Source organism: Haliotis rubra, unplaced genomic scaffold, assembly GCF_003918875.1.
Source record: "Haliotis rubra isolate DU_JTF1 unplaced genomic scaffold, ASM391887v1 Scf127, whole genome shotgun sequence".
NCBI classification, from domain to species: domain Eukaryota; kingdom Metazoa; phylum Mollusca; class Gastropoda; order Lepetellida; family Haliotidae; genus Haliotis; species Haliotis rubra.
In genome coordinates this window covers 1,617,965-1,690,053 of record NW_025765192.1, presented here as the reverse complement: position 1 = coordinate 1,690,053, position 72,089 = coordinate 1,617,965, and the positions used below count along the sequence as shown (strand labels likewise).

The 72,089-nt window shown below is 41.1% G+C and overlaps 2 protein-coding genes across 2 annotated transcripts in view; both read right to left on the bottom strand.

Moving 5' to 3' along the window:
* Window positions 1-5,999, bottom strand: part of LOC124266667 (fibrinogen-like protein 1) — a 6,964-nt gene extending 965 nt beyond the window's left edge. Inside the window, exons 1-4 of the mRNA XM_046701467.1 lie at window positions 5,772-5,999; window positions 4,837-4,942; window positions 4,047-4,262; window positions 891-1,021 (exon numbers count right to left, since the gene is read on the bottom strand). Coding sequence (XP_046557423.1) covers window positions 891-1,021; window positions 4,047-4,262; window positions 4,837-4,942; window positions 5,772-5,999 — 681 coding nt within the window. The remainder of the gene's footprint in view (window positions 1-890; window positions 1,022-4,046; window positions 4,263-4,836; window positions 4,943-5,771) is intronic.
* A 41,269-nt stretch (window positions 6,000-47,268) lies between these two features.
* Window positions 47,269-51,631, bottom strand: LOC124266641 (beta-1,3-galactosyltransferase 5-like). Its single transcript, XM_046701442.1, has 2 exons — window positions 51,540-51,631; window positions 47,269-49,032 (listed from the first exon to the last, which is right to left on the bottom strand). The coding sequence occupies exons 1-2, from the start codon at window positions 51,556-51,558 to the stop codon at window positions 47,873-47,875; spliced, it is 1,179 nt and encodes a 392-aa protein (XP_046557398.1). The 5' UTR covers window positions 51,559-51,631; the 3' UTR covers window positions 47,269-47,872.
* Between the last annotated feature and the right edge of the window lie 20,458 nt (window positions 51,632-72,089).

Here is a 72,089-nt window from a genome sequence, read left to right as displayed (position 1 = left end):
GAACCAGCGATCATATTAAAATAATTTATATGTATACCATTCAGGAAATGCCACAATATACATTTAATGAAACCATTTATGTCGGTGTAGTTCATATACGTTTAATTTCCGCAACTGACCCACAACACTCGGTCAATGGTAGATAGCTGTAACTAAAATGAAGATCTTCTGAACAGATGAAGATCTTCTGAACAGATGAAGAACTTCTGAACAGAGCGTGCGACAAAATGTGTGAGTGTTTGCGACACCTATAATCGTTGATCGTGCAGGTAATTTTTTGTATATTTTTACATAAGTCTAATAAAGTTGTAGCTCTCCATTTCATGTTCACATCGTATTGCTTTGGCGGCTGTACTTAAAAGGTCATACTTTGGAGAGTGAGTGAGTGAGTGAGTGAGTCGTAACGCCGGTTTTCAAAGTAAGTCGGTTTCATCACGCCTTGAAATGATCATCAAAGTGACGCAGGTCTTACGGTCACGCTGATGAAACCCAATGACATAGGAATCATTATCAGCGGATCTCTGGCCATCGTCTACGTGGCCAACCGACAAGAGCGTCGGTCATGAAATCGGAATGCTGGTTCGAATTGACCATGATATATCTGGTTTCACTTGTTTACTAACTGGTGCTCGTCAATAGGCGGTATTTCAATAACTGTTCAAGACATCATACCCTGTCAGAGCAGTGTGACCATGTTAAACTGCTGCATAGTATATCCGTTGTTTAGCACTTTAAAAACACACACAAACACTGCACGTACGTGCATGCTGCAATATACGTGCAATATCTTGACGCAATTTTCAACTCCACTTCACATCACTACTATCCATCACCATTAACTGCATGCGTGACACTCAACTCTATCCTCTTCGACTATGACATACAGGTACCTTAAATACGTTATAGAAATGTTGCCTCCAATGCAGTGATCCATAGTCTTGGAAATATGCCATAACGACAAACTTATGATCTCGATTTGTGGTCACTCTGTGCAGCATTTCCAGTCCCGCCCAGTAGTTTCCTGAAGAAACCAAACAGCTCTTGTAAATACGTAACAGACAAAGACAATTTTGAACTAAGCTAACCTAATTCTCTGAATGCACAATGAAAACGGTCAAACGTAACATATGATATATTTAGAATTACACTTTCTCAGTAAAGCACATATTCTAGAGATCGTTCTGTGGCACCCACTGCGGCTCTCATAAAAATGGAAGTCTGATACCGGGTAAAGAGGAACACCTTTTATGGATAGACAACTTCTTTATTGTCACAGATGCGACCAATGCTTGTCATAAGAGGGATCTGGTAGTCAGGCACGCTGACTTGGTTGACACATGTCATCGTATCCCAATTGCGTAGATCGATGCTCATGCCGTTGGTCACTTGATTATCTGGTACGGACCGCCGTTATTTACAGACCGCCGTCTTATAGATGGACTATTTCTGAGTGCGGCGTAAAACTAAACTCGGTTTCGGTGTAGATACTAATACCATTATCAACGTCATTTACTTGATAACGGTGTTAGGATCTACATAGAAACATCGCATCTATTGCAATAAAGACGTTGTCTATCCATAAAAAAGTGTTCCTCTTCACCAGCTTGATAACGGGTGGTCTAGATCTAGTCCAGGTACTTTGTGTACCCAACTGTAAACTGGCACGGCTCCCATGGCAATAGCTGTGAATATATACTAGCCACATAAAGAAACTGTGCATTGTCAAAATATTATCCCAGTTGATAAGTACGATAACAATGTCAAAGGTACATATAAACTTTAATGGAGGGATCATGAGACCATAACAAGTCGGGAGAATTTCAATTGAAAAGTCAATCACAATGACGTCACGAGTCCACAAGCGGGACAGGGGGTCAAACGACCATGTCACAAGCTAAATAACGGGTATGTCCACCATCGGCATTGAGAACAGCAGTGCATCGACGACGCATAGAGCCTATCAAACGTGCAAGGAAGGCTTGTGGGATGTCACGCCAGATTATCTCAGGTTCTGTTGCAAGGTCAAGGACGTTATCTGGCGGATGAGGTAGACGGTGTAGACGTCGATCCATCTCGTCCCAAACATGCTCTATCGGGGAGAGATCCGGTGAATTTGCAGGCCAAGGCAGTAAGTCAACGTTGTGGTGTTGCAAGAAATCCATAGCAACCCTTGCCGTATGAGGGCGGCCATTGTCCTGTTGGAATGTTAACCCAGGGCCATGACGTTGCAGAAAAGGAATTGCCACAGGTCAAAGAATCTGATCCATGTAGCCCACACCAGTTAAGTTGCCCTGAACAATCACTAAAGGAGTGCTTTGTCGTGCTGTTATTCCACCCCAAATCATCACGGAACCACCACCAAAGCGATTCCTCTCCAAGACGCAGGCTGTGCATAACTATGGGAAATGTTAAACCTGGACTCATCTGTAAAAACAACATTTCTCCACCAAAACAAGGGTCTGCGGACATGATTTCGGCACCACATTCGGCGAGCTTGTCGATGACGTTGTGTCAGGATAGGCCGTATGGCGGGACGTCGTGGTCTGATCCCATGATGACGTAAACGTTGTCGAACTGTGTTGGGGTGGATACGGCGAAGTCCTGGGATGGTTCGGGCAGTCATCACTGCTGTCTGTAACCTGTGGCGAAGATGGGTCACCCTTATCCATATGTCCTGTCTTGACGTTGTTGCACGTGGACGTCCAGAACGTGGCCGATCGATGACGTCATTTGTGTTCTGGTAGCGTCTCACCAGTGCAGAAATGGTGTTCCGGTGGCAGTGGAAATGTGCAGCCACTTGTCGTTGAGACATTCCCCCACGGACCATCCCAATGGCCTCATGACGTTGTCCAGACGTGAGCTTTGGCATGCTATGCGTTTCAATAGCCGTTTAATTTTTTGAACGATCGCATGGGCAGGGGTTGAGCTTTCCAAAGTGATAGTATTGTGTGGCCTTCATTTGCTCTGTTTATCTTTCCCGGAATGCACGTGCAACAACGTATTGCACGTCTCAAGGACGTACCCACTGACGTCACGGAACGTGGTACGTGCATGCATGTTGGATACATGTCACTGATCTCTGAGTTTAAATCCTTATGTGTCTACACAGGTTTGATAAATTTAGATTTTAAATTTTTGTATGCACAGTTTCTTTATGTGCCTAGCATATATGCCTTTTGTGAGGTGGTCAAATGTAACATATCTTATATTTCTATATTTACTGAGGAAGAGTAACCCCAAATGTAACAAATATAACCTGATTTTTGTTCCATACACATAATACTGGACTATATATGTCAATAGATACTAATAGACGACTCATAGCTACAATATGGTACAAAATGTTACACCTTCCAATTCATATGAATCAAATATAGAATGTGAATGAAATAAACAAAAGCAAGTGAGCTATCAGAAATCAGTCATCCGTCCTAACATGATATATCATTTTACTATCATTACAACAACATTCGGGAGCAAACAGTTGTTGCTCAGGTATTATCGTCACTAAGGCTGCTTGGGACGATTGGCGAGTTTCATAAGTCATCTTGATTTATTATCGTACCTTATCCTAACACCGTATTTAGAACATTGTGTGATAATAGATCATGTCCTGCAACATAGGCAAAATCAATTTCAGAGTTTTGAAGCTGCTCTCACTGTTTAACTATGACTTTGGCAGTTTTGATCCTTTTGAAACAAACATAACCTTAGTTGGTCAAAGCTGGTATTCAAGACCCATGTATTGCAATAAGTTTATAAAGTATTATCTTGCTTTTCTAGACTAATCACTGACTCTGAGAAAACGATATAGATTACAATCTGGATACAACTGAACACCTTTTGTGCATGAACATTTAATCCCACGCTGTGACTCACAGTAGTTCGTTCATGAAAAACGAAAATAGATAGGGGCTTAGGACAAATCCTTGCCTAACACAAACAGGATAATGATATACATCTGTAAGAACATTGTTATATGTACAAACGCAGGCTTTAACGATTTTATAAATGTGTTGGTCGTGCAACACTTCAACTCTACCCACCATTCTCCTCCAGATCTCCAAAACCATGCTTGTACTCTTCCCAAGGTCTTGCAAAATCGACTTCAGGCAGATCAAAACCTCTGCGCATGAAGAAGGTAATTCCCTTGTACACCATTTTACAGAACACCTTGTATTTCACGAGGGAATTGTTGGGCTGAATGTAAAACAGGCCTTCTTGGCCGGTATAGTGATCAGTGTAGCGGCCCTCTGAGCAATCTGCAATGAGAACTGAGCATCCTTCAGCCTGCTGGGTGAAAGTCATACTTAGCCCTAGTCTGTACATATATTTAGAAACTTCTTTCATGAATATAAAATGTACTTGCTTTTCCTAAAACAACATATTCTATAAACGGCAAATATCCTTTGGTGGGCAAGGCCATACGGACATCTGCTGAGTGGTTGATTTTGGTTTAACGAGGATTTGAGCTGGATGCTAGAGGAGGACCCGAAGTGATACATGTCTTGACTAAATCTTGATGAAACCTTCGAGTACGGGTACCGTTCTTAACAATTCCAAAGACCATATCAAGGTCGAATTTTGGATTCGAACCAACGATAATGGAGGTGGCCATTCTTTGTATTGTCTCTTATGTGCCTTCTGAAATCGTGGCTCACTTAGATTCGGTTCATACTTGAACAGACTTCATCACGCCTATCAATTGTTCAGTCTTAACTTTGTACGCAGTTCCTGTGGCATACTGATCATTTGACAAAGGACATGTTTTACATATTTTAAGATAAAAACATGATTATGATTGAAGTATGTGTAGTATATATCATGTACAGTTACCTTGCATCAGGCGGTCACACCATTTGCCAATGTAACCATGGAAACATCTGCATCCATAAGTGACATTTACGAACGTCCCTTCATTCTGACACTGGTAGGCATAGCCCTGCACAACAAATATATGTGACATCTTTAAGATACATTATCCTGGTCGACCGGTAAAAGCAACAATATAAAAAGGCCAAAGGTCGGATGTCGAATCTGTCTGAAAACCACTAAATGTTACAAAGACAGATGCAGTAGATATGACTTTGGAAATATTGCAACACCTAGTATGTTTAAACCCCTTGAGCCACTTATATTCATATAATAATTATGTTTGTTTGTGTGATTACTTTGGCCCTTCGGGGGCATCCAACGTCTATTTTAGATATGCACGTGTATAGCAGTTGGCTGAGATAATTCCACATCTGTAAAGATTAAGATTGATTATCTCCCCATCCCAAGGTGGACGAATGGGATTGGGTGGTCAGACTAGCTGACTGGGCTGATACATATCATCGTATCATGACTACGTAGGTCGATGCGCATAACATCAATCACAGGATTGTCTGGTTCAGAGTCAATTATTTACGCATCGCCGTCATATAGCGGGAATGTTGCGGCGAAACAACAAACTAACTAACAATCAAACAAACATGAGTGAGTGAGCGAGTTTAGTTTTAGGCCGCTTTAGCAATATTACACCAGAAGTATGCTTCACACATTGTACCCATGTGGGGAATCGAACCCGGGTCTTGGCGGGACGAGCGAACGCTTTTACCACTGGGCTACCCCGCCGCCTCCAAACAAACATGAGCAACGATCCACGAAACTCGGATTCGAGAACATGTCATTAACCATGTTATCGAGTTGGACCACCTGATCCATTTAGACGGTTCGTTCAACAACACTACCCTGAATCCCTTTGACAGGCAACAGGATCATCTACTTACATTGAAATGTCTGTACGTCTGATCAGGGCACTCCCCGTCTTCCTGCCTCCTGTCAGAGTTCAGATAACAAGTGAAGTCATGGTCCTCCTGTTTGACACTGAAGGATTCACACCTGTGGTCTCTCGCGCACAGTATTCCACAGGCTGTGATGCTGAGTCCTGGGATTGTTTGGTAGGTATTGGCGGAAACGGCTGGGTTGTAACACGAGTCGACGTAGGTGAAGTTCATATCGGCCACGACAACGGGTGTCATCACCACAGCAATGAAAAAACTCAGCATTCTCAAATTGTGCAATCTGTTTAACAAAACTGGTCTTAAATGATTTACGGTTATGTACATGTTAATAGACTGATATTAATAAATGAATGCCTGAAAATCGGAAATGCCGTGAATATTGGCAATAAAAATACACACGATTCATAACTTTAAAAATGTAGAATTGTATAAATATTGCTGTAAAAAATGTATAACACTGTTATGGAAACTACATTACTTGAAGCCTAAATTGAACAAATTAATTAATAATAGCTCAATAATACATTTAAATCTCAGGAACAAAATGACTATGTATATGTTACAAATATCTGTACAACTGCCCATTGCATGCACAGGGCGGGTCGTTTGCCTTATGCGTGCAATGGGCAATAGAGCTGTCCCAGTGCTTGCAATGTGCAGACAATTATTTGCTCATTGCATGAAATGGGCAAAAGTTGTGAATGAAAAATATTTCTCCAAATATTTCACAAGTAGTATAGGGAATGGGGGTTTTGGACCAGTTCCAACCAAAGCCTCTGCAAAGCCTTATTTCACAAGTAAGGCTTTGGTCGGACCCTTAGCTCTTGCTACCATTACCCCTACTATGAAAAAGTTTGGGACGATAGCGGGACCTCCTAGCCGCACCGGGGCATGGCTGGGGTGTGTTGGTATCCTGGGGCACCGCTATGCTGTGTTGACTGGAGGTAACACTGTGCCGTACGGTACGATCAATAATTCCGCTCTTACAAACCCCCTACCTGGCCCATCCCTCAAGTAGTACAAGTTAGGCTCGTCTGCTTTGATGTCCACTTTATCTATGTTGTAAGTTTTGACTGACCATATAGGATCGGTGGCTCGCTTACGGCTATCACCCTCGTGTTCCCCCGGCTGGTATAGATACCTCACTAGGGCCCTATCTGGTATCTGTTTCTCTTTTCCACGCAATGGAGCAGCCGACTCTGCTGCTATTGATTTTAGTTTGATAGCGTCTGCCGGTTTCTTGCCGGTGAGACGGGTGACTTCATGGTTGATTGCCGACACCACCTTGGGTAACCTCACAACCCATTCAGTTGATCGTTTTCCCGGGGGTTGCCATCTCCCTCGCATACTGATGCCCGAATAAGCGCTCAGCCAAAGTCCTATTAAATCTCTCAACTATGGCTTGACTGCGATGGGCTCCGGCCGTGCCACGCCTGACCTTTGTATCGTGTTTGTCTAACAGGTGTGACACGACACCCATGAATTCCCGCCCGGGGTCAACTTGCAGCTCTGTTGGCCACGTCAGCGGACTGCGTTTGTATATGCGTTCGAATCCTCTGGCTACCTGGGCAGAATCTTTTGCGGTCAAGGGTTCGGCTTCCTTGTAGCGACTGGCTACGTCCACTACGGTTAAGGCATACTTGTACCTCTTGTCGTGGGGTAGGAATAGGAGGTCTGCCTGGTGAACGCTATTAGGTATGTTAATACCGAACCTCCTTCTCGGCACGTAGCGTGGTGCCGGTAAATAGATCTGCCACAGGGCTTGTTTTTCAAGCCACGCTTTGGCTTCCTCCGGGGGTACTCGCGCCATTTTAGCCAGCTTATCTACAGCGCTAGCTCCTTTCCAGTACCCACGTGGGCTATAGTAAATAGCCTCAAACTTTCTCTGATTCCGTGACATGTCGCCTACATACACCTATGTTCTTGGTTCAATTTTCTCATTCCCGTACGCGTACGTGTTTATCCCATCAATAGCTATCCAACGTTTAGTGTCCATCGGCGACAGGGACGTCTTGTTTATAGTAAGTCCGTATATCTTATGCCCATCACTTCTAAGTGTGTTCATTTTATGTCTAAAGGTACGGGTCTTGAACAGGGCTTCCTTGAATCTGGCGTGTTTGATGTGTTGTTTAACCACGTACTTCTTAACACCCTTAGCCTTCCGGATCTCACCATTGTCGGCCTTCAGTATGGAATACATCTTAGGCCTCAAACCTATGTACTCGGCTATGGGCGTGCCGGCACACTCGTCCTTCATTTTACCCAGGACCTTTTTATTTACCGTACTGTGTATGGCATGGGCCTTGGGGTAGTCGCTGGTGTCATACAAATCGAGGTGTTTTTTCATGTCCTCGTACACGTCCTCGGTTCGAATCTCCATCAGCAGGGAATCCGTGTCAGTGTACAGCACTTCACACCTGTCGTTGTACTGTTTCTTAAGCTCGTTGTAGTAAAAGTCGTACATCAGGTGTTTGGATAAATCGAGGATGCTCATCCCCACGTAAACAGGCCGGTTGAATTTTATGTGGCTTTTCTTCATGTGTAGGGCAACTAGGTCATCGGTGAATATCTTGCTACGGTTGAATGCCGGACTGGCTATCAGTCTCCTGAGCTTGTCTTCCTCATTCGACCGAACCAGCTTCACGGTCACGCGTTTCCTCAGGTTCTCCATAGTCTTACCGAACACCAAGTTGTTCATGAGCTTATAGAGGTTTTTCTCAAAGTCACTGGTGGCAAGCTTTCGGAGGTCTGTGTTCATTCTGATGTATGGTTCCATCCAGGGGCTCTGGTTGAACACGAGCACCCTGTGTATTTTGGTCAGCCTCATACCCAACGACAGGTACAGCTGTAGGTTGCGATAGTGAACGATGTACTTGGTCTTATTCATTAAGTTGGGCACGAGTTTTTTCAACGTCTGCCACCCGCCCACCTAACAAGTTATGTTGGTACTCAGACATCCAGTCTGGGTTAACCCTCATACGTTCGGGGGCCAGGGGGTAGCTGTTGTGTGATGTGTGTAATGCCTTGGGGTATTCTAAGTCAACCTCGAGGACATAACCTTTGTTCGAATCTGGTGTGATGCTCATAACATCGAAATCGGACGATACCCATTCGAATCCTCCTGTGGGTAGATACTGGCTCATAGCCCAGCCGTACAGGTTGTTGGCGTCGAGGTAGAGAATGTGATTGGTTGGCTTGCTAGGGTCGTAGCCCTTCACGTATTGATTATTTGCTTTCGCGTATCGTTTGGTTGCCATGGAGATCCCACCTCGCAAGCCTTTCTCAATGAATAGGTGCATGTCATAATCTGTAAGCAATTCCAACTTAACTCCGGTCTTTTTAAGCAAGGCATCCCACGACAGACCTGGGCTGGTGTAATACCATGCGGGGTCGAGTTTATACTGTTTGAAACATGTCCGCCTAAACGTCTCAAACACGTCGGCTAACAGCAGTACATCTGTTCTCAAGTACAGGTCGTGATAGTCACCCAGATTCTTACAGCCCAGTTTATTCCATACGTTAATCGCGTGCGAGTAATCGTCTTGGGATATTTCCGAGTCGGTCAGATTGCTGTAAAATTCTCTGATGGGGGGTAGTCTGGTCTCGGCGAACTTGGGCCAACTATCCATGTACTCATAGGGGTACACACCCTTCCTCATAAGCAGGGGTCTAGTCTCGGCGTCTGTGTATCGATCGGTAATAGGGAAGGTATCATTGGCCTTGACCAGACTGTCTAGTGAAGACAATAGAAATTGTACTGAATCTATAAACCTAAGACCGTTTAAGCTGAAGGAGATGTATCTCTCCATGTTGTTGGGGATGCACGTTATATTACCATCGATTTTCGCAATGGCCTGCATGATCAAATGAGAGTCGTACCCTCTCAAGTTGTGAAAGACAACGGGGATGTTTATTGTCTTAGGGATGATTCTAAGCTTGAGGTTACACGCGCTGTGAGCGGCGCCTCTGTACTTACCGGTTATGTGGCAGTGATCTCTCACCGAATCACCGTTAAGTGGTGAGTCACACACGTGGCAGTTAGTGCTACAGGCGTGAGCTAGCCTGTCGGCTTGGGTCATACGCATGGGAGCGACTCTATACAGTGCGTTCCTAATAATTTTTTCTTCCTCCCGCAAACACTTAAGAAACCTTTCAGCCGCGTCGGGGCCCCTATACACTACCGGAGCTTTCGTTTCCCCATCACAACGGACGACCACGTATCCAAACCCACAGGCCTCATGCTCCTGTGTTTTGAGTGTGGTTGGGGTACCCCCAACAACCCCGCCTGTGGGTAGAGCATTGGGGATATCCCCAACAGCCTCAACAGGTTTAACCAAGGCTTCAAAGTCGGCGTATATGATATAAGGCACAGACATTTGGTGCTTGTGGTTGCCGAATTTTAGGATATTGTCACCTTCCTTAGGCATGTCGACCCGTATAGCCGTCTGCCCCACGCCTTGGCAATCCTCCCGGTGGGATTCTAATAAATCAGCTCGTGTGAAACCATGTAGGCAGCGTTCGCAGAAGTGGGTCATTTCTCTGTGTGCCGATTGGTCATACAACAGCCTGCTAAAGTGTTTTATCCAAGCGTAGTGGTACTTGTCACCTCTCTGGATCATGAATATATTGATAACGCGGTGGGGTTCCCCTAACGGGCTGACTCTGTGCACTATTGTTGTGTTACCTTCGTGCCCAAAGACATTTATAGCTAGATTATTCTGTTTTTCTATTTTAGTTATCTGGGATATGGGGGTTGGTTCATCTATACCATCCCAGTTGAGCCCATCGTCTTGGGGATAGCTAGAAAGCCTGTCTGAATGAGTGTCAGCTGGAAACAAGGCTGACCTGATAGCTACCCTCAGGCAATCGTCTCCTCTATTCTTGACATTGACCATGGCATGTTTTTTCCTATAGTAGGGAGGCAAGTCTAGGTATGACCCGCCTCTGAACGGCACGTAGTTAGCTATGTCTAGATAGACATTATCGATTTTATCTACAGTCCACCCAGACCCCAAGTGTGTGTAGCGTTCTAGGTATTCCCGTATCTGCTGAAAACTGGTATCGATTGATGCGTCAATGGTCTCTGTATGCGTGACAACCTCTTGTTTACCTCGGAAGTAAGGCTGAACGTACTCAGTGACCCCATTCCCTGCCTGCTTATCGAGCGACATTTTCACTGTGATTTGAAATTTGATACTTCCTAGACTGTTTAGTTCCTGGTTTATTTTATCAACTATGAGAGGCTTCATATCTATAATATCTATGTTCCTATCAACATGCATGCGCCAGCCTCTTAAATAATTACCTACAGCGCGCTCAGTGCGCACGAACTGTAGGTCAATAGCTCTATTCTGCCGTAATAGTTCTACAAGCTGTGGTTTCCTCATACGGGAATATCCCCCTAACCCCAAATCACGTGCCTGAACTTTCAGTTGTTTTACAGTGGGGAGCTGACGGTTACCGTTCAGCGCTCTGGGGGCATGTGATAACAATGCGATTAACCCGGTTCTCCCCAGGTTTGAATAACCCGTGAATCCAAGCTGTTTTGCTTGAGCTTTTAATTGTTTTACCGTAGGAGGGGCTTCTAAACCTAGTAATTTCAACAATGCTGGTTTGGGCATTCGAGAATACCCAATTACACCCCTCTGCCTGGCGACCCGCTTAAGTTCACCAACAGTAGTCATAGTTGCGTACACACCTATGAAGATCAATGTCTAATTGGGCCGCCGTAAAGGTAAAAAATCTAGATACACTTTATCGATTATTCCCTCGGCCCACCCGGAACATGCGCAGTATAGTAGGGTGTTTTGTATTACTTGCAACGAGTCGTCAACAAGTATATCTATATCCCCATGCACATCTACTCGCCCCCCATCAAAGTAATTCCAAGTGTGCCCAGCCCATGGCACATCAAACCCTACTTTTACCATGATTGTAAACGAGCACCCCTTATATAGTTCACTAACAATCATGGGTTTGAGGACACTGATATCTATACTTTTCCCCACATCCATCTGCCAGCTTCTCAGGCAACCTTCCCTGGGCTCAATTTCCACAAACATAGCTATACGTAGGTGTGTATAATCTCTAACTGGGCCACTGTCAAAGGGAGGTAACTCCTCCAGCCTTACACTGCTATCTTGAGAAGTCGCCTACGTTCTTTTATGTAGGCCTTTTTATTCTCGTAGATGAGGTGATGTCTGACTACGTTCGCTCCGTGAGCTTTACATAGACAGTAGTGCCCTTTAACCCCTATGCCACACACACAACACGCGTAGTTAGGGCTTCCCATGTGGAACCAACAGTACCCCTGAGTCCTGCATTTCCTACCACAGGTCTCGGTCTTCCCCATAAGTATGTATTCGCATCGGTATGGAGCAGGTCTCATGTTTAGCATACTTATATGAGTACTTAGTCTAATTGTTTCGCAACCAACGCAGTCGCTGCTATACCCAGCGCTATGAATACCAGTTCACGGTCCATTTGCCCCTTGGATGGCGTGTAGTACTGAGCGAGTGTGGGTTTATTGAGCGGTTGCAGCCTTTTAACTGTTAATAAGAAGTATTCTCTCGCTGCCTCGTCGACATCGTGGAATGTTTGAACGGCATGGTTTTCACGCCTGAGTTGTTCGTTAATGTAATCGATCCTCTGGAGGCGTTTTTTAGCGTACTCGGATTGTGCGGCCTGTAATTTCTCAATAGCGAGATTATGCCGCTTTCTTTCTTCCTGTATTTCAGCCGCGTGTGACTCTCGTAGTTTCGAGAAGAGGAAATTACTCCCGGAAAATGCTAGGGCATTTACTAACGCCCCACCAACCATCATGGCGATCGTAGCCATCCTATATTTACTTCATAATATTTTCAGGTAGTATCCCTTGTTTTACTAGGATGTCTTTTGTAGCCATCGCCATACCAAGGTTCATTATAAGCATACCCATATCCTGCAGGTTGAAATCTAGCTTGATAGTTGGTTGTTTAAGCACCATTTTGGTCAACCGAGCGTATCCTACGGCTAGACTAGCAACCACTGTGGCGTGGTATGCGTCGTTGACGAACGTTTTCCCCTCAGACATTATGTATATGATATAAAATATTAAATCATAACATGATATGTGGGTTGACCTCTAATAGACCGATCCAGTCCCGGCCGATAAGCCCTGCCCACTTCGTTTTTGACGTTAGGGGGGACAACCACGGACTAATCACAATGGCGTCACCGCCGGCGAAACGTACGTGATTGCGAATGTTGTTGATGAATTCTGCTTGTTGTACTTTGGTATCCGTCGTTTGTGAATGATATTTTAAAAGGAAAGTTATACGTATTTTATTTTCAATATATTTAAGTTGACAGGTTGTATAATTGGCGAATGAAAAAGTAGTTAGATCTACATGCCCGATGAAAAATCGTCTGAGCCAGCTGCTGAGATTGGGAAGCGTATTTTCTACCAAATAATCTATCCGGCAATTCACGTTCGTCTAAGATATTTGCAGGGGAAAGGTAACTGAATTATGTTTGTTGTTTTTTCTCAAAAATTCCCATCGTAATATTATAAAAAACCGTGAACACAACCACATGTTCAAGTTGCAGATCGTTTCGGTATCTATAAAAAGATTGTCAAAACTGCGCGTGCCACCTTTATTTATTTATCCGTTGTTCAAATTTAGTTAAATTAGTTAAACATGGTTTTCTACCTTTCAAGGAACAACGCAGGAAAACAGTATCCCGTCTACTACTTCGTCCACCTTGTTTGTCTGTATACATTATCTGGAAAACGTTACTGGACCTGTTAACACAGTATGTTTTCATGGATGTATCTGGACATACCCAGAAGCAAATATTCAGCAGCTAATCTGTAGCTATTCTCAGTAAAATTTCTCTCTTCAAAATCTGTACACCATCCTAAAGTGACACTGAATATAAGGAAAGTAATTTTTTAAATAATCCTTTCCAATTTATTTTTCTATGTGTACTTTGTTGTGGAATCCTAATCTACAAACCCCCACTATAATGGACTTCATGAACTGCAGGTATGTCACACCACCATAAACACAAAGAATCCAAGATACAGTCTGCACCTGTACACTGACACATCTTCCATAAATAGGAAACGTGTGATGCAAAATCTTGGAACAGAGGATCCACAGTTATCCGAACAATTAACTAGCATTGAAATAGAATGTTACACAACTTACAAATATACTGCTTTTTCTTCAGATATATTTAACTGCTAACTACTTATGTAAATAAGAGGCAAAGAATATATTCAAAGTTTAAAGCTTTTTGTCAATAAAATTACATATTGACATTATTGCTTCTTAAACAATGATAATCTTTGTTTTATTAGATCTGAGACCATATCCCTTAGGGAAATAACACTAATTCTGATCTATTTCCTTTTCTGAGATACTTACTAGTGTCATCAAAATTATATTAAAGTTGCTTAAAAACTTGGTAAAAGTCATAACAAAAGTTTAGGAAAACATACATGAACATGTCCTGAAGCTTTCACCTCCTGCAATTAAACCAGTGTGCAATTAAATATGAATTTAAGCTTATTTTCCAAATAAGCATCAACAAACCTTGAACAATTTGTCCAAAACCAACATCTTAATAAACACTACTTTGGCTCAGTCTTCAAATATTGGTAACCTCCTCAAAAGCTGATGATTTCTAAGAAAGTATTACATGAAATCGGGGTTGAATATTATATGTTTCAATATCCATTCCAGTTACATGAACAGTCAACTTAGAATTCTGTAAGTTACTTGGTTCCATGACTGAATAATGCCTGGATGTGACCAAAACGTAGCCTTTGGGGTTTTTTCAAATTCTCTGGATGTTGAAATAACTTTATTATGAGTGATGATACTAGTGATCACTCTCTGAATAATCGTATTAGTAAACATATTATTTAAAGACCAAATATATCTTAAAACAAACTAGCTATCTTAGTACCAAGTGATTGTTCAGCCATGATATGTATATAGTGTTTGTTTGCCTAGTTCTGCCTTAAATTCACATGAATCTGATATGTGAGTCAATAAGTAATTATTAATAATTGATTGGAGTATTATCTATTTCATTACCTTTCCACGTTTCCTGAAGGAGGCAAGCATCTTAAAACATACCTTGCTATCATTTCCAGTGAATAATAATTAAAATGACAGAACTATGTTATTACTCCTAAAATGTACCTAAAATGAAACGCCCCCCACCCGCACCCCCACTCTACAAGTAAAAAATTATGCTGTGACAAAAAATCAAAACAAATAATGTTCTCATAGTTAGGAAATAAACTTATATTTCACTCTGTCCGATATTCCAGAAAGTCACTATTCTTCTCACATAGTTTTCGTCTCCGATTCACATGGAGTAAAGCTAAATCAATTCAAGGTCCCATCTCTTTATAGAAATTCTGAAATATTTAAGACATGGTTTTATAGACACTCATTTGAATTAATTTTGATGTTTGGATATTGCGTGATAGGCAACTGCTGACACTGACAATATTTCCGTTTGGATAAAAAAATATTAGATCTACTCTTCGAATATTTTGCACTACCAACAGATACTGCACTGTACATATGCCTTCAGATTGTGCTTTTGAAACTTTAAAACATCCTAAAATGTGTGACAAATTTAAGAATATCTAATCGCGAATGCAACCATATCCACCACATTGTTCTTTAATGTAACAAGTTTTGCTATTTCGGTCGACCCTAACCGAAATCAGCTCTCTGTCAGATTTGTTTACATTGTGTCACGGCTTTCTCGCCTGTCTCATTTCAGGTTTATGGTGTACCAACTCAATCCCCAGTAGTGACTACAAACGTGAAGCAAAAACAATTTTGTAGTTACAAGAATTGTACGAGTTTATAACACTTGCAAAATCCTAAACTGCTATTTGTTGTCATCTATTGGTAATGCTTTTGCTCATGTGCGAAAGTGTGTAAATTCGTGTAAATTCTCACCTTCGAGCAGACGTAGGTTTCGTGAACGACGGTGCCGACATTTAACTGCTCGTTAGGCCTATCGCATTCCTTGATCCGCCTCAGTTTTTTTGTCTTGATCGTAATGGTTTTGTTAAAGGTACACATCAAATCACAGCAATATGTAATAGATATAGCGAGTGTAAATGGCATAATTCGAAGCACATCGCTTCGGAGGCATCGTTTGACCCCGGAAATAAGTCTGACAAATCCACACAGCGCGCCCGGCCTGCTGATTGGCCAAAATTGACGCATGCGCCAGTTTTGATTGACAGACTGGATCGGTCTATTGTGGGGGGCTCCCCGGAATCCCTGTGAGGGGTTCCCTCCCCGGGATCCCTGTGTCGTGTATATAACCACGAGATAACCACGGCAGCAGTTACGCCTACAGCCAACAAGAGTCGGGTCGGGTGAGTCACCCTGATAATTTTTTGTTGGTTACACCACCGTTTTTTACCGGCAGCTACTCTCTTAGGATTCTTCTGCCTGGTTACTGTAGGGGTCACCTCCAGTTGGGGGTTCCCCAACGTGGGGGTTTCCCCCAGTTGTGGGGTCACCTCTGAAAGGGTCTGGGGTGGGGTCTCCTCCTTGGGGGTGTTTCCCCCATCTCCTCCTGTGCAGCATCCATCTATACTATTATTATTATTTTTCCTCTCAAATTGACAATGCTTTGCCGTAATAATCGCCGCCGTAACCGGGGCTAACAACATACCATATTTGTGGTACAGCTCGCAGCTAATAGAGCTCAAGGCGTGTTCGATAAAAGGGTCTTTCTCAAGGTCTTCCCACAAGTGAAGTCGGCGTTCCTGGGGAATGGGAAGGAAGTATGACGCAATACCAGTGTATATCTGGGTCATAGCCGATCCTATTGTCCTTGTCATCTCTGCTCCGAGCCGGGTCTCGTATCTAGCGTACAGTTTATCGATTTCTTCAGCTGACATTTTGTGAATTTTATCGGGAGTGTAGTCTCCAAAGTAATGTTTGGCTTTGCCGCCAACACCCAATGCCACCAGTTTCTCTCGCTTATCAGCGTCCACCTGTGGTGATTGGGGTACCAACAATTGTTCGAGCAGTTCATCACACTCCATCTTATAATGTAACAAGTAAGATTTAGTTTTAACTATATAATACCCGATGCAGGCAAAACACAGAGAAATGAAGGCTAAGTTGCACACGGCAAACACTTCAAATACCATAGCTATAACTAAATGCTAAGTATTTATACTAAGCATTGCTAAGTTTTACTTAGCTTTGCTTAGCATTTACTAAGCATTGCTAAGCATTGCTAAGCATTGCTAAGCTAAAACACCCTATAGGCTACTGGTTGGTCGGTCTTGAGCACGAGCTTAGCGTGTTTAGTTTCAGCGAGCTGTTTCTTCACCCGTTCCCGTTCTAATTTGCTCATCACATCGTTCTCTCTCAAACACTCTTCGAACGAATCCCTGTCCTTGCAGTGAAATAAGGCCACCCATCGCGTCTGCTCCCTGAGGTCTTTCAACACCGAGTTGAACTTCTGCGTAAGCACCCAGACGCTGTGATTTGCATGCCGGCCAGAGAAGGCCAGGTACGATAGCATATCTCTCTTTTTTGTTATCTCGCGATTAGCGCTGCAGTCATCCAGTATGAACAGTGTCGACTCCCCTTTAAATTTCATATGGTAAGCTTTCAACCAGTCCTGCAGACGTGGCCCCGGATCGACTCTGTGTACGTCCGGGTCCGTCATCACCCAAGGTCTTTCCGTGTACGTTTTATTCATGCTCAGAGTAGGGCACATGATAACGATGTTATCAAACACATCCCTGTAGTACCCCTCCAACATATCCAACACGAAAACGGTCTTCCCACAGCCAGTCTGCCCGCACACTATGGCGCAGTGAGGGTCGCGGGGTAAATCAGTAGGCAGTGGCTTGCCGGCAGGCAAATCAGTAGATGGCTTGCACGAATCTCCCATTGTCTATATTAAGTTGCGCGTCCATAATCACGTACAGATATAATTTCAACTTGCCCGCGGGTTGAGCCTTCTTGGTAATCTGGATAGTAATCCCCTCACTACCGTTGTCTATGCGGCGGCCGCTACCATGCAGTTTATCGTCATCCGTGGATCGCATGTCCAACCACAGCGCGTACTTGGTGGTCAGGTACTCGCCGATCTTCACGGAGGATAGGTCCAGGTCTTTGGTTATGTGGTGTTGTTTGGCTGGTAGCTTATTTATCTCATCCCACTGCTGGTATGCCCTCATACCATGACTGAACAGCTGGTTGGGCACGCCCTCGATGGTCACTTCCACCTTTTCAATCTCGGGGTTGAAAAATTTCTCGCTGTCCCTCCGGAACGGCTCGTAATCCTCCACGGGGATGACCAGGATGCCTTTCATCGATCGCGCCGGCATGTTCAGGTTGATATTCCACACAGTGTCGCTCTTATCTCGCACGACTGATCTATGCCTCAGTATGCGGTCGTACAGGATGGCCATCTTCCCAGAGTACTGGCTTCGAACCTGCCTGGCCAGCTCCGGGCTAGTGACCATGTCAAACTCCAGAGAGATGTTATCTATGGCGTAACTGGCCTCATCGCCGTTCGGCGTACGCACTACTTTGCTGTAGTCGTTAAACGTTAGCTCGTATTCAAGCCTATCACCCAGCGCGGCCTGGTAAAACGGCGCGTGTCCCATGAGCAACTCGAAGTCGAGCGGCACGCAGAACCGGTTCCCGTACGCTTGAGCGATGGCCTTTTCACCGTCCGTGATCTTGTCTAGCTGGTCTTGCGTGAAGGCATACCCTATGCGCGACCTGGTCGATTTGCTGATACCCTGGTACACGTCATTGACACGTTCTCCCTCGCTTTTCCAGAGATCCCCGTAGCAGTGAAACACGTCGCTGTCGTCGATGCTCAGCACCTCGTTACCGCTGATCTTGATGGTGGTTTTCTTGATGATGGCTCGACCTACGTTCCGCACTAGCTCACGTTTGTCGTTGGTGGAGGTCAACGTGAGGTTGAACGCCAGTCGAACCGTGCCTGGTACAATGAGGTCATTCTCGCCAAGGTTTGGAAATCTAACCAGCAGCGTTTGGTTCTGGTCTATCTTGCTGGGATTGTTGGTGATGGTCACCGACTGGCGCACGGCTCTGACGCCTAGAGGCTCTCTTGATCTTCTGAAAGGATCTAGTTTTCTACCGTACATTGTTATATAAATGAAATATATAAGTTTTAATACTAAATAATGGCAGAGTACATACCTATGGATGATATGTGGGATGATAGTGCCCAGGCATTCGAGGATGACACCACATTCACTACCCCCTTAAGTACTGAACTTGTACAGCCTGCTGTCGACGATTATTACGACGCAGTTGAAAATAGAGACAACATCAAGCCGTTGGGAAGGGACTATGCCAAGTTTACCGTCGATAAGAAGGGCACGCTGCGATTGAAGGCTCACCCGGGGGTCGATATCATAAAAAAAGACGGGAAGCCGTATGCTTTGTCAACACTCACCAGTCGCCCTGGTGGGGGCCAGCTGATCCGTGATGAACTAGGCTTCATAGATTACGGCGGCGCACGGTCAAAGCTTCCCCCGAAGGTCATCCAAGATCTGCAAGCAGCCAGACCCAAAGGCGATGAAGGTGATATACCCCAACGTGCTAAAGAAACGTCGGACAGTATCGAGAAAATATTGACCACGTACCATGACAAACCCTTGCCGGGTCTCGAATTTCCCCTGAGGGAACTGCGAGGCCTAGACGAAGCCTTGAAACATGTACGCGGAGAACTCGTGAACAACATGGGGAAACTTAACGAAATCGATGAGCACATCGCTCGTGAGAAAATAAAACTCACCGAAGCGGATGGTGATATGAAACGTCGTATCGAGGAGAGAATAAAAAACTTGGAAGACGAGAGACGGACTCGGTTGGAATCCGCTTCCTCTAACCGGGAAGCCCTCCGATCACAGATCAGTAGAGTACGGGAAACCATCGATCGAGTCCTAAATGAAGACACCACGCTAGCTGACAGGATTCGGATCCTGTTCCGAGAGCAAGGCATCACCATCGCCAGCATTCTGACTGCATTGGGCTTCATCATATCAACCCTGGTGGTGTCATTGACAGGGGGTACCCCCACGCCTGCACCAACACCAACACCCACAGGTGGTGCCAAAGAGTGGATAAAAAAACACCTGAAATCCCTAGGGGAAGCCCTGGCTAAACTGGCTGGTAAGGCCGCCGAAGCCCTACCCGGCATCCTGGGTAGCATCGTCTCGTGGCTGCTGGGCGCTCTGGCTAAAACTGCCACGTGGCTCAGTCAAAACCTATGGGCAGCCATTGTCGCCATGGTGGGTTTGGTGTACGTAGCAGCTAAGAAATTTTTAACCAAATAAGTCCCAAAGCTACCCCACCAACCACCAGGGCTGTTTTACGGTCGATGTGCTGTTGATTGGAGGCCTGAACGTGTGGGGTCCCCCCCCCCACAGGGGGTGTTGGTTGCACCCTAGGCTCCGGGGGTGGCGCCACTATACCCGTTTCGCCGGTCGTGGGTGGTGGGACGTGGGGGACGTTGACATCGAGGTTGACGCCCAACTTTTGGTCCGCCGTGGCTACAACTATTTCGTTGTTGTAGCCCACCACTTTTTTTACTCTCAGTTGCATATCACTCGGAGCCATGTACAACCCCACGTCGAACACGTAGTCGACTTTCGACCTGGCATATTCCAACACGTCTTGGTAGCGTTTGATGGCACTCGGGAGATCAACTGGAGCATTGATAGCATCCTCTACGTTGACAACGAACTGTTTCTGAGCGTCGTAAGCAGTCCCCTTACCGATAATACTGGAACGCGTTTGCGTCTGCGCACCCAACAGCGCCCAAACGTACGTTCGAATCGAGTCGTTCAATCTGGTGACCCCGGCACGCGTGAACCCTTTCGACGTGTCCAGCATGAACATTTTCCAACCGTCTATGGTTGGCTGCTCCACTTTCTGGACGGTGAAAGCAACACCACCTTTAAAATTCATACGGTCATCCCTCCATTCATTACTCGACAAAGCAAAGTCCTGGCGTAGTACATCTCGTTTCAGTAAATCATCACTGACTTCTTTCACGGGTCGTCCCCCCATCATATGGAATACCCAACCCGTGGTTCGGGCCTGGCAAACGCAAATCCGTCTTCGGGTTTAGTTCGAATTCGTTGCAAATACGTTCGTAGGCCCGTCTATCGTACTGGTTGTTTACTGCGTTCCACGCCTTGTCCTGTGGGAGCGGGGCGCTGATCTCTTTAAGGATACGCCTGACCTGGTAGTACACGTGGAATATGAACACAGACTGACTCAGCGGACCACGCCGAGTGTCGGCCAATGCCACACCACACCCCGTTGTAGCGCACCACACACGGCGAAGTTGAGTTGATTCTGCCAGAACTGCATCGGGTTGTTGAACCAAGCGTGGACTGCCTTGACGTTAGTCACCGAAAGCTTATACAGGCCGAACACATCTAAAAGCTGGGAGTCGAAATACATCCCATCAGCGACCACGATCTTCATGGGTGAGAAATCTACGTCCAGTTTAGGGTAAAACACTCCAGGGGAATACATTTTAAAACTATTATATAATGAGCATATATACTCTAACATGTACATAACACTTCCAGGAATAACGAGCGGCGAGGACGTTCAGCTGACGCACGCGATCGATAATACGTCGGGTCAACTCGAAGTCGCACTCTGCGATATTACCTACCTACCGCAATGGACTAACATCAACGCCAGCAACAATAAGCTGTTCGTCAGTGGAGCTCGCAGCCAGATAACTGACGGCTACTACAGCGTGTGCTCGCTAAGCGACAAGGTCTTCAAACCCCTGGGAGCCGAAGTCAAGATGAACGACTCAAACGGTACAGTGGTGTTAATCAACAACGGAAGAAACTCCTTGAGACTCGGCCGGCCATTAGCGAGGACACTCGGTATGTCGCCTGACGAGATAAAACCAACAACTACCGTCACAGGCACGAAGTTACCCGACCTAGTACCGTACCGAGAGCTGTACATTCATCTCGGCCAGGTGAGCACAACGTACAACATTCAAAGGGGCCACCCTTCCACTATACTGAGAGCAGTGCCGGTTAAAACGGAGAAATACAATGACGGTAGAACCGAGTCGTTTTCACCGCGGCAGTATAAGAGGTTAACCTAGGGCAACATCGCTGAGCTGATAATATCGGTGTTAGATATAAATCATAATCCCGTGAATATAGGATACCTCAGCTTAACGCTTCACATAAAATGACCAGCGCACAAGGGCCCGGGGTGAAAAAATGCGTCAATGTGGGGATCTCCGACCTCGGGGACACACGCGGATTCGATGCTCCCGGAGTAGATGGTAAATTGTACGCCTTGCAACTGAAAAACAACATTTACAAACGCGTTGAAGTCCCCTCCGGTGGAGCACTAGGTGATATAGTAGATACCACAAGAGCGACAGTCAACACTCGGTACACCCTAGTCACCACCGGGGATGATAAATGGATAATATACCCATCGTTCGGGGGCAAACTGTTCGACTTAGACGATGTTGAGAGCACTACCGTCGCCCGAAACAAGCCATATACACTTGTCTTCACCGAAGATGACAAGTGGGTGTTGTTACCCGATAAAGACGACTGGTTTCTCAATATTAGGCTCGGCTTCCCCTACGTGTTCACGGATAACAAAGACAACCACCTAAACAAAGTCGTGAACAACGGAACCCTGCTCGTGGCTTACGTCCCGACTCAGAGACGTAGTGTAGTCATCAGCCCAGTCGCCAGTATGGCAGCCCATATGCTATCGGGTAAACCGGGAATGCAAAACGTGACATTGCAGTTGGTGTCTGAATTCGAAGGCGTGGTCACCATCCTGGAGAGTCTACCGGCGAACTCAACACTGCTCATCAAAGTCTACCTAGGGGAACCATCGGGGGAATGAGGTCGAGATCGTGAAGGGGGTCAAACTCGGGTGGGTGAAACGACACCAGTATCACGTTTGCACAGTTTACGTGCGGATGGGTGTCGGCTCCAACACCAGTCTGCAGGGTGTCACCGTGATCGTGGAAAACACGATATCACTAACCAAGATCTTCCTACCTGACAACATACACTTCATGGGGGTAAAGTTCACCCCCTGAACTATTATCAGAAAACCAGTTGGAAACTATATCGTAGTAGTATTATAGCAATGACCAGTCATCGTCCCAACACTACGCTTAATGACCTAGGGGACACGGAGGGATTCGATCAGCCTGGTGAGGAAGACACCTTGTACATCCTACACTTCAAAGACAACGTGTATAGGCGGGTGTCGTTATCAGATTTTAAAGAGCCTGAATGGTTACTCAACTTAACCTTCACCGCACCTTATATCACCTTGAGACAAGATGGTACTGTCTCCGAGCTTAAGAACAATGGCATAATTATAGGAGCGTTCGTTCCGGACCCCAGCGGCTTAGTTCTGCCAGGAGGAGCGTTCGTTCCGGACTCTAATAATGTATATATCGCACCAATACCAAACCACTCGGGCAACATGTTAACTTCCAGGGAGAAGGTGAAGACAGAGATCAAATTACTTGATCACCAAGAGGTCTTTAGAAATGTCGCGGAAAACTTCACATTCATCATAGACGTCTATCTCGGAGATACCCCGTTTCCTAGGCATCTTAACATTATAGATGATATGGTGATACAGTGGGAAGACAGGTGTAATAACCAACGTTGCCGTATTATTAAGGTATCGGGAAACGACCCTGTACCAAGTCTTGAGGGGGTTCGTCTCTTTAATGGGAGTAGAGCTAAGACCCCGCTTTTTTACACGTACGCTAATCTAAGTATTATCGGCTTTAAGTACATTAATCGAAGGTTAAATAAAACCCAATTAAAATATATTATAGGGTGAGCTATATCCCTGAACTAGTACCAGAACACTAGTTGGAAACTAGATCATAATAGCATACCCGGATACCCAATTAAAAAATATTTTATCAGATATATTATAGGCACACAGAATGGGGCTATACCCAGTCGTAGAGGAAGTAGCGAAGGCCCTGGAAACCGTAGACGGGTTCCGTTTGAGGCAGTTATGTGATGTGAAACGCCAACTAGAACAAGACCGCGACACGCGTAAAGCACTGTGTAAGAAGTACCATAGAGCTTTCAATATCGTGGACGGGGCTGACACTGCCCTTATGGCAACCAGCATGGGGCTGGGAGCGGCAGGTGTTGGGTTGTTAGCTACCATCGTGGCTGCCCCCGTAGTGCTAGGCATTGAAATAACAGCTGGGGTGTTAGGGGTGTTAGGGTTGGCGCTTAAGTTGACATCACGCAGACTGCATCGTAAGGCATTGAAACACCAAGAGATCAGAGTTCTGGCTGAAGCAAAGCTGAACACAGTAAGTGAGCGTATTTCCACTGCACTCACTGACAGTAAGATCTCAGAGGAGGAGTTTAGTTCAATCCTCTCTGAACTCACAAAATATAACAAAATGAAACAAGAGATTCGATCCAAGTCTCGTAAGTCTACTATCAGCGAGGATGAGAAAAAAAAGTACATAGAACAAGGGGTGAAAAAAGCCCGGCAAGCCTTTATTACAAACACCAAAGAGATCATAGGCGATTCACATTAAACTGTTTCATCGAGGTAAACATGGCATAGTGTCATAGCGGCACGTTAGACGCAGCCCAGTATTGGATGATGCAATCCCAGGATACCAACACACCCCAGCCATGCCCCCGGTGTGGCTAGGAGGTCCCGCTATCGTCCCAAACTTTTTTATAGTAGGGGTAATGGTAGCAAGAGCTAAGGGTCCGACCAAAGCCTTACTTGTGAAATAAGGCTTTGCAGAGGCTTTGGTTGGAACTGGTCCAAAACCCCCATTCCCTATACTACTTCACAATTTAGGCAACCAGCTTGCTCATTTCATGCAATGGAGAGGTACTTGTTCTGCCCAAAACACGCAATTGAAATTGGTATTGTTTTAGATGTTATACTTTTTATAAACTGAACTGTATTATTAAACGAATAAACTGTAATAACTGACAACCAAACAAATACATGATCTTAAGAAGATATATTGTCTAATTAAAACCATAAATCAAGCAGTGTTGTCTGCATATAAAGAGTCTCCCAATCACATCAGCGCTCGGTTTGCACAGGATCTGTGGGATGCCATACACTATTGCTTCTCAACCCCGATTTCAAACAGGAACACCTGTTTGTTTAGCAGTTGCTTCTGCATTGGCACCTGAGGTAACCCTGTCCGCCACAAACAATCTGTAATCAGATAATGTTGTTTCGGGGATCTGAAGGTTTCATCCAAATCTTACAAACTCAAATTGATTTCTTGCTAGTCGCCCACTTATTGATCCTATGCTGTGCATTGCTTGCCTATGTCCATGACTACGCAAACTACATTTGAAGGGTCACCCTAGCTCTTGTCAAACTGACCACTACTTAAACTAAACTCATACTGTATATTTAAAACTCCAAACAAAGAAGCATCATTCATATGGTAGTTTTAACAAGCAAGTTTTACAGTGATATTTAGAAGCCGGTATGATGAAGAGGAACATAGCAATAAAGACGTTGTCTATACATCAAAAGTGTTCCTCTTCAAGCGTCAGAATGTTTGTAAAAATAGTAGAAAACATAACTAGTTGTCACGAAGCCTTTATTAATGCTTAGGGGATGATCAGTGGGAAACAGTGCATTTAGATGCAGGTGAACTTGATTACCGTATCAAAACACACCTCCTCTCCAACATGGAGAAACTAATTGTAACTAAATGTCATACAATGAACACCATTTACAATTGTGTGAGTAGATCTAGTTCAGCGAAGATTAGCGTTTAGCAATCTTTTTTTTCCTAATAGTTTTTGGTGCGTAGTAATTTGATGCCGTATTTTATCAGTGTTTTGTGGAAGTATCTTTGCAAATACATCGGCGAATAGATCTTTGTAAAACAAAGATTTTAAGACTCATCCACGTCACTGTCCCTTGCACGCATTGGGCAAACAGCCTGCTCAATGCACGAATGGGCAGTTGCATGGATTGGGTGTTACATCTACACAAGTAATGATAGTGGAAAAGTTTACAATGTCAGATAAAACTGATGACGGATAACTGAAATTTGCAAAAAGCAGGTATTAATTTTTCGAAGTTACTTTTCACATTCAATCTTCAATATATATATAGGCCCAAATAAAATAGGCCCAAATATATATACCAATTTCGAAACACATTTGTTAATGAATGTTTTTCTTAGAATTAATTCTAGGGCATCGAGCTAGAATATGGCACCGTTAAAGAAGGTTGAGTGGCGGGTTACCTCCATGAGTTAAACTGTACAATCAGGATGGTTAACGGCTGACTAAAGTCGATGTACATACCAATTACGTAAATGTCATGTCTGCGGCGTAAAACAGTAGTCGTTCATTTAATCATTTTACTTTTGATACGATGGGTATCAAGATGGAATAGATAAGTAAAATGTACTCACATATCCTCTCACGAAGATTCAGATTCTAGGTAACATGGAGTGTACAGTCTTACATTCCAGGCACGTGATGATGCAGAATCTGTCTATGTCCTAAGTAACAACCGTTATACTTATTGACATTAATATCTGCTGATCATGTGTGCACTATTGATAATTTTGAAGGTTACAGAGATAATTGATGGGACCCGAATATTTACATAAATGCATATTGATGTGAACAGCTCAAAACAATTCTTCGATTTCTTTTGAGTAAAAGGTTGATAATTACCTGTACAATTTCATTTTTCCGGACTAGTGATCGTGGATCCCACAGCACAGCTCCACCAGCTCTGACATGATTAATCATTACAATCTGCTGAGCAATGTGGGACCAGTGAGAACCAGTGGGGTTGTATAATATGCTGGCGGAGAAACCTCTTCATCAGCAGGTACAGGTAAAACTGATACACACAAGTGAAATTACCCCAAGATACTTCTGTATGTATCATGGGGACACGTGGCCCGGTAGGATAAGGAGATACGACCATAGTTATGCAAACATCACGGGGACGCGCGTGCCAAACGGCTTATTATTATTACTATTATATTTTACAGATTAAAGATGAAAATGTAGCAGAGAGGGTTCGGGTGATCCTGGCACTGTCAGGCTGGTAAGGTTCATCATCACTTCAGGGCCCTTGCCCCCTCTACACGCAGCCCAGACGGCGAATGGGACTTCTCCCAGGAAACGCTGCCTAGTCGAACCCACCAAGAACTTTCCGGAGAATATGGAGGCTCCCCCACACTGCAGTCTTCTGCATCACCCAGAGTGTCAGAAGGGCTGTACTCCCGGTGGAGAACTATGGCACCAAACCAAGGGCACCGAGAATAATGGGGAGCCTGGCGACAGTGTATTGGGGATGCAAGCGAGACATTTCAATGGCGAGGTCAGCATACTTAGCATGTATTTCCTGAATCTTGCCAATCACATTGGTGTCAAAAGGGACAGAAAATCAAATGATATATATGAATTCATTGGCTTTATCAAAAAGGACAAGATCAGGTTTATTGGCTGGAAGTGTTATGAGGCTGTATATGGGCCTATTCCAGAGAAGTTTGAAAGCATCATTTTCAACGACGCCCTGGACATGTTCAGGGTCGTACCATGGATGGACCTTGGAGTCAAAGCCACAGGCATGACGGAGACAGTAGTAAAAGCAACGAACCATGCCATCATGTCGTTTAAGATATGCTGTTTGTGCCAAGGAAGGGCATCCACTGACAAGGTGTTGGACAGTCTCCATGAATTCATTGCAAAGTCGACATTTCATGTTAATATTCTCTTTAAGAATCACATTTAGGCGATTGCGATTGGGAAGTGACTGGTCCTGAGCAGCAAAAGGGAAGCACTCAGTTTCACATTTGAGACCAGCCGACTTCATTCAGGCGAAGGAATCGGTTGGATTGCTGTTCTGTTCCACACACTGCATGTACACACGATGCAATGGCTTCTCAGAAAGCTTCTCCACAAAAGACCGACTCTTGGCAGACTTGGCGAATGACTTTACCTGGTTTACTCTCCTCGCTGTACCGTCCAGCAGTACATTGCCATCAATAAAATAAACCTCAAATATCAGATTGTGTCCAACAACCTTGGCACGCTTAAAATAGCTGTGGAATTCCTTGCTTTCATCATTAGTCTTGACATGCATCACTAGGGGTCATCCCATAAAAAAATATGTGCAAAAGTACACAATAAACTTCTATCATAAAGAGCCTCCACATTAATCAAAGCCCGACCTCCAGAATTGATCGGCATATATAAACGATTAAGAGAGGAACGAGGGTGGTGAGCTCTGTCATCAGAATGATCCTTGCACAAGTATTGGCGGCTTTGACCTTGTTTCGAGCATCAATAACTCCTCCCCTGTAACTTGACCGATCCATCATTAATTACCTTGCCACGTTTCAAATAAAGACTATTACATTTGTCGAGTCCAAATGTCATGCAAATATCATTAGAAAAGGACTCGACAAGGAGAACCTGCTCTTCAAATTGGAAGGAGATGAGTAAGCGGTGTTGGGGATCTGTGCTGAGGAGGTCCAGGATGGTAACCCTCCTCTTTGTTGAGTAGAAAGCTCAAAGGATGTAAAGACAAACAAAAGAGCAATGGACTGAAGGAGTCCCCCTGAAATATTCCCCTTCTGATTGGAATAGATTCCGAAGTCTGCACCTGCCCTTGCGAGTACATCTCAAGTTGAGTCGACCAGCAACTCATTAAAGACTTGAGTAAATTAAGTAGTTGCTCAGTGAGATCAATACAGTGAAGGTTACACAACACCAATTTTTTCCCATAGACTTCTATGGTAACCTTATATTTTTTTTTAAATTAACCAGGCTATCAACTGCCATTCCATGTACACATGGGTACACTCTGGCCTTTAAACTACAATAAAACACAATATCTGGCCAACTTGTCCGGCTTATTTTGCGAGCACAGGAAGCGGAACACATCAACCCCAGTTCCGCACCAAATGTCACTTAATGAAAAATATCTGTACACACAATAGGCATAAGTCATGGTGATAAAAATGACAGCACTAGATGCTTAAGATTGTGGTCAGTTTTAATTTCTGGTTGGATGTGCTTTTAAAAAACATAAACATCTTATATATGTCATCCAATCACAGCTGTCACATGTCTCTGTCTCTTCAGTTGTTTACATACGGTGCTCGCTCAGGGAGTATGTGATTCTGATTTAGTGTAGTGGAACCTGAAGAGACTTCAGAATTCATTCATGAGGGACAGAGTCGTATGCTTTCTTGTAGTTAATCCAGCACATGGAGAGGTTGCAGTGATATGTTTTAGCCTCTTCCAAAATCATTTTTTGTACAAGCAGTTGATCCTTGCATCCCCAACATCCCTTTCTTGCTCCCTTCTGCTCTCTGTAAATTATATCATTGAAAGAGCAGTAAGATGACACGAGACAACACCTTGTGAAGATTTTGTATTGTGTATTCAAACATGTGATAGGGCGGAAGTTTTTGGGATCACTCAAGTTTCCTTTCTTTTGGAAGGAGTATTGTGCGACCTTTACAGAACCATGGAGGACTATTGCCTGTGTCCACGAGAGAATTGAAGCAGTGAAGTAATGGTGTTTGGACACAGGGGAACAGTTTCCAGTACCGGTTTCGAATGCCATCAGGCCCTGGAGCTGTCTTAGATTTGGACGTTTGGATTACACTTTTCAGGCAATCTGGTGAGATGTAACATTATTATTATCATTACTGTTATGCTTATATTTCTATAGCGCCAATATCAAGCTCAGCTGCTCAAAGGCGCTGTTTTTTCTCTCAATCACTGGATGTCAATCTCAAACGGCACATCGTATTATTAATCTCAACTCGCTGGGGATCATACAACTCTTGCAGCCACTAGGCGCACCGAGTGAATGTGGCTTTCTCATCCTTACGAGGTACCCATTCACAGCTGGGTGGACTAGGACACATAGTCACAGTACTTTGTCCAAGTTTACTGCAGGTGACCTCTCCATACTTGTGCATCATGGGGACCCGTGGCCCAGACGACTTAGGGGATTTCCCTATACTTATGCATCGGCTAAGGTAGGCTACGTGTCTCCACCCCAACTATACATGCATAAGTATGGTGAGATCACCTAAGCCGTTTGGGCCACATTTCCTTACCCCCACTATACATGCATAGGTATGGTGAGACCACCTAAGCTGAATGGGCCATGTGTCCCCATGAAACATAGGTATGGAGAGGTCACCTTTACCTAAGCAAAAAAACCCAATCAAATCGACACTTTAAGAGTATCGACCTGTCGATATATCAGCGTAATTTCAAGGGCTCCTTGGTCCCGTTTTGTCAAAGCAATCTCAAGGCTATTGCGTAACACATCTTATCCTAGAATATTGAGATCATTGTATGTATTTACTCAGAGTCTTTTTCTCGGCATTTCGTTTATGTACTAAACCACCTATCAAGCGGTATCTCTCTTTACCTATTGTTGTGTTGCGAGTGTAGGATATGCATAATCAATGAGTCGAATCAATATTCTTCTCTTCGTCATAAACATTCCTTAATGAATATTGAACAGAAAATCAAATATGTTGCTATGAGTGTAAACAGTGCTGACGTTAGCAATCTTAAACTTGTATGACTTGTAAGGTTTCGGTCCAGTCGTCAGAGTGTGTTTGCGTCCCTTGCGTTCGCCAGAAAACTATGATCGTGGGTTCAAATTTAGATCCGAATCGATTTTATTTCCGGATTTGTTAGCAACACACAAAATGTAACACTAGTACCTTTGCTAATAATTACTATCATCCTAAACTGTGGATATGTACTTTCAGAGAGAGATGTATTCTTTTCAACTCTAATCGATAATCTTGATTTTGAAATGCACGTTAACATAGGGATGATGGAAGACCATAACATGCTATCATCTTTCTTGGAGCCGATAACAACAATATTGATGAAATAACACGGAATTTTACCATTTCTGTCTGCATAAAGTGATGGGTATACTTCATGACATGTGGTATTAATCTTAGTAATACCAACATCTCTCGCTGTTAATAGGCTGTAAATACAGGGGAAAATGTTCCCATTTTCCATATATGTATATGCCTGTAGAGTATTGTATTAATATAATAATAATAGTACATATTTATAATGCGCACATATCCACGCTGGTAAGCATGCTCGTGGCACTAACACATTATTACCCCGGATAATCCAAGCAGCCTGTGAGGCGCTAGAAGGTTATAGTCACATGACGTTTCCCACCGGGTACCAATTTTCTGCTGGGTGAACAGAGGCAATTTTGAACAAAATCACTTGCCTAAGGTGAGACCACGTGTCTCACAATTGCTTTGTTGAATTGCTGGATGAAGTTCTAGAAACTCTCAGGCGTCAAGATGCCAAACACGGTCACCCATCCAAGGACTCTTTGCGCCCATCGTTGCTTACATTGAAATGATTTGTGGCCTGAGCTTTATGCACAGGACCACATACCACCACTGTATTACTTGATTATATAATTACTTACACGTGATCTTTGAACATATATGGAGGACATTAAGACAAACATTCATTCACTGGTATTGTCTGCCAGCTTTGTTTAACAGCACTAATTTCCGATACTGATATGTGATAAGATCATAACCCGACTTTTAAAAGAAAGTTCATCTGGATGTGTTTAGTCAAACCGCATCTGAAAAGTAATACACGTAAATGAAATCGTGGTCAGTCGCACAAACACAGTCAAATGGAGTCGATGAAATACAGTGTGAGAGCATTTAAATTTCATTTTGCGGAAACGCTGTGGAACGAAATGCGCATACAAAACTGATAAAGTAAACAAAGTAAACATAAGTACACACAAGTTCCCCGTCTTATTGCTATCAAGGGGGCGGTGGGGTAGTCTAGTGGTTAAAGCTTTCGCTCGTCACGCTGAAAACCCGGGTTCGATTACCCACATGGGCACAATGTGTGAAGCCCATTTCTGGTGTCCACCGCCGTGATATTGCTGGAATATTGCTAAAAGCGTCGTGAAACCAAACTCACTCACTCACTATTGCTATCAAGAGTGGAACAAAGGGTTGGTATGGCCTAGGAGGGAGTTAGTATTGCCTCCATGGGAAAAACATTCATTTGTACCCGTGTTTGCGTAAACACGCACACTGAAGATCTTTACATCCATTGAATGACCTTTACGCCACACCACCGATGGATGAGGTTGATGTGGGCCTGGCGACAAGGTTCCACACTGGAGATAAGTCCTTTTTTCGGATGAGAGCAAGGTGATGGTCGACGTTGTGTTGACGTTGCGGTAAACGTCAAGGTGAAGGCCACGAGATGATTCAGAAGTATTTTTGCATGATAATCCAGATCCCATACGGCATGGCTGCGTCGGAACCTGCTCAGCAACACGGATGTCAATGTTTTGCCACGGCGTGAATGTATTCCTGACATGAAGACAGCCGAAGATTTGCGAGATAATGTTGACAGGCACGTGAGAAAGCGACCAGTCCGTCAACTATCCGGACAACGAGAGATGTTTACCGAGACATTGTAACGTATTCCCCCAACGTCACGAGACATGTGGCTTTGAGACGCCGTTTTGCTATTTATTCCGAATATTATTATATCAATCATTCTTTTATGATGATTATTGATATCTCAAAATATATACATTGATATCATAAAATACGAACTTGGGATATTAATCTTGGTTGTTGACATCAATAATTCGATTAAATGATATCTAAAACTTGTCGGGTATACTGATATCTCAATATCGAATTAGGGAATAAATAGTAAAACGGCGTCTTATACATGACGTCATCGGTGCGTTCCGTGGCCTATGTTGATTCACAAGGACATATTGTTTAATAAATCGGTGAAATGTTAGTCTGTTCTTCTCATGTACTTTGACAATGACAACGTTTATTATCTCTATTTTCAACCCCAGTATCTTTGCACCTTTGTTACTTTAGTAATCTGTTTTTATGGAGTGAAAATAAGTTTACATGATGCTAAAACGAAACATTCATTACGCATATTATTTTTTTACAATGTAACTTAAAATATACTTTTGTTTTGCTTCATTTTGTCCATCGAAATCTTAATGTAAATTATTTGGACGTCAGGTTACAATGACAACATCTGTAGTAGTTCAGCATGGTTACAATTATATACTCATAAATAGTAGTTGATAATCAATTATTGATGTTAACACTCAGGATATGACCAAATGTAACAAGCCATGGCAAAACAAAGATAAGTGTTGATGACAACATCCTGTGCTGGAACGTTTACACACGTGCTCAAGCGGTAGCTCCACACACGGGCGTAGAGCGTTGTTACTGACTGTGTCTCGTCTAGGCATGTCCTCTCTCTGTCCACCAATATTTCGGTCAATCTTGTTGATTCTCCTTATCATAATGTTTGTGATTTATTTTATTTTATTTATTGTTTGTGTACGAGCTAGCGATGCGGCGTCTGGGTCGCGTGAAGCTTCTATGGGCTATTGATAAAGTGAATGTGCTCAGTGTGTTATCGTCTGATAAGCAGACAACATATACCAAAACTCACAGCACCTGGTACCAAAACTCCCAAATTGTTGACAATAGACCCTGGCTCCACGAAATCGAAAGGCAAAATGAGAAGACAACTTTTTATCGGGCATCTAGAGCACGAGTAACGGTTCAGAAGATTAGAAATGGTCTACATACAACTCATCTCATCATTACGGACGTTAACAGTGAACACAGACTTCACGCGTAATATGCTCCTGATTCGGCCATTGCTATCATACAACAAGATGTGGAATCAAATTTTCTTTACATTGTGGGAATCGTAAGTTATTTCCAAGTATCCCCTACCATTGTAGTTTAATGTTATATATGTGTTCGTTTGTATTCAATCCAACAGTAAAATTTAAATCAAAATAACATAAATGTACATAATCTCAACCTTTCCGCGTCCCGATGAAGGCCCACGGTAGACCGGGATTCCGAAAGCTTGAACTGTTTTACACTCAGTTATCTCCATGAAAGGAAGAGAGTTTCATGGATGTAGATTCTATATTATGAGGAATGTATACTTACTTCTTCATCAGGTGAACACTATGCAAGAACGTTTACGCACATACACCTAATTAAGGATTAAGGATATACTCCTAAACGTTTTATTCCTCATAATAAAAAAGTTGACATCCATATATACAACTCTATTCCTTATGTGTATCACTTCTAAAGACCTAGATACATGTATTGGACAGGGCACATCGCAGAGTACTACACTGTCAGTATCAGATTTACATTTAAGAAATTATCTACTGCACATATATAAAGTATGAGGTTATCATTAGCCGTCAATATTTGTACAAAAATTTGTTTTTACAATTTGACAGAAACTCCCTATTCAGACAATGCATATCCATTTATTGGTTTGAGGCGCAATTCCAAAAGACCAATGAGGTGAGGTGAGGTGGAATTGGGTTTATGTTGTGCTTGAGAATATTTCGCTCATATGACGACGTGCTTGCGTGTGTATGTGCAGCTGCTTGTACTAGCCCAGGCTTAAACTGGTTTTATAGTGCTAGCCCACTGAGATACCACGCCGCAGCGAAGCATGAATACCCCACTCAGACACATTATACTGACTCCGAGCCGACCAGTCCTTGTTGTACCCATTAATGCCGAGTGCCAGGCAGGGACCAACAAGTACCATATTTTAACGTCTTGTGGTATGACGCGGTCGGGGATCGAACCCGCGACCTTCCGCTCTCCGGGCGGACGCTCTAACCACTACACCACGGTGGCTGTCAAATGACCAATGAACATAGCTGTAGCAAATGAGGAGCAACGTGACCATGTGGGTAATCTGAAGTAATTTCTTTACTTCATAGTTAATTCAGAAATCGAGTTTTCTATAAATATCAAATTTTAACACATTCTGTGTTTTTACTGATCAAAAACGTTAATTTAATAAACTGATACACGTTTAATTCAACACAATTTCACACGCACACTTGTACTATTTCATTGCATAATTTCGAATTGCAGAATCAGAAAATCCATTCCGTTTTGTAGCACCCATTTGCTTTTCGTGGAATTTAGCGAATGGCCGACTGATTTCCTAGAATCGGTTCGAGTGGCGTGTTCAGTAACAATACCGCGAGTGCTGGGCGCTGAGCGTACGGTACATGGTATACCGCCTTAGTAATCAATGTGTGAACCCACTCGCGCTCATAGACGCTGGCCCGGCAGTGGCACTACACAGGGTCATTTTTCCTCTGTCCGTCACTAGCACTTCATTTCCAGACATGGTTAAACATGACAAAGACCTTTGATATGAAATGTCATATACTGGAGATGAGAGTTCCATATTTGCGCTGCCAGTACCGATCTCTAATAGATGCAAGTCTCTAATAAACGGAGGTATGGTCATCGCGATGCTCTTGAAATCAGCTTCACACCCAAATCATCTCACGTCCTTCTCACCAAATTTCTTAATTTACTCAGGTGCCTCCAACGTTGCCTTTTTAAAGGATTTCTTGTTATTCTAGTAGTGGTAAAGAAGGTTGAATCCTTACATTACTGAAACATTCTAATTGTGATTTTCCATATCGACATAAAATGTTTTTATTTCTTTGTAAACTAATTATTAATACACACATCCTCAGCATACAATAACATTCGTCTATATCTCTAACTATACCTCTTACATTTGAAACATCTATTATGGATTGAAGTTCTGAAATATGATTTGTAAATGACAACGGGCTGACAATTTAGTATTATAGCCAATAATCAGTAATAGTGGTGTTAGATATTCCGATACATTTCCCAATACTGAAAATAATTTACCACGAAGACCTTTGTTTATTATTGAATACCAAGATATACCAAAAGGGTTTCACTGTAAAAACAATCGTCCATTACATTTAGATAAATACTTCTGTACAAAACATATGAATAAATCAGTTGTACAAAACCATTTCCTAAACGTTGTTTGGGCCTCAGATATACTGTTAAATATTTCAGGAAAACGCCCATTTTGGGCACAACAGAGACGTAACTAACGGCCCCCAAAAAAAAAAAACACCAGTGACATGCCTCTGTAATTATTTATACGGTCTGGGCACACTGTGTGAAGCCCATTTCTGGAATATTGCCTAACACCATATTATTCATTTACTCGTTCGTAAACACAGTCAAAGTAACATTTTCAAATTGTTCAATTCTCTAGAGCAATACCTTCACGTCATCACTTATTAATTCCAAACAAATATCATAATATTAGAACTGATTTATTTTGGACTTGGTTTATGGATCCGACGACTTGAAATGTGAAAATGTTAGTACTGAATAGTAGTCATGCATGTTATATTTCGGATGACTAGTACAGTTCAAAATGTCAGATGGAACTCAACCTCAAAAGTTCTAGAGACAGTACTTTCTAAGGAAGGATTATCCCAAATATAGCGCCTGTTATATTTGATCACTTTCTAAAAGGCATGTGTGTTCATGAAAGGAAGTGTTGTTTTATCTATTCTGCCGATTAGAAACAAAATACGTGCCGCCATAATTATAAATAAATTAGTTAAATGAACACTTGTTCAAAATGTATCTTAAAATGTGCAAAAACACAACGATCAAAACCTCCAGCCCCCACTTTTTCCCCTATCCATACACACTTTCACTCAAACCAAATTAACGTTCGGGTTTCGACCTGCCCACCTCGCAAACCATTTCGTCACCACTCGTCCATTTCCGTAAAATCCGGGCTTGTCTCGGAATAACACCATTCGTCACCATTAGTCCCTTTTCGTTACCTCCAAAACGACTCGTCCCCATCTGGATGCTTGTTATGTGCGAAAATACGACAAAGCAATCAGAACACGGGTAGTGATTGCGGTGCTTCGATAAAAATAATCCCGTGTACTTAAATCGCTTATGACATTATGTGATTGTTTGAAAAATCATGAATATAAAACATATAAATTAGAGTCATATTGGCAGTACAAAGAAGGTAGCTAACAGAATTGTGTTGCATAATGTTTTTAATCAGAATAATGTCTCGACCGGTAAGAGATTCAAATACAGGCGCGTGCGTTTGTTCACATAACGGCTCTCAAAACTGAATGTTTTTTAACGATTTTGCGGGCTGGCTTTGGAGATTTTACGTCCGCTTTCCGACAGTGTTAGGAGGCGAGTTTCAAAACAATACGTTTAAATACAACTAATCAATCTTTAACACTGGGCTTACATTTCATACCTCTGCGGATATTTTAGTCTGGCGTTACTTGGGTCATTCATTGTTATTTCAGCGTAATTATGTGAAAATTCCAGCAGGGGTATGACAGCAAGGTTACACGAATGTTCAGTTTGAAAAGTATTTTTAAGTAATTTTTTAGTGTCTGTTTTGGGATTTAATGCAGCTGAAAAAAGATTATTTTATGTGCATATTCCATAAAACAAATCCCATGTATGATTTTTAAACCCTATTCAGAAATATACATTTTGGAAATATAAGTTGAACAGCTGGTAATAATTACATTAGAATGTGTGCTTAACAAATATTTTTTCTTCTTTTAGTTGTATCAAAGAGGTTTACATCATTAAAAGAAATTGATTTTTTTTTAAGTTAAAAAAAACAACACTAGTAAGATATATAAGTGTTTTGGTGATATTGAGTACCATTGAATAAAACATGGATAGCGTTGTCGTTCTTGTTTGAAGTAGTTCTGATGTTCATATGTCAAGATGAATTCATTCCAGAAGGTACGAGCCGCTATTCGGCTTGTCCCGGAATAACACGAGTCGGTCACGAATGTAGCCATGGAGTGACGTTTCAACACGACAACGATAACGATAATTGTACAGCAGTATCTCTAGCAAAACAATGTTTATGTGTTACCCTGGCCTGCAACATCCTCTTATTTGTCACCCACTGACCACGTCCAGGATGGAATGGAGCAACGTTTACGTCATCCGAATCCTAGACAACGCTGCAGGAATCCTGCAAACTCCTTTCCTGGATATGGAAAGGTCTTTCTTTGTGTTGTGGCTCATTTGCATATACCAGGTGCGCTGGAGTTATAAACTGTTGATCGTTACCACCCTTTGAAACATTTGTCTTTCTATGTGATAAGATGTAGAAGTGGAAGTTTAAGGCTGTATTGTGTGTCCCAGCCGCTTGTGCCTTTGAGCATAGAAATACAAATACTTCATCTAAAATATCTAAAGTAGCATCTCTCTTTCGACACGGTATGTTCATTTTACATGTACGTCTTTTCTTTTTCAGATTATGGACCACGGGACCGGTGTCTCCTGATAAAACATTCATTCATTGAAACTACTCGTCTGTGACATATGCCCATCGTATATTGCCACATTCCGTGTAATCATGCTGAAATTTCCAAATCCATTGTAAGTTTTGTATGTATGAAGTTCTGTATCATTTCAGATATCAAGGGTTTGTGTTTTGACAGAATTGTGTATCCATAAGATCAGTACGTACTAAACAAGCTCATCGCAGATGTTTCCACCATGTGACAGATTCGGTTCATAATGTTATAGGCTCACAGGTACCGTTACCATGTAGCGCCTTCAATATATAAAATTATGTCAACAAACCGAAACATTACTAGAGAACAGAATGCTGTTATTGTGTAACACCAGTCGTTGATCCCAACCAGTACCCATGTTACTTCTTTAAGTAGCATTTAGAAGTAGGGCTGGGACGGGTAGGAAAAAATGGAATCGAGTACCCGCATGTATTTACCCGAATCGGAATCGAGTACCCGGAAATGTAAGGAATACAGCGCTCTGTCAATTTTCTGAATATCCAATCACGATTTGACAGAAATTATTATACAAAATTTGAAAAGATGGCAATAAGACATTGAAACTGATCTTAGACTATTTAATTTACGTCTGTTTAACTAATATAGAGAGTAACACCATTACGTACATTCCACAGCATTTTTCGTTCGCACTGTTACTGTGACATGACAACTCATTGCTCATGTGCAACTAAATAACAATCGTTAATAATAACATCCATTAACCGGACAATACCAAAGATGTAAATGTGTGTTACGTCAATGAGAAAGACACGTTATTTTGTCAACTAGTACACAACTACCTTCAGGTGTGATATTCTAACTGAACCTATAATGTTTTACATGTAGATTTATTGTAAACTTACCTAGAATAAAATTTGATTGATGTATTTACTGACTGGAGAAGTCTATACGAGATATACAGACCGGCAATTGTAATGCAACTGAGTTAGCAACATAGCAAAATGCTTCGCTCGCATGAGGGAAGACTGGTCATTTTGCTCTGTTGCACAACTCAGTTGCTTTTACAGTTAGTCTATTATACAATACAAACTAATACAGTGATTAAATTTTTATCCTTCCAGAAGATTATTAAAAGTTGCATTGAAATACTTTTGTGTGAATGTAGGGATAAAGAGAATATATCTAAATGCTATATTTTCACGTTTAAATAAATAAAACACACAAAACTATTGTTATTTAAATATTCTAAATTTGTATATATTAAGTGAACATATGCGTATCTTCATTGGAATAACTGTATGCTGATATTATTTGTTAAACTATAAAATGTATATTAACTAAATGGTATTATATGTGATCTAAGTGAATTGTGCTTCTATATATTTCTGATCACTTTCTTCTTATTGTCATGATAATCAGTCGAACATTGTATTTGCAAATCAGAATGTGCTCTTTCAATAAACGTTCGCTTTAATATGTTAATTCATTAGTTTTAATTGATATTCCCAACACATAGAATCATTTAATTACAATCTCTATATAGTGTGTGAAGCCCATTTCTGGTGTCCCCCGCCGTGATGTTGCTGGAATATTGCGAAAAGCGGCGTAAAACCAAACTCAGTCAGTCAGTCAGTCTCTATATAGTGAATGTATTCAGTCTTGACACAGAAGTAAAAGATGTGTTCATGAAATTGAAATAACAAAATTCAACGTAATCTTAACAGCATTTAATGAACTAACTTAATAAGCAATTAGAGTTACACAATGCAATGAACACCTTTATGTTTTACGTTGTGTTTTATAACAAGATGTTTGTTCATTGAACTTGCACTGCTTCCACAATAAATAACATGGTACCACAGAGTTGGCATTTCGTTCTCTTGCCATTTGCATCAAGCTCAAAATGAGCCCAAACACACTTAGCATGTGTGTCGTCCATTTTGTTCTTGGTTTGAGTTACATGCCCTTGACATTACAGATTTCTCACCCTTTCCGGGTACTCGATTCCTTGGAATTGGACTCGAATCTAGCTGTACCCGATCCGGATTCGAGTACCCGAGTATCCGTCCCAGCCCTATTTAGAAGCTGGTATGGTGAAGAGGAACACTTTCAATGGATAGACAACATCTTTATTGCAATAGATGCGACGTTTCGATGTAGATACTAACATCGTTATCAAACAAGTAATCATCATTCTAGAAATATACAACATCCATGCCAGAAAATAACTAATATCGATTTTTAGATGACGAGAAAAGCACAAGAGCTGTAAAACTGTTTGGATCAATCAGCCGCGACAACAGGTGTTCACATATAGTTGAAAGAATTTTATATACGCAGAAACCGTTAGCTCTTTGAAGTCATGTCCACCGGCTGGAACATTGTAACCGACCCATGTGTAAAATGTACGTAAATGTTTGGTGCATCAATACCGAGTATTGATAGTTGGGGCGGTTTCCCTAGACATAAGGGATTCCAATTAAACACACGGAGTTGTTTACGAAAGCTTGTAAGTAATTAGGCAGCAGGGAATATTTCCTAAACATTTTTCATTTGTGTTTAGATGGTAATGGACAGAGCACAGTTTATTTCCATCATTATATTGTGACTAGTTGGAGAATATATACTAGTATCTTCATGGCAATCACTTTTACACGTTATACGATGTTTGGAAATCTGTGTTCTTTCGAAAAGTATCAGAGCATCGTTGTGTGTTGTTATTGAGCTTCATGTGACATTTGTATTCGTTAATCATATGCCTATGTCCTTATATTAAGCATATTGTTTAAAATAGCCCAGTACCTCATTAAAGTCAATGTCATGTCGACCATGTTTTTCATTGACCTATTTTTACAGATCACATATACTCTAGGGGGGTACAAATACATAAATCACTAACTGGCATCGCTATAAATGAAACCTCGTCATTAAAACTACTCACTTCGATCTTTAATCAACTTAAATCGACCTTTTTGACAACAGTGCACAATTCTCACCCGCGAACGAAATTTCAACTAATAAGACGTCATATGAGGAATAGATATGAGGGCCGATGCAGAATTCATCTACAATTCAAGGGGTAAATTATCTTGTTTACAGGTTTGTATAAACCGGAAATCGTGACAACTGTTGTGGAAAATGAAAGCTATATATTCTCACAATTTTCTGTCATATAATTTTGTCTCCTGCTTTGCCTAGTTTCCGAGTTACAACTTGTTTTCATAGACGATTCTCTCAAAATCGCTTGGTGTCGTTAGGCCTTATTTGTATAATGACTTATCCAAATTGATCCCATTTCTGTGTTTTTTTACGTCGATATTTAATCATGTCATGTAAAAATATGACGTCTATTACGTATGATATTAAAAATTGACATTTGATTTATTTGAATCCGTAAACTAAGCAACCCTATTTTGCCATTGCTAGAAGAATCTGAAAATTTACTTAGGTAAATAGGTACATACAGTTTTAGCACACAGAAAATGCTTATATGTATTTCTTATGCAACAATGAAGTTCTGTTCGTATTCTGAAAACAGTGTCGGCCCATAAGTTTTCACATGCAATTAAAATTGCATGCAATACAGCAATTAATACTCCCTCGTTGTAACCCGTGTTAGGTGGTATAACCCTACACATGTTATTTGTCATCATTCACTTGATGGTCAGTTAATGAATTTATAACAGGTATAATTAGTGGTAACACCACTTAGACTACCGACAAAGGTTACCATTTGGCATTTCTTGTGTCTGTAGTAAATATTCAACATTATAAACATCGATCAAAGGATTAACCGATAACACGCTGATTGGTTAATTACTTTTATCTTACACAGCGGATTTGTCAAAAGGTAGTGTTTATGTATGTAGATTTCCTAATCTATACTGAATACACTCTGTCCTGTCTGTGTCTGCGTAAAAACAAGGTCCTTCCTTCAAAGGATTAACCGCCAATACAGTGATTGATTGATTGCGAGGTGTGCTATCTTGGGTGACCAATGAGACCTATACACCAATGTGACATACCTGAAACGATATATCACTTTTTCGTATACTAGACTGTTAAAAGACACATTACTTGGAACAGCTGCAGATGAATGGCATATCACTCGTTTTTGTGGATATTGATGGATACATTCCTCGAACAAGGTAATAGCCTGACATTGTTCTTATAACTTTAATCTGTTTTGATTTTAATATTTGCATTTTGTTTTTATTCATTTGTCGTAGCATTCAACAGAATTGTTGTTTTCGCCATGAAGTGTAATGAGACATACATTAGGGCGTGTGTGCGAATTATGATTCACATTGGCAAACTATATTATATCAAATGTCTAGATATTACAGTCCTGTTATAAATGCACTATAAGTATCAGCAGATCGTCTGATTTTTATTTAGTTTCAAAATGCATACAAGTATGATTATAAGACCAAATATAAAGACGTACATTGACTAGTATCTACATACTGGTGAGTGGACGTTAACCACGTAAATGTAGCAAGAAATTTATTGCACAGTATTGTCACTTCGACCCCCCACCTCGCTTCCGTGGAAGAAATCGTTATGTTATAAGTTGTGTCACGCAAAATGCTTTTGGTTATGATTCAACTACATATTTAACTACGAGTAGAAAGTAGTTTTGATTTTCTAACTTGATGAAAACAAACCATAATCTCATTAATTCTAACAGACTTTAGCCCGTGACTTTACGATTTTCAAAAATGGCAGCGCCCTGTCGAGAACATCCGTCAGTCTGAGTATAAATGCTATTTAGGTTTGTTTTCACCGAGTTACAAAATCAAAACTACTTTCTACTGGTAGTAAAATATGTATTTGATTGATGGCCAATAGGATTTTGCATGACATTGCATATAACATAACAATTTCTCTCGTGGAAGCGAGGTGGGTGTCAATATAATACTACTTACAGTATTATTGTTACTTCGACCACAACCTCGCTTCTGAGGCAGAAATCGTTATGTTACAAGTTGTGTCATGGAAAATCTCTATGGTCATCAATCATATACATATTTTACTACGACTAGTAAGTAGTTTTGATTCTTTAACTTCCGTGAAGCGATCTGAACACAAGTAAGATATCGTTTCAGGCTTCCACAATGCTCGCTTCGCACTCACAAACATAACCCATTTTGCACGAACTGCGGGTCCTGTGGAAATCTGTGCATGGCGACACCATCGCCCGACTTCTAGAGGCAAATGACGACAACGCAACGATTCGGCATGTCGTCGTTGATGTCGAGAAATCATCAAAATGATGAGCGTGCTACACACTTTCTATACAACTAACTGAAAATCGTTCCTCATATGACGTCACTGCAGTGCTCTGGCGACAGAGTTACGTAACCTGTCTGTGGTTTCGTTGGCGGGCGAGAGTGAAGCAGGCGACTTTTTGGCCACTTTTAATCGCTCGGTACTAATTAACCACAAGTTTTTAAAGAATGAATTTGGTTTTCCGCATAAGACTGACCACAAATCTTTCATATATAATAGTTAAAAGAGTAAAAAAACCAAGTTTATTTGTTCTTTAACAATTCATCGTTCTAAGAAATCATACAAAACATCTATCAAATCATATCCACTTCCTTCAACAAACCGATCATAAGTCCACGACAGCTGGCTGTCTATATATACGTAAGGTCAGTAGAAGACGACCAAGGTGGCGCAGATGTAAAGTTTGCAGGTCCAGACAAAGAAGTGTTGTTGCCAGACTGGTTCATCCCAGTACGTCTTCGACTCTACTCACTTCAATATCACATCTGTTGTACTGGATCTTGACGTATCACCGTACAATGACAATATATGTGTCTATAACATCCACAAGGGCAGCTAGGCCACGTGACCTTCTGTTCTTTATATATCTTATACAGTGAGGAATGACGACAGTCATTTAGCGTTTCAGTAAGCATTGTTGTATTTGATGATTTAATCAATCTTTATAGTCAGGGTTAGCTGACTTCTCATGAAGCCACCAACATTCACAAATGAAATGTATATCTGGAAGATAACTATGTGCAATGGCTGTTATGTAATTGATTTAGTAATTTGGCAACAAATTTATGTCATGTTATAAGTCAAGACATACCTGTGTATGTTTTGACATAACTTGTATATGACGATATTTGATAACTTGTATATGACGATATTAAATAACTTGTATATGACGATATTAAATAACTTGTATATGACGATATTAAATAACTTGTATATGACGATATTAAATAACTTGTATATGACGATATTAAATAACTTGTATATGACGATATTAAATAACTTGTATATGACGTTATTAAATAACTGGTATATGACGATATTAAATAACTTGTATATGACGATATTAGATAACTCATATATGACGATATTTGATAACTTGTATATGACGATATTAAATAACTTGTATATGACGATATTAAATAACTTGTATATGACGATATTTGATCCCTTGTATATGACGTTATTAAAAAACTTGTATATGACGTTATTAAATAACTTGTATATCACGATATTAAATAACTTGTATATGACGATATTAAATAACTTGTATATGACGATATTAAATAACTTGTATATGACGATATTAAATAACTTGTATATGACGATATTAAATAACTTGTATATGACGATATTAAATAACTTGTATATGACGATATTAAATAACTTGTATATGACGATATTAAATAACTTGTATATGACGATATTAAACAACTTGTATATGACGATATTAAATAACTTGTATATGACGATATCAAATAACTTGTATATGACGATATTAAATAACTTGTATATGACGATATTAAATAACTTGTATATGACGATATTAAATAACTTGTATATGACGATATTAAATAACTTGTATATGACGATATTAAATAACTTGTATATGACGATATTAAATAACTTGTATATGACGATATTAAATAACTTGTATATGACGATATTCAATAACTTGTATATGACGATATTAAATAACTTGTATATGACGATATTAAATAACTTGTATATGACGTTATTAAATAACTTGTATATGACGATATCAAATAACTTGTATATGACGATATTAAATAACTTGTATATGACGATATTAAATAACTTGTATATGACGATATTAAATAACTTGTATATGACGATATTAAATAATATGACGATATTAAATAACTTGTATATGACGATATTAATAAATACGATGTAATGACGATATTAATAATAATGACGATATATGACGATATTAAATAACTTGTATATGACGATATTAAATAACTTGTATATGACGATATTTGATAACTTGTATATGACGATATTAAATAACGATATTGTATATGACGATATTAAATAACTTGTATAAATGACTTGTATATGACGATATAAATACCTTGTATATGACGATATTAAATAACTTGTATATGACTATAATATATGACGATATTAAATAACTTGTATATGACGATATTAAATAACTTGTATATGACGATATTAAATAACTTGTATATGATATTAAATACTTCTATATAGCGATATTAAATAACTTGTATATGACGATATTAAATAACTTGTATATGACGATATTAAATTACTTCTATATGACGATATTAAATAACTTGTATATGACGATATTAAATAACTTGTATATGACGATATTAAATAACTTCTGTATGACGATGTTAAATGCACAACAGAAAAAGGGGTATTGTTATGAATCTACACTTTAATAATGAAGAAAGAAAACAATTGTTCGGACTTGGGAGTCAACATGACATGTTATGAGTAAAAATATTACTCTTGAATAACACATTGATTCACTAGTTCCGCAGCAGGACAGGGTGTCTTTGAAAGATTCAAAGCTCTTTCACGTCATTAATCTTGTGACTTAAATACCAAACAATAAAGTAAGTACAGGTTTCGATTGTTCCAGTGCTGACGTCACAATCTATATGTCCATTCATGACCATATATCGGTATCAATGCTCTCTCTTTTTTCTCCATGTTGGTTCCTTACTGATGCATTTTAACACATATTTCGCAAAAAATATATATTTGTTCAGACTAAACAGACTTTTGATTCATGCATTTAAACCATCCCTTGACGTCTTCTTATAGTTAGGGTTACAATGTTAATCGATGGAAGTATTATCAGGAAAAGCGACATGGCTTTACTGTTACTGTTCCTGTTCATATGAATATATCCCCGTGCGTCTTAAGACGGCTGCTAGGAAAGCTAATGTCCATCTGCCTGACCTTAAGGGCGCAACAACTGGACTGAATGTGAAATGTCGATACCCCAAAGATTCACTGGTGGTACACTTGTTGGAGGTTTTAATCATCACTTCATTGTTCGGCTTTGAGTTGATATTCTTTTTTCATCATATATTTTGCTGTTGCTGAGTCATAAACAACTATTACAATTATATGTGTGCACACTCTTACCTTAAAGCATCAATAAAAACAGCAAAAGAGCATGGCTACCAGGCAACACAAAAGCAAATATTTTCCCACTGACGTATGTAGTAAGGTTATAAGGTTATAAAATTAACTGGGTCATCAACAACTATTACAACACACACTTACCTTAAAGCAGCAAGAAAAATAAAGGAAAGACGCAGCTTAACCAGCTCCTTATCCGAGCACAGGAAACTAAACAGACCAACCCCAGTTCCGCACAAAATACCTTTGTCACATTGAGCATAAGTCATCCTGTTAAATCGCACAATAGATATTGAACAGCATGGTCAGTTGCAATAACTGGATATTTAAAAATACACAAACAACTTACACCAAATCATCCAATCACAGTTGTCAGATGATTCAGTCCTCACGGATGCCTCGTGTTAAATGACTGTTTCTGACTGGGTGTGGTAGATCATCTGAGATACAATTATTATCTTCGTAAACGCCCTACAAGCAGTCTTATCTCACACGACATTTGAGCCTATTTGTCGAGGGGGCAGGGTACACTGCAACACAGAGGGTACATCAGACGCTTCATGATACTGCTACAATGTTCACTGAACTGCAATCATATCATGGCGTCGTCAACTAATGCATCAGTTGCATCGCTTTCCTACTGAAACAGTTGAGGCGTCTTTTCAATTTCAATTAATTTCAACCCTGTGAATAGATTATTACATACAACTCATTCATTCGTTTATGTCCAACACTATGAACATTTTAATACATGTAATGCTTCATTTTAAGAGCTCAAACTCAAAACATTTGACACATAAACGCTCAGTTGCATATGCTGATTACAGTTCTTAACGGTGATGTCAACTGTGGACATAGAATCCAGCTAGTCCAAACCTGGATCGCTAAAGAATCTGTATCGAAACGTCACACTCATGAAATATAAGAAGTTGTTATACATAAAGCTTGTCAATATTGTCTAAAGTGCCATACAAAGAAGTTTCCAAACCTGATTCCAAACACGCAGGATCACATGGAAATGCTTAATTTCATGCAGCTTTGTAATGCAGTCTTCCTTATCTTTCAAAGTCACAAGTAACGTCCACTGACAGATAAATATGATCTTCTAGTAGATATTTCAATAGGTCAGTCATCGATAACAGGAGCCCTTCAGCATCACCGTAGGCCATAGTCCCTTTATGTTCTGAGAAACATGTTAATGCCAAGTACGAATTATCACAGGTACTTATCACAGGTGCGAATTATCAGTAATGAACATACATGACAGATTCGCTATAGTATTATTTATGTTTAATTATTAGCCTGATTTCGTTAATAAATTTATGTAATAAATATACGTTTGTCCGACATTGACAAATGGTATGTACCGTTGCTGTACATTTTCATTGCGGTCACATTCTTGAACGCAATCTTTAGACACGAATCAAATGTGTACATCACTCCAGCGCTGAGAAATCTCGACACAGGCACTCTTGTCGTACAACTGTATCTCAGGTCCCCATAATCTGTAGCGTTAATGCCTAAATTAGATCTTATAACACCCGTGACAAATACATCATCCATAGGGATAAAGCGTGTCACTGAGGACGCATGGTAAAGCTTGAACAAAACGTCTTTGGATACAATAAAGCCAAGTCCTTGACAAAAATCGGGCCAAGTTTTAAACGGATATTGGGCTGTTGAAACGTACCATTTCACTGTAGGATCCCTCCATGGGACTAACCCGTGAGCTATTGAGCCTAGGAGCTGATTAGTAGGTTCCTTCAGCTGAGTGAGATACTTGACAATCATATATGGGTTCATAAACATGTCATCATCCATCTTCAACACAAAGGCTGCTTCAGGACAATGGTTCAGCATCCAGTGATAACCCATAATGTGTTTTATACTCAGATTTCTATACACATCAATGAAATTACCTTGAATCATGTCTTTGAATTCGTTAGCTTCTCTTACGACACTGGTTTGAAGTGTTTCATTATTTGAAACGCCGACGGTAAACACAAGAACGACTGTTTTATTCCACGCTTTACGAACGCTTCCAAAGGTTTCTCGGATTCGACGTCGATAATTGAAATGACCCAAGGCTGAGTGAACAATCGTTAGTAGATACACGTGACCTATCTGACAGAGGTTAGAGTTCAAGGTGAACTGATACTGATGCAGATTTACAAGAGGATGCCTCTCTTCACCTTCCTTTAATAGAGAATAGTTGAACAATCCAGTTATCTGTTCAAAAGCGGGATGTTTGAGTGGAAGGATTTCACTGGAGACAATGTCGATGGCCTTTGGCTTGTCATGTCTATCCCCGAGGACCCTGCCCAGGTGGCGTGTACCGTGGTCCTGTAGGCCTGGGACTGGAGATGGGAACCCGACAAGGTACAGGTAGAGTGACACCACGACGTTCACGGCTACAAACAAGAGGAACACTCGCCTCCGGGTCCTCCTCTTGCAAATGGATGTAACCCTGCCAATAACATCTGGAAGAAAATCAATGGCAACATGTCAGAATGAAAGAAACACAGCAATAACTCCCACCTGAAATAGATTCTGCTGTTGATAGTTTACCATACTTTATTGAAGAAATACATTTTTCTCTATCAACATGTATACTGTTAAAAGCATAGTTTGCCCCAGAACCATCTTACTTAAAGCAAGATGTCGCTTGTTTTGGGTACAATGTGTGAAGCCAATTGATGATGTTCCAAGCCGTGGTATTCCTGGAATATTACTAAATAATAATAAATAATAATAATTCATCTAAACTGAACGCCAAAAGAAATGTTACACCACTGAACATTAAGATATCCTAAACTGTTATATGGCTAGAAGACTTTGGTTTTAACAACCAATCATGTAACTCTATTGAGTCAAAACATCAGACTGAGGAATTCATTGATAATTAACATATCGACATGTTTGTTTAGGTGGGGTCCATTGTCCTATTTTCAATCATGGACAAATTCAAATCAAAAGTGTAAAAACAGTTAAAAATGGGTCCAAATGATATTGTTTATGATGATAATGCATGCACATTCACAAAGAGTGATAAAGTTGGGTTTTGGATATGAGAGAATGGTTGTTTACCGTAAAAAGGGACCCAATGCTGAAATTGGATATTTGTCTCTTTAAAACACATTCCAACCACTTGAGGTTTAATTTTTGGATCATCTTGACTTTCGACTGTTTTAGGAAGAGTCGTCAAACGAGAAAAGATTAATTTTGCCTATTTCTGTCCTTGTATAAGGAAGCATAACGCCAAAACGTACCCATTGTAACTTCACCTTGCATGAAATGCGCGTGAAAACTGTTGGAAACGGGTATATAAGGCCCCTAGATTTATCATTTCACACCATACATTCACTACAATGCCGAGATTAACAGCAGAAATGCGGGAGAGGGCCATTGGAATGCTTCAGACTAGGTCGACTGATCGGGAAGTGGTTGTAACTGGTGGCCTCCCGCTTCTGGGTCTGCCTCTAGTTGTGCCAGTATTCTGGAATCGCTGACGCAGCCTTAGAATGGTGAGGCGATGACACCCGAATACAGCAGCCACTTCCCGATCAGTCGACCCAGTCTGCAGCATTCCAATGGACCTCTCCCGCTCTACAGGTTCACATACACAAACTGCTAAGATAGACAGCTACAGTTTAGTAGATACTAGAGGTCCACATATACAAGCTGCTAAGATAGACTGCTCCAGTTAAGTAGATACTCCAGGTTCACATACACAAGCTGCTAAGATAGACTGCTAGAGTTTGGTAGATACTCCAGGTTCATATACACAAGCTGCTAAGATAGACTGCTAGAGGCTGGTACATACCAGAGGATCACATACACAAGCTGATAAGATAGACTGCTGGAGGTTGGTAGATGCTACAAGTCCACATGTACACGCTGCCAAGATAGACTGCTAGGGTTTGGTAACACATATACAAGCTGATAAGATAGACTGCTAGAGGTTGGTAGATCCTACACGTCCACATATACAAGCTGCCAAGATAGACTGTTAGGGTTTGGTTCCACATATACAAGCTGCCAAGATAGACTGCTAGGGTTTGGTAACACATATACAAGCTGATAAGATAGACTGCTAGAGGTTGGTAGATCCTACAAGTCCACATATACAAGCTGCCAAGATAGACTGCTAGGGTTTGGTAACACATATACTAGCTGATAAGATAGATTGCTAGAGTTTGGTAGATACACCAGGTTCACATAAACAAGCTGCTAAGATAGACTGCTAGGGGCTGGTACATACAAGAGGATCACATACACAAGCTGATAAGATAGACTGCTAGAGGTTGGTAGATACTACAAGTACACATATACACGCTGCCAAGATAGACTGCTAGGGTTTGGTAACACATATACATGCTGCCAAGATAGACTGCTAGGGTTTGGTAACACATATACAAGCTGCTAAGTTGCTAAGATAGACTGCTAGAGTTTGGTAGATACTACAGGTTCACATACACAAGTTGCTAAGACAGACTGCTAGAGGTTGGTAGATACTACAAGCCCACATATACAAGCTGATAAGATAGACTGCTAGGGTTTGGTAACACATATACAAGCTGCCAAGATAGACTGCTAGGGTTTGGTAACACATATACAAGCTGCTAAGTTGCTAAGATAGACTGCTAGAGTTTGGTAGATACTACAGGTTCACATACACAAGCTGCTTAGATAGACTGCTAGAGTGTGGTAGATCCTACAGGTTCACATACACAAGTTGCTAAGATAGACTGCTAGAGTGTGGTAGATCCTACAGGTTCACATACACAAGCTGCTTAGATAGACTGCTAGAGTGTGGTAGATCCTACAGGTTCACATACACAAGTTGCTAAGATAGACTGCTAGAGGTTGGTAGATACTACAGATACACACCTGGCCAGTTCGTTCAACACCAAATGGTCACTACGTTTCAAACAAAACCATCATATCGATTGAAGACATACATATGTAAATAACAAAACCAACAAACCTGCGACTTGAGAGAACATGTCTCCTACCTCCCTTCAGTTCCTGGAACGAAATTTTATTGAACTTTTCATCAGTGTACAGTTAAATGTATACTGCAAGCTGCGCCACTAACACGTCAATATACGTGCTGTGTCACCTACATTGTCGATTAGCGACTATTGTTTCATTGTCAACAGTCGGGCCTCGGGCTTTGTAGTTGTCAGAAAATCTTTAAACGCAGTAGGGTCGAATACAAGCCATACCAAGTACTGTTTGTCTGCTGATGGCGTGTCGTAGTGCTGTTGCTACCTTTGACGTCACCGTCACAAATCTGTTCCGGGTGTGAATCTGGCGGATGTAGCGGTCTTGGGCCTGTGTCGTGGCTCTTGGTCTTCCCTATCCTGGGCGGTCTTGGGTCTGGCCTATTTGCTGGTAGCGATTTATCAATTTGCTGATGGTGGCCTGGCTGCAGGTGGTTCTTGCCTGCTGATGTTGTGAAGCCCCAACCTTGGCTTATATGTTTATATAAATTAACAGGGGATGGGTGAGTATGATTTTAGGCCGCACTTAGCAATGTTCCAGCAATATCACGGCTAGAGACACCAAACAATTGGGTCACACATTTTACCCATGTGGGTAATCGAACCCGTATCTTCGGTAAACGCCTTAACCACAAGGCTAATCCAAAGCCCCACAATTCACATTTTCATATTCATGGATGAATGAATGTATGAATACTCTTTCCAAAATATTCTACACTATTTAAAGATATTGTAATCAACGTTTAGAGAACATTTGTAACACGATAAACTGATCAAACTAAGGGGATCAGTAATATTTGGGGAATCTCTGTAAAATTGTGAGCTTAGATATCAAAGAAAGAGATATAATCTTTTTATTCAGGATTTTACCACGCCTATTTCCCTTACATCTGTTATATTTGGGGTTGCACTTCCTCAATACATTCGTCACCACTCGCCCCTTTTCCGTTACCTCCATTCGGCGAGTTAGTCACGAATGCTTGCAAACGTCCGTACGCACAGTATGTATTCATTGAAGCGCCTTAAAATATAAACAAGGGTAGTAGCCAACCACATCCGACTGACTGAAGCCCACACAAGAGGATTGTCGACACTTATTTCACAAATTATTTGCAAGGTGAGGTGAGGTGATATGGGGTTTAACGTCGTTCTTGAGAATATTTCGCTCATATGACGACGTGCATGCGTGTGTATGTGTATGTGTGGCTGCTTGTACTAGCCCAGGCTGAAACTGGTTTTATAGTGCTAGCCCACTGAGATACCACGCCGCAGTGAAGCATGAATACCCAACTCAGACACATTATACTGACTCCGAGCCGACCAGTCCTTGTTGTACCCATTAATGCCGAGCGCCAGGCAGGGACCAACAAGTACCATATTTTAACGTCTTGTGGTATGACGCGGTCGGGGATCGAACCCGCGACCTTCCGCTCTCCGGGAGGACGCTCTAACCACTACACCACGGTGGCGGTCAAATGACCAATGAACATAGCTGTAGCAAATGAGGAGCAGCGTGACCATGTGGGTAATCTGAAGTAATTTCTTTACTTCATAGTTAATTCAGAAACCGAGTTTTCTATAAATCTCTTATTTAAACACATTCTGTGTTTTTACTGATCAAAAGCGTTAATGATACACTTTCAATTCAACACAATTTTACACGCACACTTGTACTATTTCATTGCATAATTTCGAATTGCAGAATCGGAAAATCCATTCCGTTTTGTAGCACCCATTTGCTTTTCGTGGAATTTAGCGAATGGCCGACTGATTTCCTAGAATCGGTTCGAGCGGCGTGTTCAGTAACAATACCGCGAGTGCTGGGCGCTGAGCGTACGGTACATGGTATACCGCCTTAGTAATCACTGTGTGAACCCACACGCGCTCATAGACGCTGGCCCGGCAGTGGCACTACACAGGGTCATTTTTCCTTTGTCCGTCACTAGCACTCCATTTCCCAACATGGTTAAACATGACAAAGACCTTTGATATGAAATGTCATATACATGTACTGGAGATGAGAGTTCCATATTTGCGCTGCCAGTACTCTAACAGATGCAAGTCTCTAATAGACGGAGGTATGGTCATCGCGATGCTCTTGAAATCAGCTTCACACCCAAATCATCTCACGTCCTTCTCACCAAATTTCTTAATTTACTCAGGTGCCTCCAACGTTGCCTTTTTAAAGGATTTCTTGTTATTCTAGTAGTGGTAAAGAAGGTTGAATCCTTACATTAAAACATGCTATTGTGATTTTGCATATCGACATAAAATGTTTTTATTTCTTTGTAAACTAATTATTAATACACACATCCTCAGCATACAATAACATTCGTCTATATCTTTAACTATACCTCTTACATTTGAAACATCTATTATGGATTGAAGTTCTGAAATAAGATTTGTAAATGACAACGGGCTGACAATTTAGTATTATAGCCAATGATCAGTAATAGTGGTGTTAGATATTCCGATACATTTCCCAGTACTGAAAATAATTTACCACGAAGACCTTTGTTTATTATTAAATACCAAGATATACCAAAAGGGTTTCACTGTAAAAACAATCGTCCATTACATTTAGATAAATACTTCTGTACAAAACATATGAATAAATCAGTTGTACAAAACCATTTCCTAAACGCTGTTTGGGCCTCAGATATACTGTTAAATATTTCAGGAAAACGCCCATTTTGGGCACAACAGAGACGTAACTAACGGCCCCCAAAAAAACACCAGTGACATGCCTCTGTAATTATTTACACAGTCTGGGCACACTGTGTGAAGCCCATTTCTGGAATATTGCGTAAAACCATATTATTCATGTGACAGATTCGGTTCATGTTATAGGCCCACAGGTACCGTTACCATGTAGCACCTTCAATATATAAAATTATGTCAACACAGCGAAACATTACTAGAGAACAGAATGCTATTATTTGGTAACACCAGTCGTTGATCCCAACCAGTACCCATGTTACTTCTTTAAGTAGCATTTAGAAGCTGGTATGGTGAAGAGGAACACTTTCAAAGGATAGACAACATATTTATTGCAATAGATGCGACGTTTCGATATAGATGCTAACATCGTTATCAAACAAGTAATCATGGTGCAAACGATCATTCTAGAAATATACAACATCAATGCCAGAAAATAACTAATATCGATTTTCAGATGACGAGAAAAGCACAAGAGCTGTAAAACTGTTTGGATCAATCAGCCGCGACAACAGGTGTTCACATATAGTTGAAAGAATATAAATACGCAGAAACCGTTAGCTCTTTGAAGTCATGTCCACCGGCTGGGACATTGTAACCGACCCATGTGTAAAATGTACGTAAATGTTTGGTGCATCAATACCGAGTATTGATAGTTGGGGCGGTTTCCCTAGACATAAGGGATTCCAATTAAACACACGGAGTTGTTTACGAAAGCTTGTAAGTAATTAGGCAGCAGGGAATATTTCCTAAACATTTTTCATTTGTGTTTAGATGGTAATGGACAGAGCACAGTTTATTTCCATCATTATATTGTGACTAGTTTGAGAATATATACTAGTATCTTCATGGCAATCCCTTTTCCACGTTATACGATGTTTGGAAATCTGTGTTCTTTCGAAAAGTATCAGAGCATCGTTGTGTGTTGTTATTGAGCTTCATATGACATTTGTATTCGTTAATCATATGCCTATGTCCTTATATTAAGCATATTGTTTAAAATAGCCCAGTACCTCAATAAAGTCAATGTCATGTCGACCATGTTTTTCATTGACCTATTTTTACAGATCACATATACTCTAGGGGGGTACAAATACATAAATCACTAACTGGCATCGCTATAAATGAAACCTCGTCATTAAAACTACTCACTTCGATCTTTAATCAACTTAAATCGACCTTTTTGACAACAGTGCACAATTCTCACCCGCGAACGAAATTTCAACTAATAAGACGTCATATGAGGAATAGATATGAGGGCCGATGCAGAATTCATCTACAATTCAGGGGGGTAAATTATCTTGTTTACAGGTTTGTATAAACCGGAAATCGTGACAACTGTTGTGGAAAATGAAAGCTATATATTCTCACAATTTTCTGTCATATAATTTTGTCTCCTGCTTTGCCTAGTTTCCGAGTTACAACTTGTCTTCATAGACGATTCTGTCAAAATCGCTTGGTGTCGTTAGGCCTTATTTGTATAATGACTTATCCAAATTGATCCCATTTCTGTGTTTTTTTACCTCGATATTTAATCATGTCATGTAAAAATATGACGTCTATTACGTATGATATTAAAAATTGACATTTGATTTATTTGAATCCGTAAACTAAACAACCCTATTTTGCCATTGCTAGAAGAATCTGAAAATTTACTTAGGTAAATAGGTACATACAGTTTTAGCACACAGAAAATGCTTATATGTATTTCTTATGCAACAATGAAGTTCTGTTCGTATTCTGAAAACAGTGTCGGCCCATAAGTTTTCACATGCAATTAAAATTGCATGCAATACAGAATTAATACTCCCTCGTTGTAACCCGTGTTAGGTGGTATAAACCTACACGTGTTATTTGTCATCATTCACTTGATGGTCAGTTAATGAATTTATAACAGGTATAATTAGTGGTAACACCACTTAGACTACCCGACAAAGGTTCCCATTTGGCATTTCTTGTGTCTGTAGTAAATATTCAACATTATAAACATCGATCAAAGGATTAACCGATAACACGCTGATTGGTTAATTACTTTTATCTTACACAGCGGATTTGTCAAAAGGTAGTGTTTATGTATGTAGATTTCCTAATCTATACTGAATACACTCTGTCGTGTCTGTGTCTGCGTAAAAACAAGGTCCTTCCTTCAAAGGATTAACCGCCAATACAGTGATTGATTGCTCATTATTGGCTAACTAAATTACCGTTTTTAAAGAATGGCGGACATTATGCAATCAGTTGCGAGGTGTGCTATCTTGGGTGACCAATGAGACCTATACACCAATGTGACATACCTGAAACGATATATCACTTTTTCGTATACTAGACTGTTAAAAGACACATTACTTGGAACAGCTGCAGATGAATGGCATATCACTCGTTTTTGTGGATATTGATGGATACATTCCTCGAACAAGGTAATAGCCTGACATTGTTCTTATAACTTTAATCTGTTTTGATTTTAATATTTGCATTTTGTTTTTATTCATTTGTCGTAGCATTCAACAGAATTGTTGTTTTCGCCATGAAGTGTAATGAGACATACATTAGGGCGTGTGTGCGAATTATGATAAACATTGGCAAACTATATTATATCAAATGTCTAGATATTACAGTCATGTTATAAATGCACTATAAGTATCAGCAGATCGTCTGATTTTTATTTAGTTTCAAAATGCATACAAGTATGATTATAAGACCAAATATAAAGACGTACATTGACTAGTAACTACATACTGGTGGTGACGTTAACCATGTGAATGTAGCAAGAAATTTATTGCACAGTATTGTCACTTCGACCCCCCACCTCGCTTCCGTGGAAGAAATCGTTGTGTTATAAGTTGTGTCACGCAAAATGCTTTTGGTTATGATTCAAATACATATTTAACTACGAGTAGAAAGTAGTTTTGATTTTCTAACTTGATGAAAACAAACCATAATCTCATTAATTCTAACAGACTTTAGCCCGTGACTTTACGATTTTCAAAAATGGCAGCGCCCTGTCGAGAACATCCGTCAGTCTGAGTATAAATGCTATTTAGGTTTGTTTTCACCGAGTTACAAAATCAAAACTACTTTCTACTGGTAGTAAAATATGTATTTGATTGATGGCCAATAGGATTGTGCATGACATAGCGTATAACATAACAATTTCTCTCGTGGAAGCGAGGTGGGTGTCAATATAATACTACTTACAGTATTATTGTTACTTCGACCACAACCTCGCTTCTGAGGCAGAAATCGTTATGTTACAAGTTGTGTCATGGAAAATCTTTATGGTCATCAATCATATACATATTTTACTACGACTAGTAAGTAGTTTTGATTCTTTAACTTCCGTGAAGCGATCTGAACACAAGTAAGATATCGTTTCAGGCTTCCACAACGCTCGCTTCGCACTCACAAACATAACCCATTTTGCACAAACTGCGGGGTCCTGTGGAAATCTGTGCATGGCGACACCATCGCCCGACTTCTAGAGGCAAATGACGACAACGCAACGATTTGGCATGTCTTCGTTGATGTCGAGAAATCATCAGAATGACGAGCTTGCTACACACTTTCTATACAACTAACTGAAAATCGTTCCTCATATGACGTCACTGCAGTGCTCTGGCGACAGAGGTACGTAACCTGTCTGTGGTTTCGTTTGCGGGCGAGAGTGAAGCAGGCGACTTTTGGCAACTTTTAATCGCTCGGTACTAATTAACCACAAGTTTTTAAAGAATGAATTTGGTGTTCCGCATAAGACTGACCACAAATCTTTCATATATGATATTTAAAAGAGTGAAAAAAACCAAGTTTATTTGTTCTTCAATAATTCATCGTTCTAAGAAATCATACAAAACATCTATCAAATCATATCCACTTCCTTCAACAAACCGATCATAAGTCCACGACAGCTGGCTGTCTATATATACGTAAGGTCAGTAGAAGACGACCAAGGTGGCGCAGATGTAAAGTTTGCAGGTCCAGACAAAGAAGTGTTGTTGCCAGACTGGTTCATCCCAGTACGTCTTCGACTCTACTCACTTCAATATCACATCTGTTGTACTGGATCTTGACGTATCACCGTACAATGACAATATATGTGTCTATAACATCCACAAGGGCAGCTAGGCCACGTGACCTTCTGTTCTTTATATATCTTATACAGTGAGGAATGACGACAGTCATTTAGCGTTTCAGTAAGCATTGTTGTATTTGATGATTTAATCAATCTTTATAGTCAGGGTTAGCTGACTTCTCATGAAGCCACCAACATTCACAAAAGAAATGTATATCTGGAAGATATCTGTCTATAAAGTGCAATGGCTGTACTGTTATGTAATTGATTTAGTAATTTGGCAACAAATTTATGTCATGTTATAAGTCAAGACATACCTGTGTATGTTTTGCCATATGCCTCGTTCCCTTTTTGTTTTGACATAACTTGTTTATGACGATATTTGATAACTTGTATATGACGATGTTAAATAACTTGTATATGACGATATTTGATAACTTGTATATGACGATATTAAATAACTTGTATATGACGATGAAAATATATCACAATATACAGGACGAGAAGGATTGAAATAGTACACAGGATTGTACGGCGACATCACCAGTGCCGTTTTAGTGAGAATATACTGTGCCCTAACAAGATCACTGAAACTTCAAATCTGCAGGTTTGTAGTGGTCTCGCCAATGATCACAGCCCATTGGCGGATCCAGAGGAAGGGGTGTGTGTGTGTGTGTCAGGAGTTCGATCCCCCCTTCCCCTTTTGAAAATGACTTAAGTCCACATTGAAGATTTTTTGAAACACACACCCCATCCCCCTTTCAAAATTCCTGGATCCGCCCATGCAGCTGCAGGTTGACAATGAACCAGGTCATTTAAAAACGATTGAAATAGGATAAATTCTGGCTGATGACCAGGACTACATGCTAGGTGTTGTATTGAGTAGATTACAGGTTCTGAACTGTGTGTTGGGAGTGACCATGTACCTGCTTAAAACGTTCTCGGTACATAACGACGTTCGGATTAACGAATCGGGTTTAATAATGCCCCTTTAGCTCACACGCATTTCCAAATATATGACTGTTATAAAAACTAGGTATTTGGTTGTTCCGACATCATGTTAATCGTCACTGTGACCCGCTTGTCTCGAACAACGAACAAGTCGACATACAATTATCCCAGGCCTTCGAGTTAACTAGGTTAACCGGTTAACGAGTTAATGGTTCCCTGAGTGACAGATCACAAGTTTCTTTGTATTCAGGGGCCTTTGAGATGTAACACGCAGAAAGTATACCGCTATATCACCTTTCTTATATATGAATAGATTGTTATACCGCTATATCACCTTTCTTATATATGAATAAATTGTTATTGGTAAAACGTATAATGTGTTGAAGCGTTTACGATTCCCTCTTCAGTACCCTTTGAGGAGAAAGAGACAGAAAATATATGAATATCTCACCTTCAATATATCTCACTGGTGAAACGTATTCCGACTTTTGTTAAAGCGCTTTAACTTCCATCAAGAGGGGTGGTGGGGTAGCCTAGTGGCTAAAGTATTCACTCGTCTCGCCGAAGACCCGGGTTCGAGTCCCCACAATGTGTGAAGCCCATGTTTTGTGTTCCCCGCCGTGATATTACTGGAATATTGCTAAAAGTGGCGTAAAACTTAAACACGCTCACACTCACTCCATCACGAGATCGACAACAGTTTCAAGTCTATTCCCCGCCGGAAATTTCCAGATCACGTATATAACAACAAACCTCGAGTTTCCTTGCCCTAACGGTGATGTCCCCCATCTTGTATATACCTACACTTCAATACCCCCGTCGCATCCCCGTCCTGATGGTTGTTCTAGGTGCGACGTCAGGAACGTCAGGAATGTTTTGTGATTAGTCGTCTATGTGAGACACAGTATAATACTAGTTGACAGTCTCTACCTGGGCGTCCGTGCTTCATTGTAAGGTGTACAATAGCTAGTGTAGGATATGGGAAGTACAGATGTAGACTTAGATGTCGTCTATCGTTCTTCGATGTTGTAAAGTGTACAGGTGTATATTGACCCGTGAATATCCGGGGTAGAATAGGTCTTCAGCAGCCCATGCTTGCCACAAAAGGCGACTGTGCTTGTCGTAAGAGGCGACTAACGGGATCGGGTGGTCAGGCTCGCTGACTTGGTTGACACATGTCATCGGTTCCCAATTGTGCAGATCGATGCTAATGCTGTTGATCACTGGATTGTCTGGTCCAGACTCGATTTTTTACAGACCGCCGCCATATAGCTGGAATATTGCTGAGTGCGGCGTAAAACTAAACTCACTCACTCACAGGTGTTTATTGGGTTAAATTTCTTGTATCTCCTGTATGTCAAGTCCAGCATGTTAAATTAAAGTTCCCCAACACTGTATTGCGATAAGGCGATGCGTCAGTGAAGGAGGTGGCCTTCAAAATCTAGAAATTGAAACTGCGAAGATATTTTTCCTATAATGCAGCTCAAACTGCATTGCCTGGTTAAAAGCATATGACAGTTTTTGTGCACGGCTCCACGAAAAATGCCGATACCTGCTTTTATTGTCACAGAATGTGCATATTTCTCTCATTTTCGATCACCTTTAAGCATGTGGCTGTATGTTGGTTTCACGATACGGAGAGAAATGTATAGCGGCTGCAGTCAATCGACATCCATTATAGTCTCAGTGCGGTTGTGCATAACGTTGCTATATTGACAGTCCCTGATAACGCAACTGACAGGCCATCAATCACCTTCTCGCCTGATACCGATTGCAGTCAGCCCTGACAGTGTGCGCAGTATGGATACCACGGATACCACCTAAACATTTATAAACATTCTGTATGCGGGTCCACAGAGCGAATGCGCATCCTAACGACACCAATCTTAATCACACTGATCACGTTGACATATTTGTTACTCACTCTTAAACTAAGCTACATAGTTTGTTTATATTTTTTTTATTACATTTCCCTATTAATAGTGTTATTTAATTTTGTAATATAGGTGCACACTAAACTTTACTTCTTTTTAAAAAAAAGAATATACACCGAGACCTCGTGTTCCTCGTATTACAGACGCTGGCACCTATACGGCTCCCCAATCTGTGTGTGTCGCTTCTAATGCCATTTAAAGTGTAATTATGCCTAATCTTGCACACACACACTAACAAACACACACTCTCTCTCTCTCACTCACTCACTCAGACATACACACAGTCACCCAAACACGCACGATCACACACACACTCACTCAGACGCACACGCTCTATCTCTCACACACACTCTCATTCACACACTCACTCAGACGCACACGTTCTGTCTATCTCTCACACACATACACACACTCATTCACACACTACCACACACATATGCACACACATAAACAAAGAGCTATAAATATCTCACTAGAGTTAAGGGCGTTGACAGCATATAGATAAGAAAGTCTTCTCCAGATTCAAGTCGAATGCCTGACAAACACACATTGTTTGGAAAACTGTTATTAAAGATACATTTCTCGTGTGAAAATATGCCACGTGTAATTTCCAGTGTTATTATACATAGGTGGGTTGTCATTGACCGGTTTGATTGACAACGAAATTGACAAGTGTCACTTCTAATAGACTGACTGGGCTACCTTTCGTCTATACTCCTTGCCAAGTATTCCATTCAACACAAAACGTTATGGAGAACTACAATTGGTGCACAGTTAATAGTTTACAAATTCCGAAACGATTTGTAACCTTTATCTCAGTGCATTACAAATCTAAATATAACGGCAATAAAAAGCAAGCCAGATGGGATTTTCTTAAACCGGACATTTTCATTTCCTAAGTCCCATATAAGCCCAAAGTTGTCACAAGCGAGCTAGGCGTTGTTTCGGTTGACGTGTCGTTCCAGTGATGTGTCATCGCAGACTCAGAACGAGGCTACACCCTCCTATTTCCCGCGTAAACCTGAGCAGGGCGCCAATTGACACTACCAACATACTCCGTAAGATGTACACGATATCACGTATAACACCCCCGTGAGGTGGAGTCTAATTAATGCCTGAGTCCAGTACTGACCAGTGCGGACAGGTCTAGTTCTTCTAATGCTAGTTAACTCAACATTAGCATTGGTAGTAGCACCAGCCTAAGTATGGAAACCCTGGCAGGTGGTGCTGGCTCACAACTAGTCTGTCTCACAGTCCCTGAACCACACTATTTTCACTACTGCCAAGCCCAATCTGCAGTGCTAAAGCCCTAAATAAAGCAAGTCTAGATTTCCTCAGGTTCAGGAATCTCTGGTCTCCCTGAGGCTCCTTTTCAATTTAAATGGGCTTGTTTGTTACTATCAAAATTATATATATTCAGAGACTAAGCGTTAGTCTAGCTCACAATCTGTGTGTGTGTGTGTGTGTGCGTGCGTGCGTGTGTTTATCATAACTGCAGATCCATACGGAATTAATAAGTTGCTTCAGTTAGATCCACAAGTTGTTACATAATTTTTTGTGGTGCCATGCAACTGCCATGACGCAGATCAAATATACTGGACACAAATATACTCATGCCAATAATGGTTGTCAACCCCCTCCCCACCCTAACCCCACACACACCTCACACCCCCACACCCACCCCACACACCCTCTCCAATTAAAAAAATTGAAGGGGGTGATAACCATTATTGGCATGAGTATAGTTAGGGATATGTGTAAATTTTGAAATTACGAGTAATAATCTATATATTCAGTGACATACTGATAAAATATCAATGATAAAAATACCAATATCCCTAACTTATGTTGTCCAGTATGTATCGAAGTCAATAAAATGAGTAGTAAACACATTATTTGAACCAACTTTAGAAGCAAATTTTGGAACTTTACGACATGTTTCATCATCACAACTAATATTGCAAATTCAAAGCTTTGTTAAGACACTTTATATGTTTCCTTGTGTGATATTGCTCCTGCCCAAGATAAGACACAGGACCCTTGCCATGTAGTATGTTTCTGTGTTAGATGATTGATGGGCATTTAGAAGTTGGAAGGTAACATAACAACGTATGATATGGATTTACAACTTCTTTAATATTTACAACACGAAGTTTCTGAGCTACTTCTTGCCCCTTCATTAGGTGAATGACAGAATATTGTTATGAGCAAAATATATAGAATGTACAGGAAGCCAGTGAGATAGTATTACAGTTTGAGATGTACAGAGATCAAGGAGATTAGGTTTAACAGGGATCAGGGTGTTTTCCTACCGAATGCTTGGTGCATAGAATAATAAGCTTTTATGTACATGTTTCCCATGGTCCCCTTAATCACTGTACATCCTTTGATGTGTGTTTTCACATGTGTGTTTTTCCCATCATTGTTTCCATGAGTGGTTTCCAATCATCATATCGTGTATATCCAATCGTTTTAGTTGTATAAACACTCTGTACATTCATTGCATAAACATACCACTTAATCTCTATAACTCTGTACATCTCAATCAAAACACATCACTTAATCTCATTGATCTCTTCACATCTCAAACTGTAATAACATTTCTCTCTCTCTCTCTCTCTCTCTCTCTCTCTCTCTCTCTCTCTCTCTCTCTCTCTCTCTCTCTCTCTCTCTCTCAAATTCAAGGATAGGTAAATCTGAAATTTGCATAATACATCCCCGTTTGACTTAACAACGCCTTCTCTCCCTCCCTCTCTCTCTCTCTCTCTCTCTCTCTCTCTCCTCCCTCCCCCCTCTCTCTCCCTCCTCTCCTCTCTCCCTCCCCTCTCTCTCTCTCTCTCTCTCTCTGTCTCTCCCTCCCTCTCTCTCTCTCAAATTCAAGGATAGGTAAATCTGAAATTTGCATAATACATCCCCGTTTGACTTAACAACGGCTTCTCTCCCTCTCTCTCTCTTTCTCTCTCTCTCTCCCTCCCTCTCTCTCTCCCCTCCCTCTCTCCTCTCTTTCTCCATGCCACTCTCTTTCTATCTATCTATCTATCTATCTACATATTATCCGTAATGAAAATCACGGTTGCAGCTATCAGCGTGCTGTCCCACGCAGCATGGGTTTGACCCAGCGAGAATTGCCCACAGACGTATTTGTATAAGGCTAGCTAGTGCCGTACGCCCTTTGGGTCAATACGGTAGGTGCGTGCACAGGTTTCTTGTCAATGAACCAACGATCTGTAGCCCAGGCCAGGCCAAGTCGGGGAGCGTTTCTATAGCGGAGTATAATCATTGACATATTCCATTGTGCTGGATCTATGGCAAGTCGGTGGTTCACTAGACTAACAACTAGTCTCTGAAATGAACATATTTTACTGAAAAAAGTTCATAGTAAACAAAATATATAATATAATGAAAAGGAGCACTGACACTGAGGAAATCTAGACTTGCGTGGGCTTTCTTGGATATATTTGCTTCAGGGTCTGTACGACAGACTAGTGGTTCACCTACCTTCGCCTAGTCCGAGTCATGTTGTGTTGTGAGGTCAAATTAGTGCAAAATGACATGTTCTTTAAGTTAGAACTAACGCCTTTAGGACCGACATAGACTAACAACTAGTCTCTGAAATGAACATATTTTACTGAAAAAAGTTCATAGTAAAAAAATATAAAATATAATGAAAAGGAGCCCTGAAGCTTCTTCATTTTCCTGAAGAAGAGGAAATCTAGACTTGCCACATTTTCTAGACTTGTGTGGGCTTTCTTGGATATATTTGCTTCAGGGTCTGTACGAGAAACTAGGACCGACATAGACTAACAACTAGTCTCTGAAATGAACATATTTTACTGAAAAAAGTTCATAGTAAAAAAATATAAAATATAATGAAAAGGAGCCCTGAAGCTGAGGAAATCTAGACTTGCCACATTTTCTAGACTTGTGTGGGCTTTCTTGGATATATTTGCTTCAGGGTCTGTACGAGAGACTAGGACCGACATCACTTAAAGCTTTATTGGCGGTGATGAATTGAAATCCTGAAATACAGCCCAGCGTTACGGGCAGTGGACAAAGCTAAACTACCAACTCATTCAACCACAGGGGTTCGAATCACTGTTTGGACAATAATTTTTAAAACTGAAAATCTAGATGCAACCGTATATTGTTTTTATATGTTATGAGTAGCTCATATTTCAAATTTGAACGAAATCGGTGAAGAAATGTATTTGTTAGAAAATTCTCCCGCTACACTCATTACATAAAATACATTATGTAATGAGTGTATGAGTGTAATTATAATAAGAATATAGCGACGAGGCCAAGTCTGCATACATGGAGTCGTGGGTGCAGGCGGGTAAAGCTTTCGTTTAAAGTGTAACGTGTATGATATATTTGGGATTACACTTTCGCAATTCTAGTACATTTGTTAGGTTGCGTCCCATCGATTCGAACCCTTTGATGTGAAGCTCTGTCTGATTTAAAACAAACACCCTTTAGTCGAAGTTGAAAGGACGTACGTGAATACTTCGAGTTATCCGTGTATCAACGCAACAGTAGAATGATTACTAAAGAGGACCATGCTTTGATTTCATGTACGTTCGACACATCGGTGTTCGACGGGGCGGTGGGGTAGCAGAGTGGTTTAAGCGTTCGCTCGTCACGCCGAAGACCCGGGTTCGATGCCCTACATGGGTACAATGTGTAAGCCCATACTCGGTGTCCCCCGCCGTGATATAGCTGGAATATTGCTAAAAGTGGCGTAAAACCATACTCACTCACTCACTCGGAGTTCGTCAATCTTAAAATAATGAATGCTTAAGACCTATTGTCGCCCAGTAAAGTAGGTTCAGAAGCAGCCTATGAAAGCGCCCGGTGACTGTTATATGATAAATTATACACAATCAGGGCATGGAGGCCATAACGATAATTAACAGTCAGTTTGGTCAGGTCTTGCGTCTGTGGAAGAGTGAGGGGCCGATAGAATGTCTTTGTTATGACAGTATATGCTATACACAATGGCCAACGACATCAACGTCTGTAAACGGAAACCTTTGTGTTTGCTTCACCCCGACATTGACGTGATAGCAAGTCTTATATCTGTTCAATATTCAAGTCTGCGTGGGCGAGATGTGTTGGGCTGTCAACAGAAAGCTAATCACTGTTTGTTCTAGACTGAAATAGGCGTTGGTCGATAGCATATTTGTTATGAATCTATGATAACGAAACTGGCTCTTGTCCGAAATCAACACTGGTGTAGGAAGGGAGATTAACTCCACTACAGACGTACAAACTATAAGTTATTCTAGAATTTGTCATGCTGTCACATTGTACCCTTGTCGCCCTTAGAAAACATGTAAAACTTGGTCTATATAATCCAAGTGCAACAGGCGATATTTTGCCCATTCCCGGCGTTGTCACATTGTAGATTTGTTGTGAGATACTATTCTCCTTCGATATTGTTAACAAGTGGTCTCTCCAGAATTCAGTACTGCCCAGTTATATCAGCCAGTGGGCTGAGTGTAACCCCTTGTGTGTTAAGTAAGTAGGTTATCCTCACCTGTAGAACTGAAACCTATACATGTATTTATGATGTATGAACTTCGAGCTATATTCATAACGACTGGGTGTAACGCTTGAGATTAACCTAGGTCATAACGCTAGTCATGCTACAAGTACTGTTATAAATATTTTCTTTATGTGTCTTTATATTTACTTTTGCTGGGGTGGTGGGAATAGGGCCGGGTTCGATTTTCCCATGGTGTGTAGCTGTTCTTATTGTGTCAATGATATGACATGAAATTACTGACTACCGTAAACCCCTCACTCATTCAACAATTCCTGCTACTATTACCGCGGTCAGTACTTTCTTAGGAAGAGTCGACCGCCCCCGTGGTGTAGTGGTTAGAGCGTCCGCCCGGAGAGCGGAAGGTCACGGGTTCGATCCCCGACCGCGTTATTCCAAAAGACGTTAAAATATGGTACTTGTTGGTCCCTGCCTGGCGCTCGGCATTAATGGGTACAACAAGGACTGGTCGGCTCGGAGTCAGTATAATGTGTCTGAGTGGGGTATTCATGCTTCACTGCGGCATGGTATCCCAGTGGGCTAGCACTGTAAAACCAGCTTAAGTCTGGGCTAGTATAAACAGCCGCACATACACATACACACGCATGCACGTCGTCATATGAGCGAAATATTCTCAAGCACGACGTAAAACCCAATTTCACCTCACCTCACCTTAGGAAGAGTCAGTTCGCCAATATGGTGCTAGAACAAGTTGTGCAGAGTTGCTTCCCCTGGGCAGGCCAGATTCTTGCAACAGTGGCTCAACTACTCTACAGAAAGAACTTAATTAAACACCCCCTGTATTTTTGCAATGATAGGTTTTCAACACGTACATAAAACCTCTTGTGGTGAACATGATGGGACAACATGAGTTTTCTCTTAAAAAACGAGTTTTCTCTTAAAAAACGACAAAATGATTTGAATCCATGTTGATTTTATGATGATAGCTGCAGGTTCTGTAAAGGAGATCCCCTTGTTGCAAACGACGGCCTATCATGTCCCAGATATGCTCCAAAGGGTTAAGATCAGGGCTCATTCAATCGTGAGATATGTCAACGGGTGCTCAACTAAGTTCTTTGTGTATAGTTATCCCCGATTATGTTTATAGGTTTGTCAGCACCCTACCCATGGGTTTCACCACAGGGATCCGGACTTTCCTTCAGCACCGAGCTGACACGTCATGATATAACACTATACTCGTCAAACCGGCGTTAACCACACTCTCTCACTCTGTGTGTCTACCACTGTGAATTGTTTCAGTGTCTCTCTGCCGGGGGCGGTGGGGTAGTCAAATGGTTAAAACCTTCCCTCGTCACGCTCAAGACCCGGGTTCGATTCCCCACATGGGTACAATGTGTGAAGCCCATTTCTGGTGTCCCCCGCCGTGATATTGCTGGAATATTGCTAAAAGCGGCGTAAAACCATACTCACTCACCTATGTGCCGATACAGTATAAGCCTTGTCACTATCACTGTTTTATGCATGTACTGCAACTGTGACTGCCACACCATCGCCTGCTCCACCGAGGACTATTATCATATCCATCTCAACCTCAACCAAACATGACTGCAGCACGGATGGCTCATGGTCTGCAGTTCCTGTACAAATTGTGCCCCTTGTCGTGTCAGGATCCGATGACCGGGGATCTCAGACTCTCGCTAATCTTTCGTCAGCTCGTGGGTTTCAAGTTTTATAGCTCTAATGCGTGTCAAAGTGGGCTTGTTTCCAACAAACTGAAACACTATAAATAATATTGAAAAATGTCAAAGTTAACTTGAAAATCTACACTTGAAAATACACTCTAACATAGCAAATTCGACCCTATATGAACCTACACTGGACACTGACTTCCGAATTCCCCAGCGCACTCTGCAAGATGAACACTTCCAATTACCCGATTGGTTATTTAGCTACAACGCATCACGTTACAGAATGTATTTCCTCTGCTCTGTTCTGGATGCATCCTGGCTCTCTTGATAATCTCATGCGGAGTGAAATAGCTCCGGTTTCCTTGTCGGAACCCCTATGTATACAAATAAACAGGCTCGGCAGACTGCGGGGCTTACGTCAAACATTGCCGTGTAGAATAGCTTCAGTTGTTGTATCCACGCACAAGGGAGTGCTTGGAACGCTCGTCCCCACAGACAATGTTTCATGAAATTTGTTTAGCCACCTTCAAACATGGGTGTATACTTTTGCATCGCAAGTCAAGTCTTTAATATATCTTAATTTGTTCCCCTGTTTATTTTCATATTCGTAATGCTTTATTTCCATATGATCACATTTAAAAAAACCCGTTAGACTAGCGCTTACTCTCTGAATATATATAATTTTAATAGTAACAAACAGGCCCATTTAAATTGAAAAGGAGCCCTGGGGAGACCAGGGATTCAGAACCTGAGGTAATCTATACTTTCTTCATTCAGGGCTGTAGCATTGCAGGGAGGGTTAATCAGTAGTGAAAATAATGTGGTTCAGGGACTGTGAGACTGACCAAACAGCCTTGAAGTCAGTATGACCAAGGACCTGTAGGAGACGGGGCCCGGCCTGCTTATGTTGGCTGTAGATGTTGATAAGCAGGAGCGTAGCTACCATTATAAAAAATAGTCCGGGCTTACACATGATTGTTGCTAAAATGGTTGGACAAGCACTCAATACTATCTAAATATGAAACGCTGATACCTATCGGGCTAGACTAAGGCTTAGTCTCTGAATATATATAATTTGGATAGTAACAAACAAGCCCATTTATATTGAAAAGGAGCCCTAGGGAGACCAGAGATTCCTGAACCTGAGGAAATCTAGACTTGCTTTATTTAGGGCTTTAGCACTGCAGAGAGGGCTTGGCAGTAGGGAAATTAATGTGGTTCAGGGACTGTGAGACAGACTACTATCGGGCTTACAGGGGGAAATAGGCTGATAAGGGGCGGCAGGATTGACGAGATAGCGCCACTCATATAGTGCATATACACAGCGTGTCTCCCCGCCCCCATGGCTGCACTTGCATGTGGGTTAATATGACTCTCCGGGTACTCTTGATCAATGAGTGTGTGATAGATATATGTCACCTGCCCAACAACTCAACCTTTCAGGTTAAGGAGAGTATGACCCCATGCTTGACACGACACATATGCTATATTTGGGATTGCACTTTCTTAAAAAAAGTACAGATTTTAGTACTTTTGGGGGGTTGAATCCCATCCGGGATTAGAACCCACACACTCGGTCAGGCACCTAATCACCAGCACATAAAGTCAGCCGCCTATCCCGCTCAGCCGCCGCGACTTATACACAATTGGACAACTGATAGTCTACACTGCGGGCTTTGTGTACCCCTCTGATAAGTGTTATTTGGCTCCCACGACCGAAAGCTATGATCACACAATGCCATTTAGAAAGTGGTCAAATGTAACATATGTTATATATGGGATTACCCTTTCTCAGAATAGTACAGATTCTAGTACACAGCTAGTTGGACATATGTATTTTGCGCGATATATAGTCAAAGAATTCTTGAAGGGGTATTCTGGGGACGTGGACAGTCTATGTCATTTTTTAAGGAATCGAAAGCTAAAAACAACTGCATAAAGAAAATGTGCGGGTCAATATGTTTTCTCGCAAATATGTCTCTTAGTTTGTGTAAATACACGCCAACTTCAGATATTGATGATCCCTCGAAAACCAACCTGAAAATGTCCAATAACCCAGGAGATGCACACTGTCTCATACCGCTTAAGAAGAAGGGAGATAACTGATTGTGGTAAAGAATAACAACAAATGTTACTAATTACAAATCAGCGATTCAAATATAGCCACACACAGACACTCCAAAGGTGGATATTTAAACAATTGTTAGAGTAAAACACACACACACACACACACACACACACACACACACACACACACACACACACACACACACACACACACACACACACACCGCTTACAACCATCCCTGCAGAAGGATTGCTTGCTTAAATAAAGCAGGGAGACTATATAAGGTAGAGTATCCCTGCTTAAAGTCATTACCAAGCGCTGGTTCATCTCTTCGAAGATCCGGATTCGAATCCCCGCATAACTGCGATGATGTTTGTAGAATACTGTTTTGTCTGAAGCTGTGTAAAACCGAAGCCACTCATTAACTGTGTTCGTTTTGAACAGAATATTATATTGGATTCAATGGATTGCATGTATGTTGTTAGTTAACTGTATCAAAACATCGATAAGTATAGAGCTCACAGTATTTAAAAGTACTGTTATTATCATATGGGTGTTTCTATAGTGCTAAAGTCCATCCCATCTAAATGCATGCTCAAAGCGCTTTTTCAATCTCATCTCGGGCGCACCAAGTTTATGTGGTTTTCCCATCCTTACGAGGTACCCGTTCGCAGCTGGGAGGACTGGGACACATATTCACAGTACTTTATTGTACTGAGATGTCAAATCGCAGCTCTCTTCTTACCACTTACCATGTACTTACTTACATGAGTGAGTGAGTGAGTTATTATTTAACGTCACATCGGCAATATTTCAGCCATATCGTGACGAGAACACTTGACATTAAAATAAAATATATATAGATAGTATAAAAACCTGCCGACAAAGGACAGTAAAGCAACTAGAGTATCACAGATATACATTTAAAATAAGTAATTGAATCTAAAACATTTTAACTATAGGGGACAACACAATATAAAAATAGGCTATAGATCACCAACAACTGAAGGTAGATCACCATACTAGGGTCCATGGACTTACTTATATGAAGTGCCATAATTCATTATGTAGTAATCATGTATTATTGTCACAATAACTTTAACATCTGTAGCATAACACCAGTGTCAGTATACAGGAGAACGACGTGTATATCAGTTTGTCGTTAAGAGATGAGTATGTATTCCGTATTACAAGTAAGTGGAGGTAACTCGTGTTGCCTTATCTCAACATAAGTTTCGGTCTATGACTGTACATAGTAAATGTACTTACACATATTACCAATTGCTTTGTCATCTAGCGACCTTTTGTACCCTTCGGACGTAGCGTTGTAGAGTCTCAAATCATCACCCTTCTGTAGGAATCAATATATAATGTGTTATTATATGGTCCCTGAACAGTCTGGTAATTATAATGAAAGATATACGTACTGTTTACAGCTGAGAAGATGGTATCCAACGGGAAGGAGTACCACAGGGCCTGCCACAGATACCATCACCCTTCTGTAGGAATCAATATATAATGTGTTATTATATGGTCCCTGAACAGTCTGGTAATTATAATGAAAGATATACGTACTGTTTACAGCTGAGAAGATGGTATA